The sequence below is a fragment of the Macaca mulatta genome, chromosome 1 (genome assembly GCF_049350105.2).
Source record: "Macaca mulatta isolate MMU2019108-1 chromosome 1, T2T-MMU8v2.0, whole genome shotgun sequence".
NCBI lineage: Eukaryota > Metazoa > Chordata > Mammalia > Primates > Cercopithecidae > Macaca > Macaca mulatta.
In genome coordinates this window covers 227868743-227929690 of record NC_133406.1, presented here as the reverse complement: position 1 = coordinate 227929690, position 60948 = coordinate 227868743, and the positions used below count along the sequence as shown (strand labels likewise).

At 46.5% G+C, this 60948-nt stretch overlaps 5 protein-coding genes across 5 annotated transcripts; 2 read left to right on the top strand and 3 right to left on the bottom strand.

Annotated features, from left to right (window-relative positions):
• The first annotated feature begins 1844 nt into the window (after positions 1-1844).
• On the top strand, positions 1845-4852 carry LOC722779 (PRAME family member 12). The gene is made up of 3 exons (XM_015109751.3): positions 1845-2139; positions 2529-3104; positions 4025-4852. Exons 1-3 carry the CDS (start codon positions 1853-1855, stop codon positions 4584-4586), a joined length of 1425 nt encoding a protein of 474 aa, XP_014965237.3. The 5' UTR covers positions 1845-1852; the 3' UTR covers positions 4587-4852.
• A 1580-nt stretch (positions 4853-6432) lies between these two features.
• On the top strand, positions 6433-8349 carry LOC100427743 (PRAME family member 1-like; the record flags this gene model as incomplete). Its single annotated transcript, XM_028847081.2, is given in 2 exon segments — positions 6433-6827; positions 7776-8349. Coding segments are annotated over 2 exon segments (969 nt in total), but the record flags the coding sequence as incomplete, so codon positions are not given.
• A 12581-nt stretch (positions 8350-20930) lies between these two features.
• On the bottom strand, positions 20931-24876 carry LOC722781 (PRAME family member 6). Its single transcript, XM_077985613.1, has 3 exons — positions 24414-24876; positions 23142-23720; positions 20931-21820 (listed from the first exon to the last, which is right to left on the bottom strand). The coding sequence occupies exons 1-3, from the start codon at positions 24698-24700 to the stop codon at positions 21259-21261; spliced, it is 1428 nt and encodes a 475-aa protein (XP_077841739.1). The 5' UTR covers positions 24701-24876; the 3' UTR covers positions 20931-21258.
• A 7907-nt stretch (positions 24877-32783) lies between these two features.
• Positions 32784-34344, bottom strand: HNRNPCL1 (heterogeneous nuclear ribonucleoprotein C like 1). Its single transcript, XM_015110022.3, has one exon. It carries the CDS (start codon positions 34342-34344, stop codon positions 33445-33447), a length of 900 nt encoding a protein of 299 aa, XP_014965508.3. The 3' UTR covers positions 32784-33444.
• Positions 34345-41973: 7629 nt separating this feature from the next.
• Positions 41974-44917, bottom strand: LOC100427847 (PRAME family member 17-like). The gene is given in 4 exon segments (XM_015110098.3): positions 41974-42102; positions 42104-42533; positions 43660-44238; positions 44631-44917. Coding segments are annotated over 4 exon segments (1425 nt in total).
• Positions 44918-60948: the final 16031 nt, after the last annotated feature.

Sequence of the window (60948 nt, the reverse complement as noted above, 5' to 3'; positions counted from 1 at the left end):
TCAATCAGAGTGGAGTCTTCCAATCCTTCTGTCTCCTCCCCCACAAAATACTCACCATGTTTTGTGTTGTCTTGGTTCCTTCCCAGGGTCCCATTAGGACACCCAGTCCCATCCTGCCCAGCCCCCACCTCACTTTGTAATTTTGGCCTAATTTCCTCCGGAGAAGCCTGAACCTTTGTCGTGAGATCAATCACACCCTCAGTGGTACCCTTCTTCCACCTGAATGGGCGTATGATCTACCATGTTAGAAAGCATAAATCCCAGGCGACCAGTGGATACACAGAGATATTTATTCTGCTTTCTTAGGGATGAAATTACTGTCTTCTTAGAGTTGTTTTACCTCTGAGACATTTCGATAATGTTTATGTGGCCAAATATCTCCCAACAAAGGTTTTGTTTTTTTCTGTCAAATGCCAGAAACAGATTCAACCCTTTCCTGCATCACTATGAAGCTCTCATGTCAGTCAAACTCCATCAGTGTTTGTGGAATAAAGGAAAAATGAGTTGTGGACTTTCACCCTATTATTTATACTTTCACTTTCATAAATGTATATCTGATTCAATCAATTAATCAGAAGAAAGTCACAAGCTCAATCAGGATTAACTGGGTGGAACTTCAGAATCTAATCAGACTCATTTTCTGATTGGAAGTTGGTTGTTGAGAAGGGGAGGGTGTGGTTAGAAAGGTCCATAAAAGCTCCCAAAGGTGCACAGAAGAGCCCCGAAGCCCTGGCGCCTGGAGTACTGCTTGGTTCTCTGAGAGGTCGCAGCACCCTGCAAAGTGAGTCCAGCTCTGGTAAGTCACCCCCTCCTTAGGTTCATGCCCATCTGATCTGCAGCCAGCCAGTCAGGGATGGTGACATGCAGCCCAAGGGGGCAGAGAGAACTTCCTTGTCTGTTTTCAGATGAACGATTTAGGCTTTGATTTTTCCTCTAAATGTAGTTTTGTCTTCATCCCCCAAAATTTGATTTGTCCTTGGTTTTTGTCATTTCAAAATTCATATCGAAGCAGTTTTTTTTTAAACAAAAGATATTAAAAACTTACAACTGGTTGAATTTCTATTTCATGACATTTGAAATTATTGGTTTTTATGCCCTTAAATTATAGTTCATAGACTTGATGGCATTGTGATTTTACATGTTAGGCTCTCATTTTTACTAAAACCTTAAATATTCCATAGACCATTCTCAAGAGTGGAGGCTTTGTTCTGAACATGGGATCAATTTTTTCCCCCTAGATTCCATCCCAAAGTGGGTCATTGTGAGTCTGTGTAAGAGATCAACATTGGAACCTTCATCTGAGAGTTAGAGTTTTTATCCCTAACTTCCACAGGCTCTAGAATACTGTCACGGTGCTTTCACAATTTCTTGTTACAATTTTTCAAAATAAAAAATAATGGCACTGATTCCAAGGAGTCCCTTTAGTCTTCTGCAAGCATGTTAATTGTGGGAACTGAGAATGTAGGCTGTGTGGGGCCACGGGACATTCTCATTTCATTGTTTTAGGGTGGTAAGTGACAAGAAATATTTTCTTGAAAAGGTGGAGCTTAGCTTTCAGGATCCTCAGCAACGCTTCCCAGTGTTACTGAGATTTAGTGCAGCAATGGTTGAAAATGAATGGGCCAGTGGTCACCTTGCCCCTCCTCATTGTTTGGAAGACAATCTTCATGGTACCAGCAGGAGCAGAATTATGGATCTGTGTCCAGAAAGTTCAGAGTGGAATTGGGGTGAACTAATTACCTTTCCACCTCTACCAGAGCAATGGCATTGGCACTAGGAGATGATGAAGTAATGTGATTTGCCATAAAAATCATGCTCTTTCTCCGAAAGTTTTCCACGTAGATTCATCAGCATGAGCCTCCAGGCCCCACCCAGACTCCTGGAGCTGGCTGAGCAGAGTCTGCTGAGGGACGGAGCGTTGGCCATCTCCACCCTGGAGGAGCTGCCCAGGGAGCTCTTTCCCTCACTGTTCATAGAGGCCTTTACCAGGAGATGCTGCGAGACCCTGAAAACTATGGTGCAGGCCTGGCCCTTCACCTGCCTTCCTCTAGGGTCCCTGATGAAGTCACGTCCTCTGGAGACCTTTGGAGCTGTGCTGGAGGGGCTTGATGCACTGCTTGCCCAGAAGGTTCGCCCCAGGTGAGGTGACCCAGCTGGCCAGGTGGGGAGGGCCCAGACATCCAGGGTAGGGTTGGCTGGGTCAGAAGGAGTGGGAGGCCCAAGGGTGGCCCAAAGGCTTCTGATGCGGCTGGCAGGGAAGCTCAGAGAGGCCTTGGCCATTGTCCAGCTCCTCTGGGAAAGGACTGCTCACCATGCAGGGCCCACTGAAGGATCAGGAACCTGCTTCCTCCCAGTGGCAATTGAAGACACTAGCAGCGGGGACCAGGCAGGTTTCAAGGAGAAAGAGGGATGGAGAAAAGACAGAGAGTGGGAGAAGCAGCAGGGAGGGGAGTCACTGATGTCTGGGATGTGGATAAAAGCTCAAATCGTTGAGTAAATCTGGAGCGTCTCTTCTCTTTTATCCACAGGCGGTGGAAACTTCAAGTGCTGGACTTGCGGGATGTGGATGAGAACTTCTGGGGCATATGGTCTGGAGCTTCTGCACCCTCCCCAGAGGCCCTGAGTAAGAGACAAACAGCAGAGAACTGTCCAAGGCTGGGTGGGCAGCAGCCCTTGATGGTGACCCTAGACCTTTGCTTCAAGAATGGGACTCTGGATGAATGCCTCACCCGCTTCTTAGAGTGGGGCAAACAGAGAGAAGGCTTACTGCATGTGTGTTGCAAAGAGCTGCAGATTTTTGGAATGCCCATCCACAGTGTCATAGAGGTCCTGAACATGGTGGAACTAGACTGTATCCGGGAGGTGGAAGTGTGCTGCCCCTGGGAGCTGTCCATTCTTATAAGGTTCGCCCCTTACCTGGGCCAGATGAGGAATCTCCGCAAACTTGTCCTCTTCAACATCCATGTCTCTGCCTGCATTCCCCCAGACAAGAAGGAGCAGTTTGTCACCCAGTTCACCTCTCAGTTCCTCAAGCTGGACTACTTCCAGAAGCTTTACATGCACTCTGTCTCTTTCCTCGAAGGCCACCTGGACCAGCTGCTCAGGTGAGGAAGGATGGTGAGCTTTCTGTGCAGACCACAGCAGAGCCTTTCTCTATTACAGTAAACACCAGGGGGTATGTACTGTGAGCCAGCTTGTGACGAGGTCACAGTGAAGGGGACACTAGAATGTCCATGCATTGTCCTGTTGGCAGCTCTGTCCTAAAATGGGTGTCACACAACCATCCCAATAAGCCAGAGGGATCTCCTGGGCTAGATGCTATAGAGAGGCTGCCATGCTAGGATGCTAGCAACTGCGGGTTCAGATCTAGTGAGAGTACATTTGTGAATTCCTCCCGAGGATGTGTGTCTAAGTTAAGATGATGGGAGATAGGGAGTTGAAGAGGGCACTAAAGAAGAGAAAGCCCATCACACCCCTCTGTTTTAAAATATAAGGTCTGTCCTCACCTGCCTAGTGAACAGGCAAAATCCTGTCTCTCTCTCTGTCAGTAAAATGCTTTGAGCTCCAAGTCAGGTAACTAATGTACGGGAAATACATGATGATGGAATAGAGGGTGAGGGAGCAGGAGTGAAGAAGGGAGAAAGTGATAGACGGTTTGCTGATGATACAGGCGTGTCAGGGACTCCTGCAGCCTGGCCACCCCAGCTGATGTTGCAGGATTCCGCCTGGGTTATTCTTTATGTCTGTGTCTCCGTGGTGCTCCTGTGGCCCAGAGATGTGGTTTTCTGCCTGACAGATGAAGAAAGGGAGCCTTAGAGTTCATGGGCTTGACCCAGTCACCTGAGTGATGGTGAAGGACTGAGCCTCAATTGGGACTGTCTGGAAGGAGCAGAGTCTCCGTTCCCACACCGCGGGTGCTGACTATCCTCAGATGAGCAGAGCAGCCTTGGGTTGTGGAGACTGTCATCTCTCACCATGAGGTCTTCCCACCACTCTCCTCTAACTCCTCCTTGTTCTCTCCCAGGTGTCTCCAGGCCCCCTTGGAGACGGTCGTCATGACCGACTGCCTGCTGTCAGAGTCGGACTTGAAGCATCTCTCTTGGTGCCCGAGCATCCGTCAGCTAAAGGAGCTGGACCTGAGGGGCATCACACTGACCCATTTCAGCCCTGAGCCCCTCGCCGTTCTGCTAGAGCAAGTTGAGGCCACCCTGCAGACCCTGGACTTAGAGGACTGTGGGATCACAGACTCCCAACTCAGCGTCATCCTGCCTGCCCTGAGCCGCTGCTCCCAGCTCAGCACCTTGAGCTTCTATGGGAACCTCATCTCCGTGGCCGCCCTGGAGAACCTGCTGCGCCACACCGTCGGGCTGAGCAAGCTGAGCCTGGAGCTGTACCCTGCCCCTCTGGAGAGTTATGATGCCCAGGGTGCTCTCTGCTGGGGGAGATTTGCTCAACTTGGGGCTGAGCTAATGAAGACACTGAGGGACTTAAGGCAGCCCAAGACTGTTGTGTTCAGCACTGTCCCCTGCCCTCGCTGTGGCATCAGGGCCTCCTATGACCTGGAGCCCAGTCACTGCCTCTGCTGAATGCCTGTCCATCAGGGTGGATGTATTTAGAGCTTTCTTCTGGTCATTTGGGAACTGAATCCTAGGCCATGAGTGTATGTTAAAGGGAGCACAGACGCACCATGGATGCAGAAGTGGTGGGACTGGGGGAAAAGTTGAGCTGGAGTTGATGGAATCTTTAGAGATCTGTGTCCCAGAGAAACAGAAATGGGAATCTGAACTGCTAGAGTGAAAATCAGGTAGGAGAGACACATGAGAGAGTTACCTCTGCATGGATGGTTGTAAAGAATCGGTCAGAAATAAAGGGAAACTGAATGGAAACTGTCTGGTGTCCTCCATGATTACTTCACCTGGCTTAACAATGTAAACCTAAGAAGTCTCAAGTTACTGATGGAGGAAAGGAGGCACTGATTTGTCTGTGACAAAAGAGTTTCAGCTCCCAGAAATCAAGCCATCAAAATGGAATTTGATCATTTGGATCAATTCCCTCCTTTTCTTTACTTCTCTCTGGGCATCTGTTACCTTCTTGCTATTCTCTGTGACTACTTAGTGGGTTAATGCACATGAGAGACACACACAGGGCCTGGAGCATTCTAAGTGGAAAGTGAGTGTCAGCCACTGAAGTTCAGCTGCTTCTTCTCAGGGGCCCTCACTTCTGTCCAGATGCCGAGACCCTGTTCACTCCAAATGGGTGGATCCAGAACTCTCAGTTCCTGACCGTTACCTGTGCTGGGAAAGGACTTCACTGCCCAAGGCATGGCTCCTGCCCTGGAAGGGGAGCTCCAGACTGTGTGAGCAGCAGCCTCAGGGCATCACCATCCCATGCCTGTCCTCACGGTGGGTAGTGGCCCTTGCTGAATTAAAGCAGTTGTGGCCAATAAAGACATCCAAATTCCCTTTTAGCAAAATGCTTGCATTATGTAGGCATATAATACCTATAACATCGGTGAAAGACCTTTTCTTAACACCTCCCCTTTCTCCCTGTCAGGGAAGACTAGTGCGTCGTATTTGGAATCACACATCCTTAGAGGGTGGATAACGATCAAGTGCCTGGGGGTAATTAGTGACCACACCTGTGCTGAAGGACCCTACACAACACGCACCTAAGTGTAGAACCCTGCTGAGGACTCAGGGGCTGGTGCTGTTGGGCATGAAATAGGCAAGAAGCTCAGTTTCCCTGTAAAATAAGGATGATGATGCCCGCCATCCTATGAGACCGTTGTACGACCCAGTGAGATGGTGCATGGTCAGGACTTGGAACGGGGCCTAGCATACAGTAAGAGCTCAATACGTGCATCTTGTTCTCGTTTTCCCTCTCCTAATAGAAGTCCCAGCATTCTTCACCCTTCAATGTCATCTTCCATTCCTGATAACAGGGAGGCAGTAGGATGCCAGGGCGGGCAACAGGACTCAGCTGCTACACACCACCACTACTTAATCATGATTCCCCCAAACTGCAGAGCCTCAGCAGCCAGCAGAGGGTGGGGTGGGCGGGGAAGGCCTGAGTTCATCACTAGTGATCCTGAGAGAAAATGTCCAACCCATGAGACTCATGTGCCATCTGCTGGTAGGTGAGACCATCTGTTGTAATTTATTCATGCAAACAGGATGATATTGAGTGGTATCTCCAAAAATCTGCTGTTATGTAAATGTTTATAGAGAATAAATATGTATTTGTGATTTACATACAACACATTTAAGATTCAAATTGAAATGTTAACATATAACAGGAATTTAGTGCTTTAAAGTATGTAGTGCAATATTTTAAAAATGCTTAATGTTGTTTTGAGTCTCAAATGAAATGACACATTCAAAACGAATTTTAAAGATCAATGAATAAGAATTGCTCTTATTTAAAAATATTTAAATACCCCAGGATGAGTGCCTGAGATACCTCTTTCAGTGGGTTTACCAAAGGAGAGGTTTAGTACACCTGTGCTGTAGTAAGCTGGTGAATTATCTAACGCCGATTAAATATCTCAGAAAACCACTGACATTAATCCACCTGAATAGTATTCAGGAGCTGGAAATCCGCAACATGTCCTGGCCACGTCTGATAAGAAAGCTTCGTTGTTACCTGAAGGAGATGAAGAATCTTCGCAAACTCGTTTTCTCCAGGTGCCATCGTTACACGTCAGACAATGACCTCGAGGGACGGTTAGTCGCCAAATTCGGCTCTGTGTTCCTCAGGCTGGAACATCTCTAGTTGCTTAAAATAAAATTGGTCACCTTCTTCAGTGGGCACCTGGAACAGCTGATCAGGTGAGAAAGGATTGCGCACTTTCTCTGCGGACCACAGCACAGCCTTGTTTTGTTACAGCAAACACTGGAAGGCATGTACTGTGTGCCAGTCAGTGGCAACGTCACAGTGAAGGGGACACCAGAATGTCAACACATTGTCCCATTCAGGGCTCCATGTCATGGAGTGGCTATCACAGGATCGCTCCAATGTGGGCAGCGGGGTCACCTGGGGTAGAGGCTAGAGAAGGATATCATGTACGAGCTAGTTGAGTGGGGGTTTCAGCTCTACTGAGGGTGCACGTGTGAATTTCTTGTTTCAAGGTGTGTTTCAAGTTGATATGATATAAAAGAGGTAATAGAGGAGGCTATGAAAGGAGGAAAAGTGCACCAAACTTGTGCATGTCACAGTAGAAGCTCTGTCCTCACCAGCTTAGTGATCACGAATGATTCTGTCTCTAATTCCCTGTCTGTAAAAGGTTGTTTCGAACTCCAGGAAAGGTAATTGACATGGGAAATGTGTACTTCTTGAATGGAGGGTGAGGGAGTAGGCATGAGAGTGGTAAAAAGTGATAGGTGGTTTGCCGATGCAGGCATGTCCGGGAGCCCCTGCCGGCACGTAGCCCCAGCTGATGTCCCTAGACCTTGCTCAGTTGAGTTCTTTGTGCACATCTCCAACCTGGTACCTGTGGCCCAGAGATGAAGTTTTCTGCTAAAAAGTGAAGAAAAGAGGCTTTAGAGATTTTGCAGCCTTGAATCAATCACACAAGCAATGGCGAAAGGGCCGAGGCTAAAATGGGACTGTCCTGAATGATCAGAGTCCTCATCACGCAGCAACTTGCATGCGGACCATCATCACATGATGGGAATAAACTTGTGTTTGGGTGAAGCAGACATTTCCCTTGAGGTTATTCCCCACTACCTTCATCTAACTGGTGCCATTGCCCAGAACTAACTTCTTGATCTCCACAGGTGCCTCCAGAACCCCTTGGAGAACTTGGAATTGACTTGTGGCTACCTATTGGAAGAGGATGTGAAGTGTCTCTCCCAGTACCCAAGCCTCGGTTACCTGAAGCATCTGAATCTCAGCCACGTGTCACTGTTCCGCGTCAGTCTTGAGCCCCTCGGAGCTCTGCTAGAGAAAGTTGCTGCCACTCTCGAGACCCTCATCTTGGAGGGCTGTCAGATCCACTACTCCCAACTCAGTGCCATCCTGCCCGGCCTGAGCCGCTGCTCCCAGCTCACCACCTTCTACTTTGGTCAAAATTTCATGTCTGTGGATGCCCTGAAGGACCTGCTGCGCCACACCAGCGGGCTGAGCAAGTTAAGCCTGGAGACGTATCCCGCCCCTTGGGAGAGTTTGAATTCCTTGATTCGTGTCAGTTGGAAGATCTTCACCCCACTTTGGGCTGAGCTGATGCAGACACTGAGGGAAGTCAGGCAGCCCAGGAGGATCTTCATTGGTCCCACCCCCTGCCCTTCCTGCGGCTCATCACCGTCTGAGGAACTGGAGCTCCATCTTTGCTGCCAGGGAAGGCGTGCCTAGCGGGGTAGATACATCCAAAGTTCTCTTCCAGGCACCTAGACACTAAAATCTAGTATGTACGTGAAAGTTATTTTTCTTATTTCTTATTTCCTTTTTAATAATTCTAAAATTTTTATTAAAAAAATTTGAGACAGGGTTGCCCCAGCTGGTCGCAAACTGCTGGGCACATGGGATTCTCCTGCCTCAGTCTCCTAAAGTGCTGGAATTGCAGGCATGAGCGACTTTGCCCAGGCCACGTGTACAGCTTAAAGGAAGCACTGAACTCTTTGCTTCAGGCAAGTGCTTAGTACAATGGAAAAAACATAACAGCAGGGGGCAGGACTGGAGGAAAACGTTGAGGTGGAGTCAGTGAGACCTTCAGGGACCCGTGTCCTGCAGAGTCAGAGACAGAACCTAAAGTTCTATAGTCATGAGAATGTTATCCCTGCAAAGATGGTTACAAAGAAATATCAGAAATAAAGAGAACCTCAGTGAACACTTTCTGGTGTCCTCTGTATTTGATTGACTTGCTTTAGCGATTTGTACATCAGAAATCTCTAGTTATTGAGTTACTGATGGAAAAATAATGCAGTACTAATTTGTCTATCATTGAGGTTCAGCTTGAGAACATCAAAACAACCATATAAAATTAGATCATTTTGATAAATTCTCACCAATTCTTGTTCTTTTCTTTTTCTTTAATTTTTGGAGAGAAAAGTCTCACTTTGTCCCCCCAGCTGGTGTGCAATGGTGCAATCTGGGCTCACTGCCATCCTTTACTTCAGTGCTCAAGTGATTCTCATGCCTCAACCACTCAAGGAGCTGAGACTACAGGCACGTGCCACCAAGCCTGGCTAATTTTTGTATATTTAGTAGAGACAGGGTTGTGTCGTGATGACCAGGCTGGTCTCGAGTTCCTGGCTTTGAGTGATCCGCCAACCTTGGCCTCCCAAAGTGCTGGGATTACAGGTGTGCCAATGGTCTTCACCCATTTTTCTCTTAAGTCATCTGTTTTTTTTCCTTACTTTTTCACCTTTGGGGAGCAACTCAGTCGGGCACCAAAGATTGGGCAGACAGCGGCCCTGAGGAAATGGGCTTGGGGTGGTGCCATGCTTGCACATGAAGTGTGGTTGCCAGGTTCAGAAAGCAGAGCTGGGGCTGTGCTCCAGAGGCCTGGTTGGGAAGCAGAAATGGCACCTGGTTCGATGACCTGGCCAGCTATGCGGCCACTGTGCCCGCCCTGCTAATAGTGTCAAGTTCCTGGGCCTCAAAGGGAGGTTCTGTGGAAATCCTCCTGAGGCTGTGTTTCCAAGATCTGCCCACCACAGGGGTGACCACAGAGCCTGATGCTCCCGATTGCTGGGCCTGTGAACCATGATCCACTGTTACAGATACCCGCCTTGGCAGGGTTGTGGGCCAGGCCTGTGCCCCATGTCACTGAGGCAGCAAATTGTGTCACCCATACCCTCTCATGGCTAAACGGGACCTGCGCCCAAGTCTGAAGCCTCTACCAAGCCTCAACCTCACTCCTCACTGTGTGCTGTTAGCCTGCAATCTTCTTGAAAAGAGTGCAGTTGGGGCTCGTTAAACCAGACCCAGGAGCATTGGGTTTGTTTGTGCAGCGTTGGCCAGAGCTCCTGTGAACCTTCATCTCGCCTGTCCCCTCTGTGGGGAAATACAGAGAGAGGGCACAGCCGAGGCTGCATACACTTTGGAGCTGACAGGAGCCTGGGACAAGAGGGAATCCTGGTCCTCCTGAGTTGGTAGGGCAGTAGCTCCAAAGGTGCAACAGAAGCTGCCCAGGTTGCAATTACCAACTGACGTCCCCCAGTGCTCTGGAGGGCCCAGGAGTTTTCCCCTTCCCCTGTGGCTGGAGGTGCTTGCTGCCACTGCGTGGTCTCTCATGGCACCTGCTCTAATTTTGGAGAGGGATTGGGGTGGAGCCCGGATGCTATTGCAGCCTAGGTGGGTGTGCGCATGCTCGGGGCCGGGCTGAGTCCCTGTCCTCCTGCTGTCTTGAACCCTCTGGACTTTGGACACTGACCAGCATGGGAGGCGGCCAAGGACAGATCAGCCCTGGCCTTTGGATGCTCCTCGGTGTGTGCGACCTGGGTGCCATGGGTGGTGGTGGGAGAGAGACAAACTCCTAGGCGGGTAAGCGAGGGTACCTAGTCAGGCTCCACTGTCTAACCAGGGAGGGCCTGAAGCTGGTGGGCTGGGCTACCAGTCCTGCGGACCACAACCCTCCAGTACGGAGCTGGCCTCACGTAGATTAAGACGGCTTTGCATTTGGCAGACAAAAGTGAAACATCTCATGTCCCTGGCTGGGCAGCTCCCCCAGGAGTCCAGCAAGAAGACATGGGGTCTGTGGACAGGAGGCCACTGGGTGAAACCTCTCATTTGAGGATCATGTTAAAAGTTGAACTTAAGACCCCGAGTGCCCTATGTCCTTCCCACTCACCAAAGATCCCCAGCTGAGCCAGCCCTGACTCCCTGACACAAGAGCCCAGGGAGAGCTGGGAGGGAGGGAAACCCGCTGTGACGTCAGGGCATGGAAGGAGCTCTGACCTTTCTCTCCATGATGGCTTCTCCCCTCCCAAGTGCCTGTGGCCCTGAAGCTTCCAGGGACCCCTGCTTTCCAACCATGCCCTCCTCTGCTCCCACCAACCCAGCCTCTTCTAAAGCCCCATGGATTTGTCTCCATGTGAGTGCCCCAGTCTCAGGCTCTGGCAGTGGCTAAGAGGCTCGGGGACCCTGTGCCTGTCTGGAGGCAGCCTCACTCTATGTGGACCCACGTGGGTTTTTGGAATTCTTTCTACACAGGGTCACGCAGGTGTACAGTGAGTGAATCATCTCAAGAAGAGCCAATGTGGATGGGTGAGGACCAGGAACCCCCTCAGGCATGCACATGGAAAGATAGAGAGGGGTCCCAGGAAGCAAAGGCTCAGAGGTGGGTCCTGGGCCCTTCTGTCTCCACTAAGCAAAGAGGCCAGTGAGTTTGGCCACAGAGTACACACCTACTTCCCATGGGTTCATACCCAAAGGACAAACTCCTTCAGACTCCCTGCTCCATGCACTCGAGATCCCCAGGGCACCTTGAGTTATGATATCAAAAGGAGACAGAAACCAGCTTTTCTCTCTCTGTTTTCAGATAAACAATACTAATGCTAATACTAATACTAACACTCTTACTAATACTAATACAAGTACGAGCACTAACACTAGTCCTAATACTTATACGAATACCAAGAGGGATATTTTCTGCTTGCTGTTCCAGGAAATGTGCTGAGTGAGCACCTTTTTTCTTTTTATTGGAGTCACCGTGCCAGGGAAGATAGTGGTGAGGGGCCTCCTTTGAGTAAAAACCAGGTAAATTCAGCACCTGCTTGCTCCAGTGTCTGCCCCTCCAGGGCCTCTGCGTCCTGATGCAGAGTCCAGCCTGTTCTCCCCAGGCTCACATCCCTTGTGCCCAGAGACCCACCAAAAAAGAAAGTCCCGAGAAACAGGAAGGAAGGCCACCAGCCAGAGACCTCACACTCATGGGCCTCAGAGATATTCATGACCTGAGGAGCACAAAGGGGAGTGTGTAGGGAGCAGATCTCCATTCAGAAAGAAGCAGGTCAGTGCCCCAAGGCCTGGAAGATGCCGGCTGCCTCCTCTGTGCTGTGCTGTGGGGAAGGCAATAATTGTTTAAACAGCTCTTGGTGCGTTTTCCCAAGGAAATAAAGTGCTTGAATTCTTACTGTTTTAAATTCCAGTGCACTTAATAAATATTAACTTTTTTTGTTTTGTTTTGTGATGGAGTCTCACTCTGTTGCCCAGGCTGGAGTGTGATGGCACAATCTCGGCTCACTGCAACCTCTGACTCCCTGGTTCAAGTGATTCTCCTGCGTCAGCCTCCCGAATAGCTGGGATTACGGGCACCTGCCACCATGCCAACCTAATTTTTGTATTTTTGTAGAGATGGAGTTTCACTATGTTGGCCAGGCTGGTATGAACTCCTGACATCAGGTGATCTGACCTCCTTGGCCTCCCAAGTGCCGGGATTATGGGCTGAGCCACTGTGCCGGGACAATATTAACTTTTTTCTTTCATTCCCCTGTATATTTCTAATGGGCAGTGAGAGAGTAGTTCATGTTCTGACAAAGAGTGATTAAAGGATATGGGATAACCATCATATTCCACACGGATTATGAAGATGGCTTTGCAGGACACGGGGCTCCCACTTGTAATCTCAGCACTTTGGGAGCCTGAATTGGGAGGATCAAGACCAGCCTGGGCAACAGTGAGACCTCGTCTCTACAAAAGATAAACAAAATGAGCCAGGCATGGCGGCACACAGCTGTATTTCCAGCTAATTGGGAGGCTGACACGAGAGGATCGGTTCAGCCTGAGAGGCCGAGGCTGCAGTGAGCTGAGATTGCACCAGTGAACACCAGTCTTAGAAACAGAGTGAGGCCCTGTCTTTAGAAAGAAGAAGAACGAAAAAAACAGACGGCTCTGCACATTTTATCCTTCCGGATCCATGTTTTATCTGCACAGACATTTTTTTTTTTTTTTTTTTTTTTTTCTGATCTGCACTGCAGTGACAAGCCAGGTATATTCTGTTGAGCTCATTTTCCAGCTGCCTTGCTTCTTGTTTATCTTCCTCAGCAGCACCCAGTATAGCAGGCGGCGCATCCCAGGCCCTCAGCGGAAGTTTTGTTTTTGTCATTACTGTTGGTTTGAGACAGAGTTTTGCTCTTGTTGCCATCCAGGCTGGAGTGCAGTGGCACGAGCTCAGCTCCCCGCAACCTCCATCTCCCTGGTTGAAGAGATTCCCCTGCCACCACGCCCAACTAATAGGAAGGGGAGGCACTGGGCGTTAAGAGATGTTCCAAATCTTCTCTGTGGTTTTCCCCAGAGTCTTCCCCTCCAGGGCCACCTGACAATCCTCAGCCCTGGACAATGCAAGATTTTTTCGACCGAGGATCACTGTGCTCCTTCCGGATCCATGAGAAAGTGCCAGGCAGCCTGATAGGCCCAGGTTTGACTAAGTCCTAGCAAGACCTTCCCCTGGTTTGCAGGAGTAGATAGGGAGTCACTTGGATGACAGGGACTCCAGTCCAGACCCCATTCTCCCTCATTCCCTCCTGCAAAGTTCAATTCTCACAGTCCTGTGAGGCTGTGACAAGTGCAGAGACAGAACTGCCCCATATTCAAAGTGCCTCCCTTCCCCTGGCCACACGCCAAGGCTTCCTCCCTTTGACCTGTCTCTTGTCATTGCATCCAGGGTGGGTGCTCGCCACTGACTCTCTCTCCCCAGGTTTCCCTGCTAGACCACCTCTCTGCCCCTGGGGTGGGATCAGGCAGCCACTGGAACCTCATGTAGACCAGGGCGAAATCAAAAGTCCTTGGAAACTCACAGCCCCACATCCAGGTCCAAGTCCTTTCAGGGTCTCAGACCCAAGTCCCCAGTTTATCAGGGATGTGGCTCTGTGAGAGTCAGAGAACCGAGTCCCCAACCCTGCTGCCATCTTTCTCCTCCACACTTAATCTGGCCCCCATTAGCTCCTCTGGGACACTCCCTTTCTTGACCCTGTTCTTGTCCTTAGTCCCCCTGGCTCCATCCAGCCTGCAGGGAGTTCCCAGACCTCCCCCACCCCAGACTGCTGCAGGCGCCTCCCTCAGCATCCACTGTCTGCTCTCAGAGTGACCTTCTCCTCAGATCTTTATTGGAGGAAAAAAGAGGGGCAGGCCCTGGTCTTGGGAAAGACAGTCATAAATGTGATCTGGAATGAGACCCTCCTGAGGACTAGGGGAGGCCAGCAGGGCCTGGTCAGAGATTTTTCACTGTTAGAAATGCACAGAGGGCACACACCGCAGGCAAGGAAAAGCCCTGCCTCAGAAACAGACTCACTGCTTTCCAGGTGCAGCCTCATCATGTCTAAGACTGGGCCAGGGGAGCCTGGGAAGGGATGGCCCCTGCACCAGGACCTGTCCCAGGCTTTGCCAACAGCCTGGCACTTCTAGGTAAACCAGAGGAATCAGCTCTTCCTGTACAAGTTAGACAAGGTTCCCTCCATCGGTCCCAGGTGCCACTTTAGGTCCAGAGTAGCAGCTGAGGAGCTCCCTGCATTGTGCCTTCCTGGGTGCACCCAAATCGCTCAGTAGAATTTGGGGAGAATTTATTGGTCACTGCTGATTCCAGGGAGAATATCTCTTAGCATTGTTTGTGGCCATACTCCTGGGTGCAGGAGAGATCCGCTGACATTTCCAGGAAGCAGAGGACTCGGCTTCCCCGACAGCGCAGGCTTGGGGAGGAAAACAGAAGTTCAGAAATATTTTAGAGACCCCGATCAAAAGCCCAGGAGAAGCTTTGGAATCCCAGTAGAAATTCTGTGAATGGAATTGAGGTCAGGCCGTCCCTTCAGATGGGCTCCGAAGGGTGCTCTGACCTGGACAGCAGAGGAGCACCTTCAGAAGCACAGGCAACCAGAACATGGTAGAAATACCCCCCAAAGGGCAGGATTCTCACTGGGGTCCTGGGGATGGTGCAGAACCCCCCAAGGGGTTCATTTCTCTCCCAAAGTCTGCAGACACAGCTTCCACCATCCATGCTTCCAGATTGAAAAGTCTCCCTCCTTACGTCTGACCACACTGCTCCTCTCTGGGCTCTGCCCCAGCTCACACACTCAGATTCACTTGTCCCAAGCTGGTATTCTGGGGAAGCCCATCATGTGTGTGAGTCATGATGCTTCACCTTCCAGTAGGAGCCAAGACTGTATCTGCCCTCTCTGCCCTCAAAGAAAGTGTGATGCTTTAAGAGTCTGTATTATCTCTTTTGTAATTACGTTTTTATAATTTTTAAACTCAATCTAAAAAACAGTCTTCCAATCCTTTTGCCCAGATGCTCTCAAAATACCTGCCATGTTTTATGTTGTCTTGGTTCCCTCCCAGGGTCCCGTTAGAACACTCAGTCCGGTCCGGCCCAGCCCCCTCCTTACTTTGTAATGTAGACCTGATTTCTTTTAGTGAAGCCTTGACCTTAACCTTGAGATAAATTACGCCCTCAGTAGCTCCTGTCTTCCACCCGAATGGGCATATGATCTACCATGTTAGGTAGCACAAAACCTAGGTGACCAGTGGATACACTGAGATTTTTATTGTGTTTTTTAAGGATGACATCACTGTCTTCTTGAAGCTGTTTTAAATCTGGAACATTTTGATACTTTCAATGTGGCCAAAGGTTCTCCAATAAATAAATACATATATATGTATATGTAAATATATATAAATCCTTCCCTGTATCACTATGAAGGTCACATATTAGTCAAACTTTACCAGTGTTTGTGGAATAAGCGAACACATGAGTTTCTGACCTTCATCTTATTATTAATTCTTTCACTTTCATAAATACCTATCTAATTTAATCACTTTATGAGAAGAAAGTTGAAAACTCAATCAGGGTTAACTGGGTGGCAGTTCCGGATCTAGTGGGATGTCATTTTCGGATTGGAAGTTGGTAACTGAGAAGGGGGTTGTGCTGAGAAAGGTCAATAAAAGCTCCTGAAGATGCACAGAAGAGCCCGCAGCCCTGGCGCCTGGAGCTACCGCTTGGTTCTCGGAGAGGTCCCAGCACCCTGCAAAGTGAGTCCAGATCTGGCAAGTCACCACCTTTTTAGGGACATGTCCATTTGATCTGATCTTCTGTGTAGCAAGTCACAGAAATGTCTGGAAGACACGAGCACCTATGCTCTGGAGAGGAGTCTGGGATAAGGGGAAGATTAGAGGAGACATTTGCTCTGTGTTTTTGGAATGTTTTGCAATGAGAATTCTGTCCAGAGAAAGGCAAAAGGATGAAAAACAAATGAAGCTCACCCACATGCGCCTCTATGTACCTCTTACCATGCTGGACTTCCTTTTGTTTTGTTTTGTTTTTCTTTTTCTTCTTATGGTGTCTCGCTCTGTTGCCCAGGCTGGAGTGCAATGGCACAATCTTCAATCACCACAACCTCCACCTCCTGGGTCAAGCAATTGTCCTCCCTCAGCCTCCCCAGTAGCCTGGACTACAGGTATGTGCCACCACGCCCAGTTAATTTTTGTATTTTTAATAGAGACAGGGTTTCAACCATGTTGGCCGGGCTAGTCTCAATCTCCCGACCTAAAGTGATCCGCCTGCTTCAGTCTCCCAAAGTGCTGGGATTACAGACGTGAGCCATTGCACCTGGCCAATTGCTGGACTTTCATGACACACATGGAGCAGCCACAGTATCAAAAGGGCTTTTTTTCCCATAATCCAATTTATTTCTCTTATTGGTAGCGAGCTGTTGACATCCCTAAGTTAGCAATTTAGTGGCTATACTGATGACAAACATTTCCGTGCATCACGTGGTCAACAGCATTTGCTACCAAGTGCCAGGTTCCCTGCTCAGCAGTGGGACCCCAGGACGATGGAGACAAAGTTCCTGACCTTTAGCAGTGATACCGAACAAGTGAGATTGTCAATAAAGAAAAAATCCTTGTAAAACGTGCCATACCCCTACAATTTGGTAATCATAGTCCTCGGTATTTAACAAAATGAGTAAACCCACACCTGGATGTTTATAGCAGCTTTATTCATAATCGCCAAAACTTGGAAGCAAGCAAGATGCCCTTCAGTCAGTGACTATCCAGTCAGTGAGCTATTCTGAAGCCATAAAAAGACATGAGAGATTCCTAAATGCACGTTATGGTACAAGTGAAAGAAGGCGATGTGAAAAGACTCATCCTGTTAGACATTCTGGAAAAGGCTTTTGCCTTTTTCTATGGAGATGGTAGAAAGTCCAGTGGTTGCCACGGGTTGGGAGTACAATGGGATGAATGGGAAGAGGACAGAGGAGTTTTAGGGAAACAAAACTACTCTGCATGATGCTCTAATGGTGGATACATGTCATTATCCCTTTGTTAAAATCCATAGAATGTAAAAACCAGCAATGATCCGTCATGCAAACTATAGACATTGGGTGATAGTGATGTGTCCATGTGGCTGATTGACTGTGCTGAATGCTCTGCACTGGTGTGGGTGTTGATCCTGTGGGGGTGCTGTATATTGAAGGAGGAAGGGGATAGATGAGAACTCTGGACTTTCTGCTTAGTTTCTCTGTGAATCTAAAACTGCTTTAAAGAAAAAAATAGGCCGGGCATGGTGGCTCACGCCTGTAGTCCTAGCACTTTGGGAGGCTGAGGCAGGCACATCACCTGAGGTCAGGGGTTCGAGACCAGCCTGGCCAACATGGTGAAACCCCGTCTCTACTAAAAAATACTAATACTACTACAAAAACTAACCAGGTATGGTGGCACATGCCTGTAATCCCAGCTACTCAGGAGGCTGAGGCAGGAGAACCACCTGAACCCTGGATTGTGGAGGTTGCAGTGAGCTGAGATCATGCCACTGTGCTCCAGCCTGGGAGACAGAGTGAGACTCCATCTCCAACATAAACAAACAAACAAACAAACAAATAAATAAACCTAGGGCTGGGTGTGGTGGCTCATGCCTTTAAGGGCTAACTCTCAGCAGTTTGGGAGGTCGAGGCAGGTGGATCGCTTGAGCCCAGAAGTTCAAGACCAGCCTGGGCAACATGGTGAAACCTGGTCTCCACTAAAAATACAAAAATAATCCAGGTATGATGGTTCATGCCTGTTGTTCCAGCTATTAGGGGAAATGAAGCAGGAATATCACCTGAGCCTGGGAGGTTGAGGCTGCAGTGAGCCGTGATCATGCCACTGCACTCCAACCTGGATGACAGAGTGAGAACTTGTCTTAAATTAAAATAAAATAAACTCAATATTTTTAAAAACTGTAATGTTTCCTTTCAAAGCTAAAATTGTGTTATTCTAAATATATTTTAAAGAAGAAAGGATTATTGTTCAGTGTCTTTAAAATTAGTTTTAAAATCTCATTTGTTTTGAGATTCCAAACCAAGTTAAGTATTCTTTTTCTGCCCCCGCTTGAGACGGAGTCCTCCTCTTTCACCCAGGCTGGACTGCAGTGGCGCGATCTCGGCTCACTGCAACCTCTGCCTCCCGGGTTCAAGCGATTCTCTTTCTCTTGCTTCAGCCTCCTGAGTATCTGGGATTACAGGTGCCCATCACCACGCCCAGCTAATTTTTTGTATTTTTAGTAGAGACGGGGTTTCACCATGTTGGCCAGCCTGGTCTCCAACTCCTGACCTCGTGATCTGCCTGCCTCAGCCTCCCAAAGTCCTGGGATTACAGGCGTGAGCCACCGCACCTGGCCATTAACCATTCTTAAAATATCACATTGCATTCTTTGAAAGTTCTATATCGTTCATATACATAAATTACAACACAAATCTTTATACTTAAATAATATTTACATTGTAGTAAATTATTTTTTTCTTGTTCTGTCACCCAGGCTGGAGTGCAGTGGCATGATCCTGGCTCCCTGCAACCTTCACCTCCAGGGTTCAACCAAATGTCCTGCCTCAGCCTTCCCAATTGCTGGGATTACAGGCGAGTGCCACCATGCCCAGCTAATTTTTTGTATTTTTAGTAGAGACGGGATTTCACCATGTTGGCCAGGCTGGTCTCAAACTCCTGATCTGAAGTGATTCACCTGCCTCGGCTTCCCAAAGTGTTGGGATTACAGGCATGAGCCACCGCACCTAGCTCATAAGAGGAAATTTTTTAAAATACTGTAAAATATAGTCCTTGCAACACTAAATTACACCATATGGTCTGATCTAAGAGCAAATGGCACCCGAGACCCACAGATTGGAAATTTTTATCTTATTAGGAATGAATCCAGTGCTGAACTGCCTGCCCTGCCCCCTGCTGGCTCCTGGGGCTCCGCTGTTAGGGAGAATCATGATGAAATTTGTGGTGACTTGAAGAAGCTGAGTCCCATTGTAGGCCCTGGGCTCTTGTTTCCTCCCTGTTATCAGGAATAGGAGATGAGATTGAAATGTGGAAAACGCTGGGACTTCTGCTAAGAAGAGAAAAAAGATCAAGATGTATTGATATTACTATGTGCCAGGCCCTGTACCAAGCCCTAAACATAAACCATCTTATTGGATCCTACTAGGGTCCTGTAAGCTTTTGGACAACATCATCCTCATTTTACAGGGAATCTGAGGCTCTTGGCTAAGATCCCTGACAGCAACACCAGCCCCTGAATCCTCAGCAGGATCCTTCACTTGGGTGCCCATTATGCAGGCTTCCTCAGCACAGGGAGGTCACTCATCACCCACAGGCACTTGATCGTTCTCCACCCTTGGATGATGTGTGATTCCAAAACACGCTGCACTAGTCTCTTCCTTGATAGGGAGAGAAGGAAGGTGTTACGAGATCTTCATCGATCTGACCTAGCTTCCCCAAAAGATGTATCTTTTTAAATGTCAGATGGAAATATTTTAAAAGTGTTACATGCCTGTATAGTTTTAGTATATTATTTAAAGGGAATGTGGCTGTCTTTACTGGCTACAACCAGTTTAATTCAAGAAGGGCTGCTAGTCATCAGGGGAACAAGCAAGGGTTGGTGCCTCCCAGAGGCTCCAGCTAATACACAATATGGACATCCCCTTCCAGGGCAGCGGGAATAGAGTGGCTTCTTGTGTGTCCACCCACTAAGGCTTCTGGAACCACGTGGAGACTCACAAGGAATGGCCAGGGTCTCAGCATCTGGCGAGCAGTGAAAGACCCTGAGAAGAGGGTGCTTTCCATGTGGATTGGCTCGCTGTTCTTGCCCACTAATGTTCCAGACCCTGGGTGTCCACCAGTATTAACCCACTGAACAGCCACAGAAACTAACAAGGAGGTAACAGATGTCTAAAGAGAAGTGAAGAACTGGAGGAGGCCAAGTGTGGAAGCCAACACTTATAATCCCTGCACTTTAGGAGGCCAAGGCAGGAGAATCACTTGAGCTCAGGAGTTCCGAATCAGCCTGGGCAAGACAGCAAGACCTTGTCTCTACTAAAAAAGTATCCAGGCGTGGTGACTCACATACCTGTAGTCTTAGCTACTCAGAAGGCTGAGGTGGGAGGATCGCTTGAACCCAGGAGATTGAGGCTGCAGTAAGCTATGATTGTGCCACTGCACTCTAGCCCGGGTGACAGAACAACATCTTTAAAAAACAAACAAAAAAATAGTTAGACGCAGTGGCTCACACCTGGAATCCCAGCACTTTGGGAGGCCGAGTTGGGTGGATCACCTGAAGTCAGGAGTTTGAGACCCGCCTGACCAACATAATGATGAAACTCTGTCTGTACTAAAAATACAAAAATGAGCTGGGCATGGTGGCACATGCCTGTAATTCCAGCTACTTGGGAGGCTGAGGCTGGAGAATCTCTTAAACTGTGGAGATGGAGGTTGCAGTGATCTGAGATGTCAATTGCACTCCACATTACAGCCTGGGCAACAAAAGTGAAACTCTGTCTCAAAAAAAAAAAAGGAAGGAAATTGATTAAAATAACCAAATTTCATTTAAATGCCTTGATTTTCTGGGGCTGCATCTTATTGATTGGACAACTCAGTGCCTTCTTTTTCCATCAATAACTGAAGATTCCTGGGGCTTAAACTGGAAAGCAGGTTACTTGACAACAGAGGGCACCAGATAGTTTCCACTTAGTTTCCTTTTATTTCTGACTGTTTCTTTACAACCATCCATGGAAGGGGAACTCCCTCATGTATTCTCAAGCCTGAATTCCACTCTAGACATTCCCATTCCCATTTTTGACTCTATAGGACACAGGTCCCCAAAGTCTCATTGAATCCATGTCAACATTTCCCCCAAGTCTGGCCCCTGCTTGATCACCTTTCCTTTCCCACTTCAGAGCCGGTGTCTGAAACGGTGGTTTCTGTGCTCCCTTTAGGATGTATGTAAGACCTAGGTTTTAGTTTCCAAGTGTCCAGAAGAAAGCATTTGATATATCCACCCAAATAGGCAGGTATTCAACAGCAGCACTGATCTACCTCCAGGCCATAAAATGTCCTGTTGCCACAGTCAGCGCAGTAGTCAGTACAGAACAAGATCCTCTTGGGGTGCCGTAAGTCCCTCACTCTCCCCATCAGCTCAGCCCCAAGTTGGGCAAATCTGCGCCAGCAGAGAGTACCACCAGCATCATAACTGTCCCGCGGGGCAGGATACAGCTCCAGGCATAAGTTGTTGAGTCTGATTGTGTGGCACAGCAGGTTCTCCAGGGTGGCCATGGAGATGGGATTTCCACAGAAGCTGAAGGTGGTGAGCTCAAAGCAGCGGCTCAGGGCAGGCAGGATGGTGCTGACTTGGGAGTCTATGATGCCACAGTCATCTAAGCCCAGGTACTCAAGGGTGGCTGCAACTTTTCCTAGCAGAACTTGGAGAGGCACAAGACATAAATTGGCCAGTCTGATGCCCCTCAGGTCCAGGGTCTTTAGCTGACTGACACTCGGGCACTGGGACAGATGCCTCAAGTCAGATTCCAAAAGCACACAGTTAGTTATTGCGAGGATCTTTAACGGGGTCTTCAGACAGCTGGGGAGAGAAAGCAAGAAGTTAGTTCTGGAGAATCATAGGGGTGAGTGGAGGGTGGTGGAGAATGTCAAGGTGAAGGATGAAGACCATTTTGCCCAAGCCCAGGGTCATTCTGATTGTCTGGTCAACACTTAGGACGCTGCGTGATGAAGAGCTTTGTCATTGAGGTCACTTCCATTTTGGGCCCGGAGCAGTAACTCACGCCTGTAATCCCAGAATTTCAGAGGCTGAGACTGGCGGATTACTTGAGGTCAGAATTTTGAGACCAGCCTGGCGATCATGCCAAAACCCCCTCTCTACTAAAAATGCAAAAATTAGCCAAGTGTGGTGGCTGGTGCCTACAATTCCAGCTACTTGGGAGGCTGAGGCAGGAGAATCGCTAGAACCTAGGAGGTGGAGGTTGCAGAGAGCAGAAATCCTGCCACTGCACTCCAGCCTGGGTGACAGGGTGAGACTATGTATTAAAAAAAAAAATCCATTTGAGGCTGAGTCTTTTCACCATCATTTATGGAATGGATCAAGTTCACAGAATCCCTAAAGCTCCCTTTCCTCATCTGTCAGGCAGAAAACCACATCGCTGGGCCACACGAGCCCAGTGGAGACACAGGCAGAAGGGACAAACCCAGACTGGATCCTGCAACATCAGCTGGGGTGGGCAGGCTGCACGCGTCCCTGACACGCCTGTATCATCAGCAAGCCATCTATCACTTTCACCATTCTTTGTGCCTGCTCCCTGACCCTCTGTTTCAGAATCGTGCATTTCCTAGGTAATTAATTTACTTGGAGCTCAAAGCAACCTATTACAACAGGGATAGAGATGGGATCATTCGTGTTCACCAAGCTGTGGGGCACAAAGCTGATACTCTGAAATGTGCAGGTTTGCTGAGCATCCCCCTCTTCGGTGCCCACTTCACTTCCCCACTTCCCATCATCTCCTCAAAAATTATCTTGTTGGCTGGGTGTGGTGGCTCACGCCTATAATCCCAGCACTTTGGGACCCCAAGGCGGGTGGATCACCTGAGGTCAGGAGTTTGCAGATAGCCTGGTCAACGTGGTGACACCCTGTCTCTACTTAAAATGTCAAAATTAGCCAGGTGTGGTGGCCCACACCTGTAATCCCAGATACCTCACCTGCCTCTATTGGGATGGTTGTGTGAAACCCATTTCAGGACAGAGCCACCAACGGGACAATACGTGGACATTCTAGTGTCCCCTGCACTGTTACATCCTCATGGGCTGGCTCACAGTAGATGCCCACTAGCGTTTACTGTAACATAGGCTCTGCTGTGGTCTGCAGAGAAAGCTCACCCCCCTCGCTCACCTGAGCAGCTGGTCCAGGTGGCCTTCGAGGAAAGAAACAGAGTTCATATAAAGCTTTTGGAGGTAGTGCAGCTTGAGGAACTGAGAGGTGAACTGGGTAACAAACTCCTTCTGCTTTGTGGAAACGTAGTGAGAGACGTCCACGTGGGAGAGATCGAGCCTCTGAAGATTCCTCATCTGGCCCAGGTATGGGGTAAACTGTGTCAGGATGGGCAGTATCCAACTGCAATTCACTTCCACCTCCTGGATACAGTCCAGGTTCACCATTTTCAGGATGTTTCTGATATTGTGGAAGGGCATTCCCAAAATTTTCAGCTTCTTACAGCACAGGTGTAGTAAACCTTCTCTCTGCTTGACCCACAGAAGGAGGCAGGTGAGGTATTCATCCAGAGTCCTGGTCTTGAGCCAAAGGTCTATGAACACAGTCAAGGGCTGCTGTTCTCTCATTCTTGGACAGTCCTGCACTGGTTTTCTGCTCCTCATGGCATTGGGGAAGCACCCACGGGCCATGGCTTCAGACCAAACCATCCAGAAGTTCTCACTGACATCCTGTAAATCCAGCACTTGAAGCTTCCACCGTCTGTGGGAAAATAGAGGCGAGACTGAGAATGTAAGGACTCACTTCTGAACTTATACTCCACATCCTGGATAGTAGCTGCTCCCCTCCCTGCTTCTTCTCCCTCTCTCTGACTGTTTTCCACCCTGTTTTCCCCTTGGATCCTGCCCAGTTCCACTTTTTTTTTTTTTTTTTTTTTTTTTTTGAGATGAATTTTCCCTGTCACCCAGGCTGGAGTGCAGTGGTGTGATCTCAGCTGACTGCAACCTCCACCTCCCAGGTTCAAATGATTTTCCTGCCTCAACCTCACAAGTGTCTGGGATTACAGGCTCCCACCACCATGCCCAGCTAATTTTTGTATTTTTAGTAGAGTTGGGGTTTGACCATGTTGGAGAGGCTGGGCTCGAACTCCTGACCCTACGTGATCTGCCTGCCTTGGCCTCCCAAAGTGCTAGGATTACATTGTGAGCCACCATGCCCGGCCCAGTTCTCATTTTTCGTGGTGCCTTTCAGTGCCACTAGAGGAGAGGTTCCTGTTACCTCCATGGACGCTGGGTGGTGAGCAGTCCTTTCCCTGAGGAGCTGCGGAATGGCCAAGGCCTCTCTGAGCTTTCCCACCAGCGCCATCCCCTCTTGGGCCTCCCCACTTCTCATGACTCATCTGGTCCTTCTCTGGACACCTGTGAACTCCACGCCAGCCCACCTGGGCCACCTCACCTGAGACGAACCCCCTGGGTAAGCAGTGCATCAAGTCCATCAAGCACAGCTTGGAAGGTCTCCAGACAAACAATCTTTATCAGAGGCCTCAAAGGGAGGCGGCGGAAGGGCCAGGCCTGCACCATCAGCTTCAGGGCCTCACAGCGTCTCCTGCTGAAGGCCTCCATGAACAGGGGGGGAAAAAGTTCCGTGGGCAGCTCCTCCAGGGTGGACATGGTCAAGGCCTGGTCCCTCAGCAGGCTCCGCCCCGCCAGCTCCAGGAGTCTGGGTGGAGTCCGGACGCTCATCTTCACCAATCTGCAAGGAAAAGTTCCACAGGACAAGTCCAGAGAAAAGGCATCACTCTCAGGCCAAGCCCCTGCAATCTCATCTTCTCCCAGGGCCAAAGTCACTGCTCTGGCGAGGGTGAAAGAGTCCTCAGTTTACTCCAATTCTACTCTGTACTCATGGCCACAAAGCCAGCATTCTGCCTCTGCTGCATCAGCATGAGCGTCTCCCAAGCAGTGAGGAGGCAGGACCCGCACTAGCCCTTCCTTTCTATCTGGTGCTCCAGCCAGTGACTAGTGAGCATGGAGGAGCCTGAAAACTAACCCCTCCCACCTTTGGGGGAAATTTCTAATTACTCAAGATTCTAAAACAATGGGAATGGGAGTGTCACAAGCCTACATGCCTACATTCCCAGTTCCTACAAATTAGCTGGTTGGGAACATTCATGGAGCACCCCTAGAACGGTTTCTATGTGTTTTCTTTTAATTATTTAAGCTTTCTTTCTCTTTCTCTCTTTCGTCTTTCCTCCTCTCCCTCTTTCCCTCCCTTCTTTTTTCCCTCTCTTCTTCCTTTCTTTCTTTCTCTCTCTCTTTCCTTCCTTCCCTCCCTCCCTTCTTCCTTCTTCCCTTCTTTCCCTCCGTCCCTCCTTCCCTCCTTCCTTCCTTCCTTCCTTCCTTCTCTTCATCCCTCCTTCCCTTCTTTCTTTCTCTCTCTCTCTTTCTCTTTCTTTCTCTTTCTTTCGTTCTGACAGCATCTTGCTCTGTCACCCAGGCTGGAGTTCAGTGCTGGGATCTCCACTCAGTGCAGCTTTGACCTCCCAGACTCAGAGGATTCTTCCACCTCAGCTTCCCAAGTGCCTGGGACCACGGGCATGCATCACCATGACCAGCTAATCTTTTAATTTTTGACTGTTTGTAAAGACAGTGCATTTTGCTGTGTTGTCCAGTCTGGTCTTAGAATGAAACAATCCACCCGCCTTGGCCTCCCAAAGTGCTGGGATTACAGGTGTGAGCCTCCACCCCAGCCTCATTATTGAAAATTTCAGTGAGAAGCTGAAATCTATGTGACATTGTTACACATCATTTACAAGACAGATGTTCCCAATACACACCTTTTACACATATTAAAAATGAACCACTTTGGCTGTGCATGGTGACTCACACCTGTAATCCCAGCACTTTGGGAGGCTGAGGATGGTGGATCATCTCAGGTCAGGAGTTCGAGACCAGCTGGCCAACATGGTAAAACCCTATCTCTACTAAAATTAGAAAAACTAACCTGGTGCAGTGGTGTGCACCTGTAGTCCAAGCTACTAGGGAGGCTGAGGCAGGAGGATCGCTTGAACCCAGGAGGCAGAAGTTGCAGTGAGCTGACATTATACCACTGCACTCCAGTTTGAGAAATAGGCTAGATTCAAAAAATAAAAAAATAAAAATAAAAAAAGAGAGAGAGAACTAGATTTGATTAGACTTCTTAAGCCCCACCCAGTTAATTCTGATTGGATTTTTGGCTTTCTTTTAGGTTAACTGATTGAATTAGACATTCATCCATCAAAGTGAAAGATTTATGGATAGGGTGAAAGTGCAGGACTCATTCACTGATTGACTCCACAAACATGGAGCTTTACTAATATGTGTCCTTCATAGTCCTGAGTGTGAGATAGGGAAGGGTTGAATCTCTTCCTGACATTAGACAGAAAGAAAAAAACTTGAAAGTATCTTTGTTGAGGGATCCTTGGCCACATCAAATGTATCAAAATATTTCAGAGTTGAAACAGTTTTACAAAGACACACATGACTGTCCCTAAGAAAACACAGTAGAAATCTTCATGTATCCAATGATCACCTGGGTGGTATAATTTAATTTTTTTGGAGTGGGGGGAGCTGATGCCCAGGCTGGAATGCAGTGACACCATCTCAGCTCACTGTAACCTCCACCTCCCAGGTTCAAGTGATTCTCATGCTTCAGCCTTCCACGTAGCTGGGATTACAAGCATGCACCCCCACACCCATGTCTCCATCCAGGTGGAAGAGTTACAATGAGGATGTGACTGGTTTAAGATTAAGGTGAAAGATACTCTTTGGTTAAGATTTTTTTCTTTCTTTCTTTTTTTTTTTTTTTTTTTTAACAGGGTCTTACTCTGTTGCCCAGGCTGGAGTACAGCAGTGGTGTGAGCATGGCACACTGCATGCTCAATCTTCTGGGCTCAAGTGATTCTCCCACCTCAGTCACCCAAATAACTAGGAATACAGATGCATGCCACCATGCCCTAACTTACATTTTTTTTTTTTTTTTTTTTTTTTTTTGAGGCCGACCAGCATTGGCTCATGGCTGTAATTCCAGCACTTTGGGAGGCCAAGGCAGGTGGATCACTTGAGGTCAGGAGTTCAAGAGCAACCTGGCCAGCATGGTGAAACCCCACTGCTGCTAAAAATACAAAAATTAGCCATGCATGGTGGCAGACGAATGTAATACCAGCTACTTAGGAGGCTGAGGCATGAAAATTGCTTGAGCCTGGGAGGCGGAGGTTGCAGTGAGTTGAGATCATGCCACTACACTCCATCCTTGGCAACAGAGTGAGACTCCATCCCCCCGTCAAAAAAAGAATATGTGGTAGAGATGCATTTCTGCCATGTTGCCCTGGTTTGTCTCAAATGCCTGGGCTCAAATGATCCTCCCACCTTGCCCTCCCAAAGTGTTGGGGTTACAGGCATGAGTCACTGCTCCCATGAACAGTTATGAAATGACATAAACCAAAGCACAATCCAATTTTTTGAAAGAAAGACAAAACTGCATTTAGAGAAAAAAATTCAAATCTTCAAATTGTTCATATGAGGAAAAAAAAAACAAAAAACAGGATACAACTCTGTGCCATCACAGGCTGCACTGTCACCATCCCAGACGGGCTGACTGTAGGTCAGATGGGAGTGTCCTTACAGAAATTAGGGACTTACCAGATCTGGAGTCACTTTGCGGGTTGCTCAGACCTCAGGAAGAATCGAGCTGTAACTCCAGGCTTGAAGACTTTGGGTCTCTCCTGTGTGTCTTTAGAAGCTTTTATTGACCTTTCTAATCACAACTCCCACCCACGCCTCTCCACTTATCCACTGCTAGCTTCCAATCTACAAGTGATATCTGATTGGGTTCCTGAAGCTCCACCCAGTTAATCCTGATTAAGTTTTTGGCTCTCCCCAGATGAATGGAATGTGTCAGATATCCATTCATCTCAGATATCCATACCAAATTCTTGAATCATAAAATTGACAGTGTTAGGGATAGGGTAGAAGTCAAGAGTTCATCCATTCAAGGCTGGGCAAGGTAGCTCATGCCTGTAATCCCATCACTTTGGGAGGAAAAGTTGCGTGGATCACCTGAGGTCAGGTGTTCAAGACCAGCCAGGCCAACATGGTGAAACCCCATCACTTCAAAAACACAGAAATTTGCCGGGGATGATGGTGGGTGCCTGTAATCCCAGCTACTTGGGAGGCTGAGGCAGGAGAATCCCTTGAACCCAGGAGGTGAAGGTTGCCATGAGCTGAGATCGTGCCACTGCACTTCAGCCTGGGTGACAGAATGAGACTCTGTCTAAAAAAAATAATAGTAATAAATGAAAAATAAATAAAATAAAAAGAAATAGAAAACTTTTGCCAAGTAAGTTTTACATTTACTTTCCTTCTAACATCCTTATTCACTTTTAAAACATAGGTTACAGCTCCTCATGAAATGAATCAGACAGCTTTCCATATTTCCCTTTCTTTCTGGAATATCTTATGTAAGACAGAAAATACCGACTGGGCATAGTGTCTCACACCTGTAATCCCAGGACTTTGAGAGGCTGAGGCGGGCAGATCACTTCAGGTCAGGAGTTTGAGACCAGCCTGGCCATTATGGTGAAACCCTATCTCTACTAAAAATGGAAAAATTAGCCAGGTGTGGTGGTGGGTGCCTGTAATCCCAGCTACTTGAGAGGCTGAGGCAGGAGAATCGCTTGAGTCTGGGAGGCCGAGATTGCAGTGAGCAGAGATTGTGCAATTGCACTCTAACGTGGGCGACAGAGCAAGACTCCATCTTAAAACAAACACAAAAACAAACAAAAAAAAAAAACTGACAGTTTGGAAAAAAATCACATGGAAATTATCTGAGCCTAGAGACTTGAGTGAGTGAGGTCTCTGATTAGAATTTATAGGCCGGGCGCGGTGGCTCAAGCCTGTAATCCCAGCACTTTGGGAGGCCGAGACGGGCGGATCACGAGGTCAGGAGATCGAGACCATCCTGGCTAACACAATGAAACCCCGTCTCCACTAAAAATACAAAAAAAATTAGCCGGGCGTGGTGGCGGCGCCTGTAGTCCCAGCTACTCGGGAGGCTGAGGCAGGAGAATGGCGGGAACCCGGGAGGCGGAGCTTGCTGTGAGCCGAGATGGCGCCACTGCACTCCAGCCTGGGCGACAGAGCGAGACTCCGCCTCAAAAAAAAAAAAAAAAAAAAAAGAATTTATTTATTTATTTTTTTGAGACAGAGTCTCACTCAGTTGCCTAGGCTGGTATGCAGGGGCAGGATCTCGGCTCATTGCAACCTCCGCCTCCTGGATTCAAGCGATTCTCCTGTCTCAGTCTCCCGAGTAGCTGGGATTACAGGCATGTAATTTGATTTTTGCATTTTTAGTAGTGATGTGGTTCCACCACATTGGGCGGGCGGGTCTCAAACTCCTGACTTCAAGTGATCCTCTAGCCTCGGCCTCCCAAAGTGCTGGGATTACAAGCAGGAGCCACTGTGCTCAGCCAATAGATAACAAATTCAAGAAAATGGTTTTGTCTGGGCAGAAAGTAAGAGACAAGACTCCGGCAATAAGGGAGGGTCACCCAGGAAGACTCATCTGGAAGGTGATTCATCAGGGGAAATCTGAAGCAAATATGGCAAAATGTTAACAATAAAGCTGGGTGTGAGTAACTTTGTGTTTTATGTATTACTCAGTAGACTTTTCTGTGTATTTGGAATATTATGAAAATTATACTGACAATATATGAGAGACTAAGATATCGTGATTGGAATGTGCAGAATTCTTTTTTTTTTTTTTTTTTTTTTTTTGACAGGGTCTCAGTTTGTCACCCAGACTGGAGTGCAGTGGCACTATCTCGCCTCACTGCAGCCTTGACCTCCTGGGCTCAAGCCACCCTCCAGTCTCAGCTCCCTAAGTAGCTGGGACTACAGGTGTGCACCACCACACCTGGCGAACTTTTTGTAGAGACCGAGTTTCACCATGTTGCCCAGGCTGGTCTTAAACTCCTGAGCTCAAGCAGTGTGCCTGCCTTGGCCTCTCAAAGTACTAGTATTACAGGGGTGAGTCACTGTGCCCAGCCCAGAACACTTTAGAGAAATTCTGCTAGAAATGGGAAGAAATGAATGCTAGCTAGAGACTCCTATGGCAGCAAACACAGTTTTTTTCTTTCTTTTCCTTTTGCTTCATTTTCAAAATGAAAGATTGTGAAGAGCCTGGTCATAAGCTGATGAAAATGATTTATCAGAGACAAGAAAATTGATCCAGAAGAGATGGGATAAATACAGGGAAAGCTTTGAGAAGCCAAAGAGAAGCTTTAGTGTGGACAAGGAATTTAGTACCATATGGTCTGTAATAGTAAAATAAATGTACATCAACAGGCAAAGGTTAAACCGTGCACCATTCGTTTTATAAACTACTCTATGCCAGCTAATTAGAATGAGGACAAATCTTCAAGATTTACACTTAAGTGGAAAAAAGTGAGATGATCAATACCACAGTAAAACACTATTTCTATAAGGAAAGATAAAACCAGACATCGTCCGGCCGGGCCCAGTGGCTCTACTAAAAATATGACATTAGCTGGGAGTAGTGGCGCACGCCTATAATCCCAGGTGCTCTGGAGGCTGAGGCAGGAGAATAGCTTGAACCCTGGAGGTGGAGGCTGCAGTGAGCCGAGATCTCACCATTGCGCTCCAGCCAGGGCAACAAGAGGGAAACTCTGTCTCAAAAAAAACCCAAAACACCCAAAAAAAACCAAGATACTAAAAAACCCAGGCATCTCTATGCACACATAAGGATGTTTAGGAAGTCACACTGAACTGAACTATCTGGAGAGGAGGTAGGGATGGAGGGAAAGTTCAGAGGAGACATTTGTTGTCTGTATTATTGGATTGTCTTACGTTGAGAATCCCGTCTGTATTAATTGCAGGGATGGGGGATGTACGAGAAACAAATGAAGTTGCCCGCATGTACTTCTTCTGATTACTGGACTTCAAGATACACAGGGAGTGACCACAGCGCCACCACGGCTATGTCTTTCATATCCAACTTATTTACATAATTGGTAGCCCGCTAATGTTGACCTCCCCAAATTGACAAATCAGTGGCTGTGAACTGATAGTGTTCTATGCGCCATGTGGTCAACAGCATCTGCTAGCACACGTCAGGCGCCATGCTCACCTGTAGGACCACAGGGTAACAGAGACAGAGTCCCTACCCTTTTATTTCTTTTTTGAGTTGGAGTTTTGCTTTTGTCGCCCAGGCTGGATGGCACGATCTTGGCTCACTGCAACCTCCACCTCCCAGGTTCAAGTGATTCTCCTGCCTCAGCCTCCCGAGAAGCAGGGATTACAGGAACATACCACCATATCCGGCTAATTTTTGTATTTTTAGTAGAAACGAGGTTTCGCCAGGCCAATCGTGGTTTCTCACGCCTGTAATCCCAGTACTTTGGGAGACCAAGGTGGATGGTCACAAGGTCAGGAGTTCAAGACCAGCCTGGTCAAGATAGTGAAACCCCATCTCTACTAAAAACACAAAAATTAGCCGGGTGTGGTGGTACGTGCCTGTAATCTCAGCTACTCAGGAGACTGAGGCAGAAGAATCACTTGAACCCGGGAGGCAGAGGTTGCAGTGAGCTAAGATCACACCACTGCACTCCAGCCTGGGGGAGAGCAAGACTCTGTCTAAAAAATTAAAAAAAGAAAAGAGAAAGAAAAAAAGAAACGGGGTTTCAACATGTTGGCCATGCTGGTCTCGAACTCCTGACCTCAGGTGATTCTCCTGCCTTGCTCTCCCAAAGTGCTGTGATTACAGGTGTGAGTCACTGCTCCCAGCCTAGTCCCTAATCTTTAAGAGGCAGTGTCTGTCTAGCAGATGAGATTGTCCAGGAAAAAAATTCTAAAATACCCAAAGTGCACTATCCAGTAATCATCATAGCCGATATTTACCTAAATGAGTAAACCTGCCCACAGATGTTTGTACCAGCTTTATTCGTAATTGCCAAAACTTGGAAGCAACCAAGATGCCCTTCAATAGTGAATGGATAAAAATAGTGATTCGTCCAATCAATAGATTATTAAGCCCTGAAGTGACATGGAGGATCCCTAAATGCATGTTATGGTACAAGCTAAACGAAGTCAATGTGAAAAGATGACATCCTGTGAGACAATCTGGAAAAGGCAAGACTGCAGGCACAGCAGAAAGCCCAGTGGCTGCCAGGGATTGGGGTACAGTGGGATGAATAGGCAGAGCTGAGAGGCTTTGTAGGAAGTGAAACTACTCTGCATGATGCTATAATGGTGGAAACGTCATTATCCATTTGTCAAAACCCATAGAATGGGCCCAGCGTGGTGGCTCATGCCTATAACCTTAGCACTTTGGGAGGCTGAGGCAGGAGGATCACCTGAAGTCAGGAGTTCAAGACCAGCCTGGGACCAGCATGGTGAAACCACGTCTCTGCTAAAAATAAAGCATTAGCCAGGAATGGTGGTGTGCGCCTATAATCCCAGCTGAAACTCCACTAAAAAAAAAAAAAAAAAGAAAAGAAATATTTTACAAGTGTTATATGCCTCTATGAGTTTCATAGTTAGATAAAAGGGAATATGATATCTTTACTGGTGAGAGCTAGTTTAATTCAGCAAGGGCCGCTGCCCACCGTGAGGACAGGCACGGGCTGGCGATGCCCTGAGGCTCCTGCTTATGCGCACTGTGGGCCTCCCCTTCCAGGGCAGGGGCCAAATGTTTTGTAGAGATAGGGTTTTGCCATGTTGTCCAGGTTGGTCTCGAACCCCTGGGCTGAAATGATCCTCCCGCCTTGGCCTCCCAAAGTGTTGGAGTTACAGGCAGGAGTCACTGCTCCCACCAAGAATTTTCTTTCTTTAAATTCCTGGTTGAATAAGGACTTGTTTATTTTGAGGAAAAAAGGTCCCAAACATCAAGGTGTTCACAAAAATAACCCACAGTATCAACTTTAGAAAACAAGTTTTAAGATTATAACACTAATTATTTTCCTGAGGATGCATTTGACATGCCAAGTCTCATTCACAAAAATATATCGTTAGATTTTTGTTGAAGTGCCCCACACAGCACACTAACGTGGGGGTGTAACACACATAATTCTAACTCCAAGCTGCTTTCAGGAGCTGCTCAACTCCATGAGATTGCCTTTGCAGTTAGGGAAGCAACTACTGAACTTACGTATGAATGAAAAGAATTGTATTCCCTACAAAAAAAAAAGAGATTATTTTGGAGACAGTTGATAACCATACATCCTTTTTACTGTTAAGTTACAAAGAGGCATCTAAATTACAAGAAAATATTGCAGGGTAAGACTTAAGAAAACTACTAGGAGCATCAAGGGAAGTGAAAATGGGACTAGGTGCAGGGCAAAAAAAATGAATTAATGAATATGGGAAGGACAAGGATGAGGAGAACAGTAAGCATGTGCTGAAGATATAGGTAAAAAAATAATGGGATAAGATTTCTAAACCCCACTATGTGCTTCAGAGTCATCCTGGCCATTGGCGCCGTCTCTCTTATCCTCTCCTTCCTCAGCCTCTTTTTCATCATCCTTGATCAACTCCAGCTGCTCATCCGCCCGATCTTCATTATCAGCATCGTCCAGTAGGGGCCGCTCGTCAGCAGAGCCATCTGCGCCCCCCTCAGACTCCAGCTTCACGTGAGCCTCCCCTTTCTTCACGGAGCTGCTGCTCTGCTCCTCTTGTGACGTAGCGTTCTTCACCTCTACTCCTTCTTTGCTCTGTTCCTTTTCAATGTTTTCCAGGTTTTGCAGGAGAGAAGCCACTTTCTCTTTTATCTGGGTCAACTCCTGCTTGATGGCCTGAAGGTCATCTCCTTTCAACTTTCCAGACTTGTGAGATCCCCTCTGTCCACTCTTGGAACCGAAGCCACTTGTGCGCCTTCCTGAGGTGCTTCCTGACACGCGCGGACGTTTCGAGGGCCCTCCAGCCAGAGCAACAGGAGGAGGAGGAGGGATCCGTGCCGGGAAACTGTACATCCGACCGTAATAATCCCGTTGGAAGTCATAGTCCGAGTCAAAGGAGGAGCCGGACGTCTCCGCTGCTGATCGTTTCCCGCCTGCTTTTCGCTGGTTCGCTTTTGGCTCCGCAGCCAGGTTTATATCCACAACCTGGCCGGCAACCATTCTGCCGTCCTCTCCCGCCACAGCGGCGCGGGCGTTTATCTCCTTAGCGTATTGAACGAAGGCAAAGCCCTTATGAACAGAGCAGCCCGCGACTCTGCCATACTTGGAAAAGATGGCCTCCACATCAGATTTCTTGACAACGAGAGTGTTGAGATTCCCAATGAACACACGGGAGTTCACGGAGTGAGGATCTGTCTTGTTGGTAACGTTGCTGGCCATTGTGGTTGATGAGAAGGTTTCTCAAAAAGCCAAAACAGGAGGCAAGAGGGAGAAGAGATTCGATTCCAAGTCTCCTCCTCCCGGGTTCTACGTGGAGAAGCCAACTGCGGCTCGACGTCGGAAATGCGGCCACAACCGCTCAGTCTTCGTCTCTTCACAAAACGGCCCCCAACAAGAATTCTGAAACGACATAAAAAAGGCACAATCACAATTTTTGAAATAAAGACAAAATTGCATTTAGAGGAAAAAATATCAAAGCTTCAAACTGTTCATATGAAAAAAAGAAAAGAGACAGGGTATAGATAGCTCTGTGCCATCACAGGCTGCACTGTCACCATCCCAGACCGGCTGACTATAGGTCAGATGGGAGTGTCCTTACAGAAGTTAGGAACTTACCAGATCCGGATGTAGTTTAGAAGGTGCTCAGACCTCAGGAAGAACCAAGCAGTAACTCCAGGCTTGAAGACTTTGGGTTTCTCCTCTGGGTCTTTAGAAGCTTTTATTGACCTTTCTAATCACAACTCCCACCACGCCTCTCCACTTATCCACTGCTAACTTCCAATCAAAAAGTGATATCTGATTGCGTTTCTGAAGTTCCACCCAGTTAATCCTGATTGGGTTTTTGGCTCTCGCAGATTGATGGATTGAACCAGATATCCATTCTTATCACATATCCATATTCATTTCATGAATCAAGAAATTGAGAGTGTTAGGAATAGAGTGGAAGTCAAGAATTCATTCCTTCAAGGCCAGGCGAAGTGGCTCACGCCTGTAACCCCAGCACTTGGGGAGGCCAAGTCGGGTGGATCACCTGAGTTCAGGAGTTCAAGACCAGCCTGGCCCACATGGTGAAACTCTGTCTCCACAAAACACACACACACACACACACACACACACACACACACACACAGACAAAACAAAAAACCTTTGAGGACAAAACCTTGTTCACTCATGGTCTATATTTAATGTACTTCCACTAGAAGTGAGAAATTCTCATGGTTTGCATAATATTTTAAAATTATCAATCACTCCAAAGGTATATCTACTATTTGTAAAAGTATTAACTACTTTGTCTTTGACTATATGACAAGCTCTAGTAGGGGTGTATATTACTGTAAATTGTTCTGATATAAACTCTAAAATAAACACAAAAGTATTAACCAACTTTTAAAACAGGATAAATAGGTCGGGTGCGGTGGCTCGTGTCTGTAATCCAGCACTCTGGGAGGCCAAGGCGGGCAGATCACGAGGTCAGAAGACGGAGAACATCTTGACCAACATAGTGAAACCCCATCGCTACTAAAAATGTAAAAATTAGCCAGGCATGGTGGCACAGGCCTGTAATCTCAGCTACTCAGGAGGCTGAGACAGGAGAATCACTTGAACTAGGGGGTCGGAGGTTGCAGTGAGCTGAGATCTCCTCACTGCACTGCAGCCGGGGCAATAGAGTGAGACTCCGTCTCAAAAAAAAAAAAAAAATGGCCAGGTGTGGTGGTGGCTCACTCCTGTAATCCCAGCACTCTTTGGGAGGCCAAGGCAAGTAGGTCACAACGTCAAAAAATCGAGACCATCCTAGCCAACATGGTGAAACCCCGTCTCTACTAAAAATACGAAAATTAGCTGGGCATGGTGGCGCCCATCCATAGTCCTAGCTATTCGAGAGGCTGAGGCAGGAGAATCGCTTGAACCCAGGAGGAGGAGGTTGCAGTGAGCCAAGATTGCGTCACTGCACTCCAACCTGGTGACAGAGCGAGACACCGTCTCAAAACAAACAAGCAAACAAGAAACAAACAAACAAAAAAAGGTGGAAAAATAAATTCTCAATTTCTATCTCTATAAATTCATCTTCAGAAGTGATAGCATTTCCTGCTTGGCATTCTTCTCCTACATTTTTGGCGTAAGATCTATCAACAAAAAGTATGAACCCAGGTTTGTGTAATGGAATATCTTAAACATCAATAGGAGGAGTCAGTAGTTCTGATGCCACACACACACGTGTGGTCTTCTCCATCATCAGTAAACGTCTGCAAAGTGGCAGAGTTATGCAGAGTATAGCATTTGAAATGGAGATTTGAAGGTGACAAGAAAAGGAATTTGTAAGACATCAGTCTACAAGTTGAAAAATATTGGTTCACGTCACAATACTTTTATTTATTCATTCATTTTATTTATTTGTTTATTTATTTTTTGAGACCGAGTCTCACTCTGTCACCAGGCTGGAGTGCAATGGCACAATCTCGGCTCACTGCAACCTCTGCCTCCCAGGTTCAAACGATTTTCCTGCCTTAGCCTCCTGAATAGCTGGGACTACAGGTGCATGCCACTACACCCGGCTATTTTTTTGTATATTTGGTAAAGACAGGGTTTCACCATGTTAGCTAGGATGATCTCGATCCCCTGACCACGTGATCTGCCCACCTTGGCCTCCCAAAGTGCTGGGATTACAGGCATGAGCCCCTGGCCTGTTCGCATCAAAATTTAATAGGTATTCAATTGCATATGAAACTTGTAGGTAAAGTTTATTTCTTTTTTCTTGAAAGCCTTTATTTGTTTGTTTATTTATTTATTTATAATGTATTTGTTTATTTTATTATTATTTTTTTTTGAGATGGAGTTTCATTCTTGTTTTCCAGGCTGGAGTGCAATGGCACTATCTCGGGTCACTGCAACCTCTGCCTCCTGGCTTAAGTGATTCTCCTGCCTCAGTCTCCCAGTTAGCTGCAATTACAGGCACAGGCCACCACACACAGCTAATTTTTGTATTTTTAGTAGAGAGAGAGTTTCACCATGTTGCCCAGGCTGGTCTGGAACTCCTGACCACAGATGATCCACCCACCTCGGCCTCTGAAAGTGCCGGGATTACAGGCGTGAACCACCGTGCCCAGCCTAAACTCATCATTTTTAATACCTTCTACATCACATGAGGAAGAAAAGCAGAAACACTTGAGTGCTTCACGAAGGTCAAGGTTGGTATAAGTTTGTGTTCCAATATGATGAATTTCTGCTTCTAGGGAACCAAGCAGTTCAGGTAAAGGAAGGTCAGGAAACTCCAGGGCTTTCTCTCCCTCCAAAGAAAGCTTTACGCATCACCTTAACTTAGAAAGCAAATCTCATCCCCACGTTGTCTCGTAGTAAAAAGGCATACTTTCCTAAAAATGGTCCCAATGTCATTTGGACTGCTTCAAACACAGGAATTTTCTGAACTTCATGTGAAACCCCTCCTCAGAAATATTTTCCTGACTCCAAGGGATTTGCTGATATATTGGCTTGGGGCGTTAACTGGATATGGCAGCCCTGGTATCCACCAACTCTGTACCTAAGTCTGCAATGATCTGGATCTCAGCTTCTCCATTTTTACTTGAGGATATTATAGAAAATAATTTACCAGAGAATTAGATGAAGTTCCGTCAATATGGAGCCATCAGAAATGTCCTGAATCCAGGTGCGGTGGCTCATGCCTGTAATCCTATCACTTTGGGAGGCCGAAGTGGGGGGATAACCTGAGGTTGGGTGTTCAAGACCAGCCTGACCAACATGGAGAAACCCCGTCTCTACTAAAAATACAAAATTTGCAGACCACAGTGTCACATGCCTGTAATGCCAGCTACTTGGGAGGCTGAGACAGGAGAATCACTTGAACCCGGGAGGTGGAGGTTGCAATGAACTGAGATCGTGCCATTGCACTCCAGCCTGGGCAACAAGAGTGAAACATCATCTCAAAAAATAAAAATTTTTTTAAAAAGTCCTCTAATGCAAACAATGTCTGGGCCAAAAGGGTTAGGTCCAATAGAGACCTGGTGCAAATTTAGACAATTTTCATTCCAATGGCCTGTTTCAAAGGTAACAGGCAACTTGAGAAGGGTTTCCCTGTTTACGACCAACTGAACTTGAGTTTTAATAGTGAGGGGAGCTCCCCTTGCTCTTATCCCTTCAGCTGTTTTAGCTGCAAACACTTTATTATCCTTTGCATTCTTTTTTTTTCAGCGTTGGATACTTTTATGTTCTAGAACTCTCTTAAAATGTTCACCTATGGTGACCAATTCAGCCATATCAGTAACTTTTTTTTTTTTTGGAGGCAGAGTCTCCCTCTATTGCCCAGGCTAGAGTGCAGTGGCATGATCTTGGCTCACTGCAACCTCTGCCTCCTGAGTTCAAGCGATTCTCCTGCCTCAGCCTTGCAAGTAGCTGGAAGAACAGGCGTGTGCCACCATGCCCAGCTATTTTTTGTATTTTTTGTATTTTTATTAGAGATGGAGTTTCGCTATGTTGACCAGGCTGCTCTTCAACTCCTGACCTCATCCACCCACTTCGGCCTCCCAAGGTGCTGGGACTAGAGGCGTGAGCCACCGTGCCCGGCCTTTTGTATTTTTAGTAGAGATGGGATTTCACCATGTTAGTCAGGCTGGTCTCGAACTCCTGACCTCAAATGAGCCACCCACCTCAGCCTACCAAAGTGCTGGGACTACAGGTGTGAGCCCCTGCTCCCGACCTGGTAACTTCTTATGTTTTTCAATCAGGTCACCAAGCTGTGGTCAAAATCCATTAATGAGTAAAGTTTTCTGAGCCCTTCAAGTTCTAGCAGGAAATATTCCCTAGCTACTATTATAAGACCAGAATGTTTTACAAAGGAAATTACCATTCTAGACTTGGAATCAAAAACTGACACATCTGTCTTCTGTTCACATGATTCAATAATAAACCAATTGGCCGAATGTGGTGACTCAAGACTAATCCCAGCACTTTTGGAGGCCGAGGCGGGAGGATCACTGGAGCCAGGAGTTAGAGACCAGCCTAACCAACAGAGTGAGGCCCCCATCTCTATAAAAACACAGAAATTTAGCCAGCTGTGGTTTTGTGCATCTGTGGTCTCAGCTACTTAGGAGGCTGAGGTGGGAGGATTGCTGGAGCCCAGGAGGCTGAGGATGCAGTGGACTATGATGCATCACTGCACTCCAGCCCAGGTGACAGAGGGAGGTCCTGTCTCAGAAAAATAAATAAATAAATAAATAAATAAATAAATAAATAAATAAATAGCAATGGACCAGTCAATCTTTCGTGGGAAGGCAGTGGGAATTGCTGCATCTTTTGGGTCATCCCTGGAAGTAGATCTTGAGGGGATAATAATACTTTCTTCAGGCTTTTTCCACCTTGCTGTAGTCGTTCATTTTTAGGCTTTCCCAGGTCCTAATACATGTGTGTCAACTGATACAAACCAGGTAACCCAGAGTCACAGCCTCCTGCGAGGATTCGAATTTACTCAGTAGATCGGGTGCAGTGACTCACACCTGTAATCCCAGCACTTTGAGAGTCTGAGGTGGGAGGATCACTTGAGGCCAGAAGTTCAAAACCAACCTGGGCAGCATTGCAAAACCCTGTCTCTGAAAAACTAAAAATTAAAAGCCAATAGAAAATAATGGGTGCTAGGGAGGATGTGGAGAAATGAGAACCCTGGTACACCATTGGTAGTTGTGGAAATTAGTACAGCTAGTATGGAAAACAGTATGGAGTTTCCTCCAAAAAATAAAAATAGGATTATCATATGAACCATAAATCCCACTGCTGGATATATATGTATATATGTGTATATGTGTGTGTGTGTGTGTGTGTACGTGTGTATATGTGTGTGTGTGTGTGTGTGTGTGTATATATATATATATATAAAATATATCCAGGAGATATCTACACTACCATGTTGGTCAGTCTGGTCTCGAACTCCTGGCCTCAAGTAATCCACTTGCCTCAACCTCCCAAAATTCTGGGATTACAGGCGTGAGCCACTACACCTGGCCTGCACTCCCCTATTTATTGCAGCACTATCCACAATAGTGGATACGTGTCCACCAACAGATGAATGGATCAAGAAAATGTGGTAAATATACACAATAGCCATAAACATGAATGAAATCCTGTCATCTGCAACAACATGGATGAAACTGGAGGGCATGGTAAGTGAAGTAAGCCAGATACAGAAAGACAAACATGGCATGTTCTCACTCATATTTGGGAATTAAAAGCCATGAAACTTATAAATAGTAAAATGACGGTTATCAGAAGCTAGGAAGGGTGATGGGAAATGGAGAGTAAGAAGGGGATGGTTAATGGGAACAAAAACACAGATAGGAATAAGATCTAGGGTTCAGTAGCACAATAGGGCAACTGACGTTGACAATAGTTTATTGTAAATTTCTAGAAAATTAAAGCAGTGGAATTGGAATATTGCTAGCACGAAGAAATGATAAATTCTTGAGATGTTGGATATCCCCATTACCATGATTTGAACATTACACATTTTATGCTTGTATCAGAATATCAGGCCAGGTGCAGTGGCTCATGTCTAGAATCCCAGCACTTTGGGCAGCTGAGGCGGGTGGTTTGCCTGACATCAGGAGTTTGAGACCAGCCTGGCCGACATGGTGAAAGCCCCTTTCTACTAAAAATACAAAACTTAGACAGGCGTGATGGCGGGTCCCTGTAGTCCCAGTTACTCGGGAGGCTGAGGCAGGAGAATTGCTTGAACCCAGGAAGCAGATTTCTAGAGACTTCTGATGTATAAATGTCTAAAACAGGTTGATCAATCATGGAAGACACCAGAAAGTTTCCATTCATGTTCCATTTATTTATGACATTTTTAAATAACCATCCTTGCAGGGGTAACTCCTGCATCACTCTAGAACTTCAGGTTCCATTTCTGAGTCTAGGAAACAGGTCCCTAAAGGCCTCATCGATGCCAAGTCAGTGTTTTCACCCAGTCCTGCCCCCGGCTGAGTCGCCTTTGTTTTTCCACTCACAATCTCACAGTGAGCACTTGCCTGAAACACATGGCTATGTGCTTCCTTTAAGAAGTGCCTGACCGGGCCTGGCTGCTCACATCGGTAAACCAGGCACTGTGGAAGGCCAAGGCAGTTAGATCACTTGAGGTCAGGAGTTGGAGACCAGCCTCCGCCAACATCGTGAAACCCTGTCTCTACTAAAAATACAAAAATTAGCCGGGCATGGGGGCGCACACCCATAACACCAGCTACTTGGGAGGCTGAGGCAGGAGAATCACTTGAACCCAGGAGGTGGAGTTTGCAGTGAGCTGAGATTGTGCCACTGCACTTCATCCTGAGGGACAGAGTGAGACTCTGTCTCAAAAAATAAAATAAAATAATATATAAAAAATAAAATTGAAATAAAAAAATGCACCCATGTACAATATTTTGGTTCCTAAGTGTCCAGAAGAAAGCGTATCCATCCCACTAATCAGGCCTTCCCTAGGAGCAAAGATGGAAGTCCAGTTTCTCAGATGGCCATGAGCCACAGGAAGGGCAGGGAACGGGAGCAAAAAAGATCCTCTTGGGCTGCCTAACTTCCCTGAGCGTCCGCATCTACTAAAAATACAAAAATTGGATGGGCGTGGTGGCACACGCCAGGAACACCAGCTACTAGGGAGACTGAGGCAGGAGAATCACTTGAACCTGGGAGGTGGAGGTTGCAGTGAGATGAGATTGTGCCACTGTAATTCAGCCTGAGGAGAGAGAAAAATTCCATCAAAAAAAAAAAAAAAAAAAGAAAAAAGCACCTATGTCCTAGATTTCAGTGTCCAAGGGTCCAGAAGAAAGCTTATCCATCCCACTAACCAGCTCTTCCCTAGGAGCAAAGATGGAAGTCCACTGTCTCAGATGGCCATGAGCCACAGGAAGGGCAGGGAACGGGACCAAAAAAGATCCTCTTGGGCTGCCTGACTTCCCTGAGCATCCGCATCAGCTCAGCCCGAATTTGGGGCAAGGATCTCCCAGTTGACATGACCCCTGTTGTCAAGACTCTCCAGAGGGGCAGGATACAACTCCAGGCCTAACTTGCTCAGCCCGCCTATGTGACGCAGCAGGTCTTTCAGAGCATTTGCGGAGGTCTCATTTCCACGAAAGTAGAAGGTGGTGAGCTGGGAGCAGCGGCTCAGGGCAGGCAACACGACCCTGAGTTGGGGGTCCTGGATCCGACAGTCCTCTAAGACGAGGGTCTTGAGAGTAGCAGCAGCTTTCTCTAGCAGAGCTCCAAGGGGCTCAAGATTGGTGGTCCACATTAGGATATGAATCAGACGCAGCTCCTTTAGCTGACTGAGGCTTGGGTACTGAGACAGACACTCCATATCCCGATCAGTTAGGTAAGCATGACAGAATGTAAAGGCCTCCAAGGGGTTCTTGAGACACCTAGGGAGAGCAAGAAGTTAGTTATGGGCAATGGTGCCAGTTAGTGGAGGGGGTGGGAAATAATGTCAACGGTAAACTTGAAGTGGGCATTGAGCAATTCTGCACCTTACTACAACACAGGTGTTATGGTAACCTGCAATGGGGAAGCCTGTTTCACCCAAACACAAGTTTGTTCCCATCATCAGATGGTCGTCTGGGTGCAAGGTGCTGCCTGATGAAGACTCAGATCATTCAGGGGCAGCTCCACTTTAGGCTCAGTCCTTTCACCCTTGCTTGTGTGATTGATACCACTCTGAGGCCTACTCCCTCACCCTCCATCCCAGAAGCATGCATTTCCCATATCAATTACCTCTCCTGGGGTTCTAAACAACATTTTACAGACAGCGATTTAGAGACAGGATCATTGGTGTTTACTAAGCTTCTGAGGACAGAGTTTCTACTGTGAAATGCACAGGTTTGATGCACTTTCCCTTCTTTTTTTTTTGAGACAAGGTCTCACACTGTAACCTGGGCTGAAGTGCAGTGGCACAATCTCAGCTCACTGCAACCTCTGCTTCCCTTGCCTCAGCCTCCCAAGTAGCTGGGATTACTGGTGCCCATCACCATGCCCGGCTAATTTTTTTTTTTTATTTTTAATAGAGACGGGGATTCACTGGTCTCGAGGCCAGGTTGGTCTCGAACTTCTAACCTTGTGATCTGCCCACCTCGGCCTCCAAAAATGCTGGGATTACAGGCGTGAGACACCGCGCCCGGCTGCACTTTCTCTTCTTTCATACCCTCCTCTGTATGAAGAATACGTTTCCATCATATTCACTTTAAACACACTTCCTAACAAGGAATTCACAAATGCACCCTCACTAGATCTGAACCCCCAACTAACCAGCTCCCTCCATGTCTCTCTGTAGCATCTACCCCAGGCCATCCCCCTGCCCTTGTTTGAGTGGTCTTGTGATACCCACTTCAGGATATAGAGCACTGAAGAGCGTAATGCATTGATATTTTAGCCTCCCATTCCCTGTGATGTCACCAGTGGCTGGCACACAGTACATGCCCACTAGCGTTTACTGTGAAAAAGAACAAAAGTCTGTGGTATGGTCTGCAGAGAAAGCTCACCATCCTTTCTTACCTGAGCAGGTGCTCCAGGTGCTCTTTGATATTGCTGACCTTTCTTATATAAAGCATCTGGGGGTAGGACAGGCAGAGGAATGGAGAGTCCAAGTCAGGAATGAACTGCTGGAGGCCACTCACGTATAACTCACCATCATAACCGAAGGCTAAAAAGAGTTTGCGAAGATTGCTCATCCGGCTCAGGTAAGGGGCAAACTTTCCTGTTTGATTCAGAGAGCACTTTCTCCTGACTTCCAACTCCTGGATACTGTCTGGGTATATCCTTTCCAATAGATTTCTGAAACTTGAAGTGGGCATTGAGTAATTCTGCACCTTACTACAACACAGGTGCACGAGACCGCTTCTGTAGTGGACCCACCCACAGAGGTAGCTCAGGCATTCGTCCAGTGTACTGTCCTTTAGGCAGAGGTCTATGAACACCTTCAAGGGCTGGCGCTCTCCCATCCTCGGACAGTCCTCCACTGTCTGCCTCTTACTCATGGCCTCTGGGGAGCAGGACAGGGCCCGGGCTCCAGACCATATGGTCCAGAAATTCTCATCAACATCCCGCAAATCCAGCACTTGAAGTTTCCACCTCCTGTGAGTCACATGGGGGAAAAGCTCAGAATGAGCAAGGACCCACCCCCGACCTGAGCTTTCCCTCCACATCCAGGACATCAGTCAGCTGCTTCTGTCCTCAGTGCTCCCACTTCTGTCTCTTCTCCATCCCGTTCCCCCTTGGATTCTCCCTGGCACCCACTTCTAGTACCTTGACCTTCCACTGGGAGGAAGCAGGTTCCTGTTTCCTCGGTGGACCCTGCATGGTGAGCAGTCCTTTCCCAGAGGAGCTGGGCCATGGCCAAGGCCTCTCATGGGCGCCATCAGAAGCCTCTGAGCCACCCTAGTTCCCCAACCCCGCCACGCCTGAGCCAGCTGTCCCGTTCCCTGGATGCCTGGGCCCTTCCCACCAGGCCACCTGAGTCACCTCACCTGGGCCGAACCTTCTGGGCCAGCAGCGTATCAAGTCCCTTCAGCGCAGCTCGCAAGGTCTCCAGATGAGGTGTCTTCATCAGGGATCCCAGAGGGAGGCGGAGGAAGGGCCAAGCCTGCACCATCAGCTTCAGGGCCTCACAGCGTCTCATGCTGAAGGCCTCCATGAACATCAGAGGGAAGACCTCCCGGGGCAGCTCATCCAGGGTGAAGATGGTCAGGGACCGGTTCCTCAGCAGGCTCTGCCCTGCCAGCTCCAGGAGTCTGGATGGCGACTGGAGGCTCATTCTGACAAATCTGCAAGGAAAAGCTCTAGAGGACAATCCAGCAAAAAGGCAAGTTTCTCAGGCCAATCCCCTGCAACCCACTCTTCTCCTAGGGCCAAAGTCGTTTCTCCAGCATGTGTGAAAGAGCTCTCAGTTTATTCCAATTCCATTCTGCAATAAGTGACCACAGAGATATAGTTCTACCCTTCTGATACCAAGAAGAGTGTGTCCCAACCTCTAAAGAGTCAGCAAGATCTTTCCTAGTCCATGATTATTAGCCTCTGCTCCACTAAACTCATAACACCGGGAAATGTTACCGAGGATCTCTGAAGCTCAGATCTCATGCCCAGGTAATATTTTATTTTTTGACTTTTTGTAAAGACGGTGGGTTTCACTATGTTGTCCAGGCTGGTCTCGAACTCCTAGACTCAAGCAATCCACCTGCCTTGGCCTCCCAAAGTGCTGGGATTACAAGCGTGAGCCTCTGCCCCGGCCTCATTATTGAAAATTTCAGTGAGAAGCTTTGAAAGCTATGTGACAGTGTTATGCATCATTCACAAGACACAGATGTTTCCAATACACACCTCTTACACATCTTAAAAATGAACCACTTTGGCTGGGTGCAGTGACTCACACCTGTAATCCAGCCCTTTGGGAGGCAGAGGAAGGTGGATCATCTGAGGTCAGGAGCTCGAGAGTAGCCTGGCCAACATGGTAAAACCCTGCCTCTACTAAAATTACAAAGATTAGCCTGGGGCAGTGGCCTGTGTCTATTGTCCAAGCTACTAGGGAGACTGAGGCAGTAGGATCGCTTGAACCCAGGAGGCAGAGGTTGCTGTGAGCTGAGATTATACCACCGCACTCCAGCCTGGGAAACAGGCTAGATTCAAAGAAAAGAGAGAGAGAGAGAACTACATTTGATTAGACTTCTTAAGCTCCACCCAGTTAATCCTGATTGGATTTTTGGCTTTCTTCCAGATTAACCAATGGAATTAGATATTCATCCATGAAAGTGAAAGAATTAGGGATAAGGTGAAGTCCAGGACTCATTCACTGATTGACTCCACAAACATGGAGCTTTACTAATATGTGTCCTTCATAGTCCTGAGTGTGAGATAGGGAAGGGTTGAATCTCTTCCTGACATTAGACAGAAAGAAAAAAGCTTGAAAGTATCTTTGTTGAGAGATCCTTGGCCACATCAAATGTATCAAAATATTTCAGAGTTGAAACAGTTTTACAAAGACAGACATGACAGTCCCTAAGAAAACACAGTAGAAATCTTCATGTACCCGATGATCACCTGGGTGGTATAGTTTAATATTTTTTGGTGTGGGGGTAGCTGAGTCTCACTTTGTTACCCAAGCTGGAGTGCAGTGGCACCAGCTCGACTCACTGTAACCTCTGCCTTAGAGATTCAAGCAATTCTCGTGCTTCAGGCTTCCACATAACTGGGATTAAAGGTATGCACCCCCACACCCATGTCGCCATTTGGGTGGAAGAGTTACAATGAGGATCTGATTGATTTAAAATTAGGGTCAAAGATCCTCTTTGGTTAAGATTTTGGGGTTTTTTTGTTTGTTTGTTTTGGACAGGGTCTCACTCGGTTGCCCAGGCTGGAGTACAGCAGTGGTGTGAGCATGGCTCACCACAGCCTCAATCTTCTGGGCTCAAGTGATTCTCCCGCGTAAGCCACTCAAATAGCTGGGACTACAGATGCATGCCACCATGCCTGGCTAATTAAAAAATATACAGATATTTTGTGGAGGCCGAGCACTAGTGGCTCACGGCTGTAATCCCAGCACTTTGGGAGGCCGAGGCAGGTGGATCACTTGAGGTCAGGAGTTCGAGACCAACCTGGCCAACATGGTGAAACCCCACCTCTACTAAAAATACAAAAATTGTCTGAGCATGGTGGCAGATGGCTGTAATACCAGCTACTCAGGAGGAAGGCTGAGGCATGACAATTGCTTGAACCTGGGAGGCAGAGGTTGCAGTGAGCTGAGATGATGCCACTGCTCTCCAGTCTGGGCAACAGAGTGAGACTCCATCCCCCCTCTCAAAAAAGAACATTTTGTAGAGATGGGTTTTTGCCATTTTTCTTAGGCTGATCTCAAACCCCTGGGCTGAAATGATCCTCCAACCTTGGCCTCCCAAATTGTTGGGGTTATAGGCATGAGTTATTGCTCCCATCAAGAAGTTTGAAATGACATAATGCAAAGCACCACACAATTTTTTGAAATAAAGACACAACCGTATTTGGAGGAAAAAACTCAAAGCTTCTAGTTGTTCATATGAAAAAAAAAAAAAAAGACAGGATATATCTCTGTGCCATCGTAGGCTGCACTGTCACCATCCCAGTCCGTCTGACTGTAGGTCAGATGGGAGTGTCATTACAGAAATTAGGCACTTACCAGATCTAGACTGAGTTTGCAGGGTGCTCAGACCTCAGGAAGAACCAAGCTGTAACTCCAGGCTTGAAGACTTTGGGTCTCTCCTCTGGGTCTTTAGAAGCTTTTATTGACCTTTCTCATCACAACTCCCACCCACACCCCTCCACGTATCCACTGCTAGCTTCCAATCAAAAAGTGATATCTGATTGCATTTCTGAAGCTCCACCCAGATAATCCTGATTGAGTTTTTGGCTCTCCCCAGATTAATGGATTGAATCAGACATCCATTCATATCAGATATCCATATTAATTTCATGAATCAAGAAATTGACAGTGTTAGGGATAGGGTGGAAGTCAAGAATTCATTCATTCAAGGCTGGGTGAGGTGGCTCACACTTGTAATCCCAACTCTTTGGAAGGACAAGGCAGGTAGATCGCCTGAGTTCAGGTGTTCAAGACTAGCCAGGCCAACGAAGAGAAACCCTGTACCTACAAAACTTCAAAAATTAGCCGGGCATGATGGCAGGTGCCTGTAACCCAGCTACTTGGGAGGCCGAAGCAGGATAATCACTTGAACCCCGTAGGCAATAGTTTCAGTGAGCCAAAATTGTGCCATTGCTCTCCAGTCTTGGTGACAGAGGGAGACTCTGTCAAAAAACAAAACAAAACAAAACAAACAAACAAACAAAATAAACAAGAATTCATTCATTCATGAACTCCACAAACACTGATGGACTTTTACTAATATGTGACCTTCATAGTCCTGAGTGTGAGGCAGGGAAGGGTTGGATCTGTTCTGGACATTAGACAGAAAAATAAAATCTGAAAGTAGTGCTGTTGGGAGATCTTTGACCACATCAAAATTATTAAAATGCTGTATACTTACAAAAAGCTTTATAAAAACAGAGGAGTCGTCCCTACAATATCAAAATAAAAATCTCCACGTATCGAATGGTCTTGTAGGTTTTGTATCACCTAAGGTAGCAGATTATACTCTCGTTCTCGTGGAAGAGAGGTGCCATGGAGGGCATGAGTAGTCTCAGGGCTTAGGTTAAGTCTTCTCTGGAAGAAATTGAAAGCATACCTATAAACTTTATAAATTTGATCGATGAAGAAGGGAGGGGGAGAAACAAAAATAAACCAAGCTTGCTGCGTATTCAGCATTCATCATGAGGTCAGCTTGCTCTCTGACCTGCTTCTTTATGGTTGCTGGCAGCCTGCTGTCCCAAGATCATGTAGACCTTAGATTACATGTTCCCCTTAACTGCCCTGCAGACAACAATTTAAGCATTGTAAAACATTAACTTTTTCATTTGAGATATCCCTTCAGGTTCTGCTGTCAGTGAAACTACTGATGCCAGCTGATCTGAAGGGCCCTGCAAGGCACCAACTCACCAAAGAATGCAGTTTCTACATCCTGATGACTTCATCCCTCTTACCACTACACCAACTTTCCAGCCCCTTGCTATCCAGGATCCACTGGAAACCTTCAGTACTTCTAGGGGAGATGAATTTAAGAATCTCCTCCTAGCTTCTCATTCAGACACCCTGTGATCATTAAACTCTCTGCTGCAAACCCTGCTGTCTCAGAATATTGGTAAGCTACTCTGTAGCAGGCATAGGAGCCTGATGGTCCTGTAATAAAGTCTTGTCAAAATTACAAATGGAAGTGAGGGCCGAGGCTGGTCAGGGTTGAGCTGGGTTTTTAATGGGATCCTGGGAGTGAACGAAGACTTGGTAAACATGTTGGGGGTTACTGAGTGGGTGGAGGAGGAATCGATCCAACATTGCACTGATGCCCCTTTGGTTTTGATCCTTATGACTAAGGATGAGTCTTTCAAAACAATATATATAATCCTCCTTATTTTTCATTTCAAAACTTTCCATCTTCCTTTATCTCCCCGAATAATCTCACATCTATTCCCATCCCTTTGCTTATTTCATAATAAACATATTTTTTTTTCAGAGTCTCCTTCTCTGTAAAGTAGACCATATATTTTGTTGCCACAGAAGGTGAGTAACCTGGTTTTATGGAGAGAATGGGTCAAAAGGATCCCATTCCTCAATGGCTGAGGTGATATGAAGGTCATGATTATTCTTTGTCATATCTGCGCCTGCATATTGCCAGTGAAAACTTGCATGTCACATTGGTCAGTCTTCCAAACTAACCACCTGTGGAAGGTCTTATGATTGCCTTACATCCTGTCCCTGAGTAAAGAATTTGACTGGGAGTTCATGAGTGCCTCAAATTCTACAAGTATTGATGAAGGCTTCACCCACTGACAGTGAGAAGGACACTGATTTGATTCTGATCACGAAGTTTTGCTGGTTTCCTTGCAAGGAAAATGTTTTAGCCTATTATGTTGTAATCTAAAGCCAATGATTGTAACCTCTGTATTGTACCTTCCAATAGAAAAAACAAAACAAAACCTCAACTCTATTTGAGCCTTGCCAGTTCAATAAAACAAAAGAAAATTACAAAACAAAATGATAGGAAGAGTCCCATTCCCTTCTTTTAACCTTTCTTACAAAAGTATTCCAACTTGTAACAGACTTTGGAAAACACCCACTTTGCCAGTGTGTGTCTTCCAGGTCAATCCTGACATTTACATCCAATGAAGCTTTCTTTAATTATTTCTACCTCAAGAACCTTACCTTCCACTGACACCAGGTTGCATAGTAATGGTTTGAATTCAGGCAGGTAGAAATACTATTTCTATGAGTTTTATAAAGTAATCCTTGCATGCCATCTCCATTGGAGAATGAATAGGTTTCTTTCCTAAGATGTCCTGAGTACTGATGCATCCAATAAATGAAACTATTATTTATTTCATATGGCAGAGTTATAGATGCTTTCTATTTGTCAATAGAGTTTCCAGTGAACCAACATCAAGTTTCAGTAAGTTGTCTGATTATATGGCAGAGGGTAACATGGTCATGTTCTGATTCTATGTCTATGTTGATGCGTATAGCATTCCAGTTTTCATAATGCATGTCAGACCAAAGAGATTGATTCTAGGGGGAGTCTGGGACGCTATCTAGACTAGAGGCAGTTGTACTAATGTTTTCTAGGCATAGAGATCAATTACCAGTAATGAAATCAATAATAGTCATAGGCCACCCATTTGTACCTATAGCTTCTTCTTAGTGCCAAATCATTTAATTATAAATATTAACCAGCCTTCCAAAGGAAGGATAACAAACCTTATCATGAAGTTAGCATCCTCAGTTGCTACCCAACTGTATATGAGAGCAGGTTCTACTATTTAGTCGTGATCCTTCCCTTTCATCTAAATGACTCCATAGCCAGCAATTGCATTGGTTAGTGAGAGTGGCTACATTTTGAACAGGAGACTTTAGAAAGTGTTTGCTTTGAGTGGTGAAAGTATCTAACAACATAAAATATAGGTTTGAGCATTTTGTGTTAATACAAAACAAAACCAAGACTCAATGAATGGAAGAAGATCAAATGGAGTCTTGTTCCATTGTCTTGGAAAAGCTGTCTACCACGTGATGATGTCTGCTTCTAGGGAAGCCTTTTCCTTGGATATCCTTAATTTTAAGTCACCTGGTACGGACCCATCCAATGCTGCTCATGGGCAGATTTCCCTTGGTGTCCTTTCTAAAGGATGCAGTCTCCAAATACTAGGGCCCCGAAGGTCTAAACATTACTGAAAGCCTCCTTCATCTACTGGAAATAGTCTTTGAAATACTGCATCAAATTCTTCCAGTATTGAGTCATATTGTTACTGAAAGATGGGCTCACTCTCCTAAGTGCATAGAACCCAATACTATGACACCATCTTTTGAGAAAAGAAAAAAAAATTAGGCCAGGCATTGTGGCTCATGCCTGTAATCCCAGCATTTTAGGAGGCTGAGGTGGGCAGATCACAAGATCAGGGGTTTGAGACCAGCCTGGCCAACACGGTGAAACCCCGTTTCTGCTGAAAATACAAAAATTGGCTGGGTGGGGTGGCATGCGCCTGTAATCCCAGCTACTCAGGAGGCTGAGGCAGGAGAATCTCTTGAACCTGGGAGGCGGATGTTGTTGTGAGCTGACATAGCACCAATGTACTCCAGCCTGAGCAACAGAGACTCTGTCTCAAAAAAAAAAAATAATAATAATAATAATAATAATCCAATTTTCTTTGTTAGTTTAGCTAATTTTAGTTTCAAGATACCATTTGTTCCCTCAACCTTTGTAGAATACCAAGGATAATGAAGTTAATGGTAGGGCCATTGGATCTGTAAAATTTTACCTATGTGATCACCTGCCTAGTAAAATGAGTTCTTGTATCATTGGAGATTTCTCCAGAGATGCCCCAGAAAGGAAACACATTTTATAATCATTTATTTGCTATGACTGTAGCATCAGCCTTTCTGAAAAGGCAACCTACAACCCATCCTGAAAACGGACACACAATCGCAAGAATTGTAGCCTTTTTACATGGCTCACTGTCATCATTGGTCCATGACATTCCTCTTTCTTGCAGCTAGATGTGCGTATGTCTATCTATTCATATCTATATCTATATATATTTCCTTTTTTTACCATGATTCACTTCCACTCTCCATAGATAGACACTGTACTCTTTGTTTTTTTTATTATACTTTAAGTTCTAGGGTACATGTGCACAATGTGCAGGTTTGTAACATATGTATACATGTGCCATGTTGGTGTGCTGCACCCGTTAACTCGTCTTTTACATTAGGTATATCTCCTAATGCCATCCCTCCCCTCTGCCCCACCCCACACCATGTCCCAGTGTGTGATGTTCCCCACCCTGTGTTCGAGTGTTCTCATTGTTCAGTTCCAACCCATGAGTGACAACATGCAGTGTTTGGTTTTCTGTCCTTTTGATGGTTTGCTCAGAATGATGGTTTCCAGCTTCATTCATGTCCCTACAAAGGACATGAACTCATCCTTTTTTATGGCTGCACAGTATTCCATGGTGTATGTGTGCCACATTTTCTTAATCCAGTCTATTATTGATGGACATTTGGGTTGGTTCCAAGTCTTTGCTATTGTGAATAGTGCCTCAATAAACATATGTGTGCATGTGTCTTTATAGCAGCATGATTTATAATCCTTTGGGTGTATACCCAGTAGTAGGATGGCTGGGTCAAATGGTATTTCTAGTTCTAGATCCTTCAGGAACTGCCACACTGTCTTCCACAATGGTTGAACTAGTTTACAGTCCCACCAATAGTGTAAAAGTGTTCCTATTTCTCCACATCCTCTCCAAAAAAAAAAAAAAATACAGAACAGTGCCCCAAGGCCTGGAAGATGCGGGTTACCTCTTCTGTGCTGTGCTGTGGGAAAGACGGTCACTGTTTAAGCCACTCTTAGTGAGTTTTTCAAAAGAAATAAAGCAGTTGGATTCTCAGTGTTTTGAATGATGGTGCACTTAATAAATACGAACTTTTTTTTTTCTTTTTTCTTTTTTCTTTTTTTTTTTTTTTTGAGATGGAGTCTCGCTCTGTCGCCCAGGCTGGAGTGCAGTGGCGCAAGCTCGGCTCACTGCAAGTTCCGCCTCCCGGGTTCACGCCATTCTCCTGCCTCAGTCTCCCGAGTAACTGCGACTACAGGCGCCCGCCACTACGCCCGGCTAATTTTTTGTATTTTTAGTAGAGACGTGGTTTCACAGTGTTAGCCAGGATGGTCTTGATCTCCTGACCTCGTGATCTGCCCATCTCGGCCTCCCAAAGTGCTGGGATTACAGGCGTGAGCCACCGCGCCCGGCTTTTCTTTTTTCTTTTTTTTTTTTTTTGAGACAGAGTCTTGCTCAGTCGCCCAGGCTGCAGTGCAGTGGTGCAATCTCGGCTCACTGCAAGCTCCGCCTCCTGGGTTCTCGCCATTCTCCTGCCTCAGCCTCCCTAGTAGTTGGGACTACAGGCGCCCGCCACTACGCCCGGCTAGTTTTTTTGTATTTTTAGTAGAGACGGGGTTTCACCGTGTTAGCCAGGATGGTCTCAATCTCCTGACCTGGTGATCTGCCTGTCTCAGCCTCCCAAAGTGCTGGGATTACAGGCGTGGGCCACCACACCCGGCATAAAAATTAACTTTTATCTTTGATTTCCCTTAGCATACAATAAAAGTTTAATAACTGCATCTTGTTTTTCTATTTCCCTTCTAGCCTAAGTCCCAGCAATTCTTCATCCTTTAATTTTACCTTCCATTCCTGGTAACAGGGAGGAAGCAGGAACCCAGGGCACACAATAGGACTCAGCTTCTACAGGCGGCCACCATTTCATCAGGATTCCCCCAGACGGTGGACCCTCGGCAGCCAGCAGGGGGCGCAATGGGAAGTACAAGCCTGAGTTCATCTCTCCTTGTAGCAGAGAAAATTCCCACCCCATGGGCCTCGGGTGCCACCTTCTGGTGGATCAGACCATGTGGCATCAGTTAGTGGTGTAAACAGGACTATATTGTAACGGTATTTAATTAAGAAAATCTATTCTTTTAGGCCGGGCGCGGTGGCTCAAGCCTGTAATCCCAGCACTTTGGGAGGCCGAGACGGGCGGATCACGAGGTCAGGAGATCGAGACCATCCTGGCTAACACGGTGAAACCCCGTCTCTACTAAAAAATACAAAAAATTAGCCGGGCGAGGTGGCGGGCGCCTGTAGTCCCAGCTACTCGGGAGGCTGAGGCAGGAGAATGGTCTAAACCCGGGAGGCGGAGCTTGCAGTGAGCTGAGATCTGGCCACTGCACCCCAGCCTGGGCGACAGAGCAAGACTCTGTCTCAAAAAAAAAAAAAAAAAAAAAAAAGAAAATCTATTCTTTTAATGTACAAATATTCAATTGTAATTTATATACATTTCAAGATATAAATTGAAATTTTAAATTATTAAGGGAATTTAGTATTTAAAGTATGCAATGTAACATTTTAAAAATATCTAATGTGGTTTGAAGTCTCAAAATAAATGATACTTTCTTTTTTTTTTTTTTTTTTTTTTGAGACGGAGTCTCGCTCTGTCGCCCGGGCTGGAGTGCAGTGGCCGGATCTCAGCTCACTGCAAGCTCCGCCTCCCGGGTTTACGCCATTCTCCTGCCTCAGCCTCCCGAATAGCTGGGACTACAGGCGCCCGCCACCTCGCCTGGCTAGTTTTTTGTATTTTTTTTAGTAGAGACGGGGTTTCACCGTGTTAGCCAGGATGGTCTCGATCTCCTGACCTCGTGATCCGCCCGCCTCGGCCTCCCAGAGTGCTGGGATTACAGGCTTGAGCCACCGCGCCTGGCCAGATACTTTCAAAACTAATTCTAAATACATGTGGGGAAAAGGAAGAGAGATCAGCCTGTTACTGTGTCTATATAGAAAGAAGTAGACATAAGAGACTCCATTTTGTTCTGTATTTGTGATGCTGTTAATCTGTGACCCTACCCCCAACCTTGTCCTTTGCAAGAGACATGTGTTGCGGTGACTCAAGGTTTAATGGATTTTGGGCTGTGCAGGATGTGTCTTTGTTAAACAAATGCCTGAAGGTAGCTTGCTGGTTAAAAGTTATCACCATTCTCTTAATTTCAAATACCCAGAGACACGTACACGGCCAAAGGTCGCAGGGACCTCTGCCTAGGAAAGCTAGGTATTGTCTAAGGTTTCTCCCCATGTGATAGACTGAAACTATGCTGCTAAAAGGTTTATGGAGATGTTTGCATATGCATCTCAAGGCACAGCATTTTCCTTTGAACTTATTCATGTCACAGAGGTTTTTGTTCATATGTCTTACTGCCGATTTCCTCTTTTTTCTTTGATCCTATTGTCCTGCCACTCCCCTGTCTTTAAGATGGTAAAGCTAATTATCAATAAATACTAAGGGAACTCAGAGACCGGGGCCGGCGTGGGTCCTCTGTATGCTGAGCGCCGGTCCCCTGGGCCCCGCTTTTCTTTCTCTATACTTTGTCTCTGTGTCTTATTTCTTTTCTCAAGTCTCTCGTTCCACCTTACGAGAAACACCCACAGGTGTGGAGGGGCAGGCCACCCCTTCAATACAAATAAATAAGAATTGTTGTTATCGTTTGTTGTATTGTTTTGAGTTTTGTTTTTGTTATTGTTGTTGTTTTGTTTTTGTGTTTGTTTTTTTTGAGAAAGGGTCTCGCTCTGTTGCCTAGGTGGAATGCGGTTGTGTGATTCCACTTTACTGCAGCGTCAACCTCTTGGTCTCAAGTGATCCTTCCAAATCAGCCTCCTAAATAGCCGAGATCTCAGGCATGTGACACAGTGCCCAGCTAATTTTATTTATTTATTTATTTATTTATTTTGCGTCAGAGTCTGACTCTTTCTCCCAGGCTGGAGTGCAGTGGCGCGATCTCGGCTCACTGCAACCTCTGCCTCTGGAGTTCAAGCTATTCTTCTGCCTCAGCCTCCCAAGTAGCTTTAACTACAGGAGCACACCACCACACCCAGCTAATATCTGGCTAATTTTTTAAAATTTCATGTAGATTTGCGGTTTCACTGTGTTGCCCAGGCTAATCTCAAACTCCCAGGCGCAAGTGATCCTCCCATCTCGGCCTTCCAAAGTGTCAGGATTACAGGCATGAGCCGCTGCTCCCAGCTTAATAATGGTTTTTATTTTAAAAATATTTAAACTAAGTCTCATGTATGGTCTATGAAACAAATAAAAATAAAAATCATTAAATTTAAATTAATAAACTTTTAGAGCTGAGAGGAAGTAGTACAGGTTTTTAAATAAAATACGATTGATTTTGTTACAGCAGTGTTAAATTCATAGTAAAATTGAACAGAAAGCAGACAGTTTCCACTTTCTTCCTGACCCCACACACCGTCTCCCCCAGGAGCAACATCTCACAGGAACCTGGCACATTTGTTACCATGTATCAACCGCACTCTACTGAGTGACAGCAAAAATACACAAGTACTCACACATGGCATTACATATACAATAGCAACATTTTCCATATTATTTTTAGATATTTTTAAACCTATTACAACTTTATAGATACACGTGATTCCTCCAGGGTAACCAACCCTCCTCCCATTGCTGAAGCCTTAATGCTCCCTCTTGCTCATGGGTAACCACTTTCTTGAATTAATTATATAACTTTACCAAGCACGTTTTAATGATATTCTTCATACATGTGTCCCTAATTGACAGATACTATATTGGATGTTGGTAAACTTTACCTAAATGCCATTCTTTACATAATCTTCTTCAATGTTTCCTTGGGATATGATTTTATTTTTGAGATTTCTGTATGTTGATTTATTTAGATTTAAAAATGAGGCCATGTGTAGCTCACTGCAACCTCCGACTCCTGGACTCAAGTGATCCTCCCACCTCAGCCTCCCCAATAGCTGGGACTACAGGTGTGTGCCAGGCTGGAGAGCGGCAGTGTGGTCTCAGCTCATGGCAACCTCTGCCTCCTGGGTTCAAGCACTTCTCTTGCCTCAGCCTCCCAAGTAGCCAGGATTACAGGCACACACCACCACACCCAGCTAATTTTTTTATGTTTAGTAGAGATGGGGTTTCACCACGTTGGCCAGGCTGGTCTCGAACTCCTGACCTCAAGACACCCACCCAACTCAGCCTCACAAAGTGCTGAGATTAGAGGCGTGAGCCACCGTGCCCGGTCTGTCATTATGATTTCTCTTTTATAGAGTTGAAGATTGGTTACAATAGCAACATATTTCTAATTTCTTTACTTACTGTTCCTTTTGAAATCTCAGATCTTTTCATCATGTGACTTTTTTAATGGCACTAAAATTTATGAACTCTCTCAATCATTATCATGAAAGTCTTTTATTCTACCTCATTCTTGAAGGATTTTTGCTAAATTTGGAATTGAAGAATTTCAAAAATATGGTTGGAAATTTGATATTATGATTTCATGTGATTGGGACTTCCATTGCTGAGGTTGAAAAGTCAACTGTCAGTCATAAGGTTATTCCATCATAGGACATTTGCTTGTTCTATCTGGCACACTTAAGACTTTTTTTTGGGGGGGAGGTCATTGTCCGAAATTTCACATAGTTTATCTGAATCTGAATTTCTTCTTCTTTATTCCACTCTGGATTATCAAAAATTATCAAAATGTTTCCGAATGAAAAAAGCTTGAAGAAGACAGTGATGTCATTCCTAAGAAAGCCTAATAAAAAGCTGTATAAATTGAATGGTCACCTGGGCTTTATGCTATCTGACATAGCAGATCATATGCACATTCAGGTAGAAAAAAAGAACCACTGAGGGTGTGATCAATCTCAAGACTAAGTCAAGGCTTCAGTGAAGGAAATCAGGACAAAATGACAAAGTGAGGTGGGGACTGAGCAGAATGGGACTAGGTGTTCTAATGGGACCTTGGAAAGGAACCAAGACAATAGAAAACATGGTGGTTATTTTGTGGGTATCTAGATGTCAGGACTGAAAGTCTTTTGTCTAGATTGAGTTTATTTATTTATTTATTTATTTATTTATTTATTTATTTATTTGAGATGGGGCCTTGAACTGTCACTCAGCCTGGAATGCAGTGGCATGATTTTGGCTTACTGGAGCATCAGCCTCCCAGGTTCAAGTGATTCTCCCACCTCTGCCTCCTGGGTTGCTGGGATTACAGGTGCCCACTACCACGCCTGACTGATTTTTGTATTTTTTCTTTTTGTTTTTTGAGACGGAGTCTCGCTGTGTCTCCCAGGCTGGAGTGCAGTGGCGTGATCTCGGCTCACTGCAAGCTCCGCCTCCCGGGTTCACGCCATTCTCCCGCCTCAGCCTCCCAAGTAGCTGAGACTACAGGCGCCCGCCACCACGCCCGGCTAGTTTTTTGTATTTTTAGTAGAGACGGGGTTTCACCATGTTAGCCAGGATAGTCTCGATCTCCTGACCTCGTGATCCACCCGCCTCGGCCTCCCAAAGTGCTGGGATTACAGGCTTGAGCCACCGCGCCCGGCCTGATTTTTGTATTTTTGGTAGAGATGGGGTTTCACCATGTTGGCCAGGCTGGTCTCGAACTCTTGACCTCAAGTGATCCACCCACTTCAGCCTCCCGAAGTGCTGGGATTACAGGCGTGAGCCACCACACCCATCAGATCTGAGGTTTTATCTCCATTCCAGACATTAGGTTCTACCCTCCTTTCTGCTTCTCTCTCTCTCTGACTTTACTTCATCCTCCTTACCCCTTGGATTCTGCCTGGTACTCAGTGCCACTAGGAGAGAAGGTCCTGTTGCCTCAGTGGACCCTGCATAATGAGTAGTCCTTTCCCTGAGGTTCCGGGTAACGCCCGAGGCATCCCTGAGCTTTCTCTTCAGCACCATCAGAAGCCTCTGGGCCACCCATGGGCCCCCTTCTCCTCCTCACCCAGCTGTCACTTTCTTTGACACCTGTGCCCTCCACCTGGGTCACCTCATCTGGAGTGAACCTTTCCAGCCAGCAGTGCATCCAGCCCATCCAGCATCGCTCACAATGTCTTCAGGGTGAATTGTCTTCATCAGCGATCCCAGAGGAAGGCAGGTTAACGGCCAGGCCTGCACCATCATTTTCAGGGTCTTGCAGCGTCTCCTGGTGAAGACCTCCATGACCAGTAGGGGGAAGAGCTCCCTGAGCAGCTACTGCAGGGCTGAGATGGCCAAGGCCTGCCCCACCAGCTCCAGGTGGCTTGGTAGGCCCAGAGGCTCATCCTGATGGACATGCAGAAAAAAATATCTGGAGGACGAACCCAGAGAAATGGCAATCACATCACTTCATCAGCTCCCAGGGCCGATGCCAATGCTCTGGTAGAGGTGCAAAAGTCCTTACCTCGCCCCAGTTCCACTCTGCACTTGGTGGACACGCATCCACTATTCCGCTCCTGCTCTTACCAGAATGTCTTTCAAACACTGAGGAGGGGGCAAGGTGACCACTGGCTCATTAATTTTCATCTCTTGCTACACAAAATCTCAGTACCACTGGGAAGTGTCACTAAGGATCCTGAAAGCTATGCTCCACTTTCTTGAGGGAACATTTCTGGTCACTGAAGACCCTGAAACAATAAGAATGAGACCGTCATGTGGCCCCACAAAGCCTACATTCTCAGTTCCCACCATTACAATGCTTCGGTAGACTTTAGGGACTTCATAACATTGATGCCACTATTTTTAATTTTGAAAAATTTTAACAAGAAATTGCAAAAGCTCTATGACAGTCTTCTAGAGCTTTTGGAAGTTAGGGATAAAAACATGAATGAAGATTGCAGTGCAGATCTCTTACACAGACTCACAATTACCCACTTTGGGATGCAGTCTCAGGAAAGAAACGGATCCCATGTTCAGAACAAAGACTCCATGCTTGAGAATGGTCTAGGGAATATCTTATTTATTTATTTATTTATTTATTTATTTATTTATTTATTTTGAGACAGAGTCTCGCTCTGTCACCCAGGCAGGAGTGCGGTGGTGCGATCTTGGCTCACTGCAAGCTCCGCCTCCTGGGTTCACGCCATTCTCCTGCCTCAGCCTCCCGAGTAGCTGGGACTACAGGTGCCCGCCACCACGCGCTAATTTTTTTTGTATTTTTAGTAGAGACGGGGTTTCACTGTGTTAGCCAGGATGGTCTCGATCTCCTGACCTCGTGATCCGCCCGCCTCGGCCTCCCAGAGTGCTGGGATTACAGGCGTGAGCCACCACGCCCGGCCTGGAATATCTTTAAGGTTTTAGTAAAAACAAAAGCCTAACTTGTACATTGCAATTCCACCAATCTCTGAACTCTAATGTAAGGACGCAGAAACCAATAATTTCAAATATCAAGAAATAAAAATTTAACCAATTGTAAGTTTTTAAAATCATTTTTTTTAACTGCTTTCTTGAGAATTTTGAAAGGACAAAAGCCAAGCAAAAATCAAAATTCAAGGGATGAAGACAAAACTATGTTTAGAAGAAAAATAAAAGCCTACAACTGTTCATCTAAAACAACAGACAAGAAGTTTCTCTGGGTCAGCTTGGGCGGTACGTCACCGCCCCCCAGACTGGCTGGCTGGAGATCAGACGGGCATGCCCCTAAGAAGCGGGTGGCTTACCAGATCCTAAGAAGGGGGTGACTTACCAGATCTTACTCACTTTGCAGGGTGCTGGGACCTCTCCGAGAACCAAGCAGTAGCTCAGGTGCCAGAGTATGGGGCTCTTTTGTATATCTTCTGGAGCTTTCATTGATCTTTCTCACCGCAACCCCCTTCCCAATTACCAACTTCCAATCCAAAAATGACATCCCACTAGATCCTGAAGTTCCACTCAGTTAATACTGATTGAGTTTTCTACTTTCTTCTTCTTGAGTGATTAAGTTAGATAGGCATTTATGAAAGTGAATAGTAGGGTGAAAGTCTAAAGCTTTTTATTCATATATTCCACAAACACTGTAAAGTTTGACTAATATGTGACTGCCATAGTGATACAGGGAAGGGTTTAATCTGTTCCTGACATTAGAAAAAAAAAAAATAGGGTATTTTTATCGGGGGACCTCAAAAGTCTCAAAACGTTTCTGAGTTAAAACAGTTTGAAGAAGACAGTGATGTCAGCCCTAAAAGACAGAATAAAAATCTCTGTGTATTCTGAGGTCAGGAGTTCGAGACCAGCCTCACCAACACGGTGAAACCCCATTTCTACTAAAAATACAAAAATTAGCCCAGCATGGTGGCATGTGCCTGTAATCCCAGCTCCTCCGGAGGCTGAGGCAGGAG

Coding starts and splice junctions, on each gene's coding strand:
- HNRNPCL1 (XM_015110022.3), bottom strand. CDS start 34,344: ATGGCCAGCAACGTTACCAACAAGACAGATCCTCACTCCGTGAACTCC.
- LOC722779 (XM_015109751.3), top strand. CDS start 1,853: ATGAGCCTCCAGGCCCCACCCAGACTCCTGGAGCTGGCTGAGCAGAGT. Junction 2,140..2,528: donor GCCCAGAAGGTTCGCCCCAG/GTGAGGTGACCC, acceptor TTTTATCCACAG/GCGGTGGAAACTTCAAGTGC. Junction 3,105..4,024: donor CACCTGGACCAGCTGCTCAG/GTGAGGAAGGAT, acceptor GTTCTCTCCCAG/GTGTCTCCAGGCCCCCTTGG.
- LOC722781 (XM_077985613.1), bottom strand. CDS start 24,700: ATGAGCGTCCGGACTCCACCCAGACTCCTGGAGCTGGCGGGGCGGAGC. Junction 23,721..24,413: donor ACCCAGGGGGTTCGTCTCAG/GTGAGGTGGCCC, acceptor ATTTTCCCACAG/ACGGTGGAAGCTTCAAGTGC. Junction 21,821..23,141: donor CACCTGGACCAGCTGCTCAG/GTGAGCGAGGGG, acceptor TTCTCTCCCCAG/CTGTCTGAAGACCCCGTTAA.